The sequence below is a fragment of the Eleutherodactylus coqui genome, chromosome 3 (assembly GCF_035609145.1).
Source record: "Eleutherodactylus coqui strain aEleCoq1 chromosome 3, aEleCoq1.hap1, whole genome shotgun sequence".
Classification (NCBI taxonomy): Eukaryota; Metazoa; Chordata; class Amphibia; order Anura; family Eleutherodactylidae; genus Eleutherodactylus; species Eleutherodactylus coqui.
In genome coordinates, this window is record NC_089839.1 from 223,480,106 (window position 1) to 223,552,194 (window position 72,089).

Consider the following 72,089-nt stretch of genomic DNA (forward strand, 5'->3'; position numbering starts at 1 on the left):
GCCACGCCGCGCGACACCGACTGCTGGCGTCGTGCTGCTGCTGCTGACACATCTTGATTGCGAGACAGAGGTTGCGGAGGAGGAGGAGGGTGCTTTAGTGGAGGAAGCATACACCGCCGCAGATACCAGCACCGAGCTGGGGCCCGCAATTCTGGGGGTGGGTAGGACGTGAGCGGTCCCAGGTTCTGACTCTGTCCCAGCCTCCACTAAATTCACCCAATGTGCCGTCAGGGAGATGTAGTGGCCCTGGCCGCCTGTGCTTGTCCACGTGTCCGTTGTTAAGTGGACCTTGGCAGTAACCGCGTTGGTGAGGGCGCGTACAATGTTGCGGGAGACGTGGTCGTGCAGGGCTGGGACGGCACATCGGGAAAAGTAGTGGCGACTGGGAACTGAGTAGCGCGGGGCCGCCGCCTCCATCATACTTTTGAAGGACTCCGTTTCCACAACCCTATACGGCAGCATCTCAAGGCTGATAAATTTGGCGATGTGGACGGTTAACGCTTGAGCGTGCGGGTGCGTGGCGGCATACTTGCGCTTGCGCTCAAACACTTGCGCTAGCGACGGCTGGACGGTGCGGTGCGAGACATTGGTGGATGGGGCCGAGGACAGCGGAGGTGAGGGTGTGGGTGCAGGCCAGGAGACGGTAGTGCCTGTGTCCTCAGAGCGGGGTTGGATCTCAGTGGCAGGTTGGGGCACAGGGGGAGAGGCAGCGGTGCAAACCGGAGGCGGTGAACGGCCTTCGTCCCACCTTGTGGGGTGCTTGGCCATCATATGTCTGCGCATGCTGGTGGTGGTGAGGCTGTTGGTGGTGGCTCCCCGGCTGATCTTGGCGCGACAAAGGTTGCACACCACTGTTCGTCGGTCGTCAGGCGTCTCTGTGAAAAACTGCCAGACCTTAGAGCACCTCGGCCTCTGCAGGGTGGCATGGCGCGAGGGTGTGCTTTGGGAAACAGTTGGTGGATTATTTGGTCTGGCCCTGCCTCTACCCCTGGACACCGCACTGCCTCTTGCAACCTGCCCTGCTGCTGCCCGTGCCTCCCCCTCTGAAGACCTGTCCTGTGTAGGCGTTGCACACCAGGTGGGGTCAGTCACCTCATCGTCCTGCTGCTCTTCCTCCGAATCCTCTGTGCGCTCCTCCCTCGGACTTACTGCCCTTACTACTACCTCACTGCAAGACAACTGTGTCTCATCGTCATCGTCCTCCTCACCCACTGAAAGGTCTTGAGACAGTTGCCGGAAGTCCCCAGCCTCATCCCCCGGACCCTGGGAACTTTCCAATGGTTGGGCATCAGTGACGATAAACTCCTCTGGTGGGAGAGGAACCACTGCTGCCCAATCTGAGCAGGGGCCCGAGAACAGTTCCTGGGAGTCTGCCCGCTCCTGAGCATGTGTCATTGTAGTGGAGTGAGGAGGCTGGGAGGAAGGAGGAGTAGCACCCAGAGGATTTGGATTTGCAGCACTGGACGGCGCAGAACTGTGGGTGGATGATAGCTTGCTCGAAGCACTTTCTGCCATCCACGACAGGACCTGCTCACACTGCTCATTTTCTAATAAAGGTCTCCCGCGTGGACCCATTAATTGGGCGATGAATGTGGGGACGCCAGAAACGTGCCTCTCTCCTAATCGCGCAGCAGTCGGCTGCGATACACCTTGATCAGGAGCTCGTCCTGTGCCCACACCCTCACTTGGGCCTACGCGTCCTCGGCCACGTCCACGTCCTCTAGGCTTACCCCTACCCCTCAGCATGCTGTATTACCAGTGATTTCCCAGGCAGGAAATAAATTGGCGCAAGCCTGCAGGACAAATAGAATGTTTCCCTTTTTGGGAAACGGAGGGCCCACTGACTATATTCAATCAGATAAGATATGTGTTGCATAGAAATGCAGTTATATGAAGTGCAGCAGAGCGGTTACTTTTCACAGGCAGCAAATAAATTGGCGCAAGCCTGCAGGACAAATAGAATGTTTCCCTTTTTGGGAAACGGAGGGCCCACTGACTATATTCAATCAGATAAGATATGTGTTGCACAGAAATGCAGTTATATGAAGTGCAGCAGAGCAGTTACTTTTCACAGGCAGCAAATAAATTGGCGCAAGCCTGCAGGACAAATAGAATGTTTCCCTTTTTGGGAAACGGAGGGCCCACTGACTATATTCAATCAGATAAGATATGTGTTGCACAGAAATGCAGTTATATGAAGTGCAGCACAGCGGTTACTTTTCACAGGCAGCAAATAAATTGGCGCAAGACTGCAGGACAAATACAATTTTTCCCTTTTTTGGAAACGGAGGGCCCACTGATTATATTCAATCAATAATATATGTCTTCTGGCCCTGCCTACACAATTCTCTCCCTGTAGTATTACTGCAAGGCGCAATGCTCTGCAGACAGCCGATTTTGAAAAGAAAAAAATATGCAACACTGCTAACAGCAGCCTGCACAGTACTGCACACGGATAGATGTGGCCCTAAGAAGGACCGTTGGGGTTCTTGAAGCCTACACTCACTCCTAACACTCTCCCTACCTAAGCACCACTTCTGTCCCTGTAGTATTACTGCAAGGCGCAATGCTCTGCAGACTGCCGATTTTGAAAAAAAAAATTTGTGCAACACTGCTAACAGCACCCTCCACAGTACTGCACACGGATAGATGTGGCCCTGAGAAGGACCGTTGGGGTTCTTGAAGCCTACACTCACTCCTAACACTCTCCCTACAGCAGCACCAGCAGCAGCACTTTCCCTCAGCTAACTCACAAGACATCTGAGGCGAGCCGCGGGAGGGGCCGACTTTTATACTCGGGTGACATCTGATCTCCCCAGCCACTCACAGCAGGGGGGTGGTATAGGGCTTGAACGTCACAGGGGGAAGTTGTAATGCCTTCCCTGTCTTTCAATTGGCCAGAAAAGCGCGCTAACGTCTCAGAGAGTAACGAGCATCCCGAACACCCTAATATTCGCACGAACATCAAGCTCGGACGAGTACGTTCGCTCATCTCTAATCATCACCCATCAAAAGGGTTGGGGAGGGGTGGGGGGTTATATCGAGACTGGTAGGAAATCCAACCCATACATAACTAAATGATTGCACCATGTTTTCTCATGCTATATCTATCCCAGTGCATAGAACATAGGAATCTCCTACCCTCAGACCCAGGGTTAGAATAGAGCCCTGAGGGACCGGCTGGGGACATCCTACATGGGTTTAACCAGGAGGATCATGGATAATTCTTAAGAACGTCAATCTTCCTAGAAGTTAGGTAAGGAAACACGTTCCTTAGTGGTTAGCTTAAGTTTAGGGGATGAGAATGGAAATCATGCTGTGGGGCTATGTAACATGAGGAAACAGTTGCAAAGGGGGGGGGGGGGTGAGAGCAGCCTATTCATCTTATCTTGTAATCTGCGCTTCTCCATTACACTGTCTTGCCTTAGCATATAATCAGATATTATGATATGAAACAATCGCAAGAATGGCAGGCCGATTTCCAAGGCCATTTAATGAGGTCTCCTGAGAAATCGCTTCAATCGACCGGAGAGAAGTCCTGCTTTTAAAGAGACGTCACTGCACTTGCTACATTTTTAATAACCAATTATAATAAATGAATTCTAATAAATGAGACATATTTACAAGTGAGACATCTTCTAGTCTTGTTTCAAATGTCTTGTATATTTCTGCTAACTAATAAATCAGACAACTTTCGATCCAGAATTGAGTGCAATTTGTAAGCTTCCACGAGCCCAAACATTAAGGCCTCATGTCCACGGGGAAAATCAGGCCCGCTACGGATTCTCCATGGAGAATCTGCAGCGGGTCCCTCCTGCCCCGCGGACATGAGCGCTGAAATTAGAATAAACTCGCCTGCTGCGGGCCATGCGTGTCTTCCCCTCTTCGCGGCCGGATCTTCTTTCTTGGGCCTGGCAGCTGTGCTCGCCCCGGGCACATCCGCCGGGCCGAAGAAAGAAGATCCGGGCGGGAAAAAAAGGGAAGACACACACGGCCCGCAGCAGGCGAGTTTACAGATGGTCCCCGACTTGCGAACAGGTTCCATTCCAGGAGCCTGTTCGCAAGTCCATTTTGTTCGCAAGTCGAACAAATGGTAGTATGGAGCGGGATCGCGGGTGGATCCCGCTCCATACAACGTCGGATGCAGGCTGTTCTTACAGCGGGCACCCGGCGGCAGCAGTTCTGACGAGCCACGCCACTTGCTCGTCTGAACTGTTAACACTTTAAATACCGCTCTGACAGCGGTATTTAAAGTGTTAACAGTGCTGACAAGCAGCGCGGCTCCTCGGAACTGCTGCCGCCGGGTGCCCGCTGTAAGAAACAGCCTGCACCCGACGTTCAGGGGGCCCGTACAGCGTCCCACGATGAGATTGCGGGACGCTGTGTGGTTGCTAGGCAGCCAGGGACCACTGAAAGGCCCCAGGGCTGCCTATGCAGAGTGCCCATCAAGCGCACGGCTTGATAGGCGCTCTGCATAGACAGGCCTAGGGCCTTTCAGGAGGTCCCCGACTGCCTAGCAACCACGATCTGACCAGACAGGCTTCTATCAGGCTTGATAGAAGCCTGTCCGGTCCCTGCACAGTATGATGTAATGCCATAGCATTACATCATACTGTGCAGGACAGATAGTTCGTATCTAGCGAAATTCATAACTCGAATGTTCGCAAGTCAGGGACTATCTGTATTCTGATTTTAGGTCTCCCACGGATCCGGACGGCTTCCATAGGCTTCAATAAAGCCTGCGGGAGACCCGCACGAAAATGGAGCATGACCTTTTTTCCCGCACGCGGATCCACGCCTGATGGGAAAAATGACATCCGCAGGTATTTAACTACCTGTGGGTGTCTAATGCATCCCTATGGGGCGCAGATCCGCGTGCGGGAAAAACGCAGTGGATTTTAAATAAACATTTCCCAGGGGACATGAGGCCTGTTTGAATTTGGCCACCTGAAAACATACCAACTTCTGAATATTGTGCTAACGTACACACACAGTCAGTAACATTCCTCCTCTGCAGGATGTCCTGAACATATAGCTGAGCTGTCATTGTCCCTCGTACCGCTACTAGGGGTGAAAAACTGTTGTATGCGATGCCCCCCACCCAGCCCATCATACCAGCAGTGGGGGCAGGGTGCTGCTCCACAGTAAGGGCAGGATTGAGGCGCTCACCCAGAGGTCTTGACCCAAACACGACTGTCATTAGTGCCCAAACTAAACCTGGATTTATTACTGAAGACAAGCCCGTTCCGCTCCGTAGCATCCAGTTTAATCGTTCATGACACCACTGCAAAGGGAGGCAAAAGTGGGTGTAAAAGGCAAAAATGTAATGGGCACCACAAGACCAAATGCCCTTCAGCCAAGTGCCTGGAAATAGTTTGGACAGACATGGGTGTTACGATAGCGCACCTGTCTCTGGCTGGTGGACAACGATACAGTTGGAGCTGCTCGTGTGTGTTGGACGATCAGACGATTCTCACTACTGGTGGTCTTTCAGGGACATCCTGAGCCCAGTCGCCTTGTCTACCCAAATGGAAGGATAGGTCACTCAAGGAGCCTCTGAGAGCCTTTTATAGGCCGTGGGGGGGGGGGGGGGGGGACCACTTTTAAGGCCTCAGGAGAGAAGACTGCAACACTACATGCAAATGTATCCTATAAAAAGGGATCTTAACAAGCCCCATTGACTTTGTATGGGGTCTGTCAGGTTCAGCAGCAAAAATAGTGCTACAGACTACAATGTGAACAGAGCCCAACAGAAAACTAGTGCAACACTGCCATCCTGTGGCCATATCACAAACTGCAGGAAGAATATCACAAGATGTAAACACACACAAAATACAAGCTTTAATAAATAGATTTTATTTATTACAGAAAACAATTACATTATGTTACTATTTCTTATACTTCTCAGTAGCGCAGAGTTTTGTGCACATGATCCGATTGCGCTCTGATCAGTGGAATGCAATTAAAAGACATTAAACCATTGTGGAAGATGTTGGTTTAGTGGTGGGTGTGGAGTGGTCACAGGATGATGCAGCAGGACTTCGGGGGGGAATTCTGCATGTACACCTTGTTTTCGATTCCATAAACAAAGTAGTTTAATTGCCCTCCTTTCCAGACATATCGCACCTTGGTGAGAGGAAGCAACTCAACGCTCTGCCTCTGGAGGGAGGGAGAAAGTCTGTTACTCACAGGTCTATTACCAGGGGTGCCCCAAGCCTTTATGCTGCCTAGAGCAAAATGCCCCCTTCCCTCTTAATTAAAAAAAAAGGTCATTTTACAGACATTGAAAACACCAATGCACAAGATACTCAACACATATTTCAACTATTGAGACTTGTAATAGTGAATCCAAGTAGTCGCCCAGATTGTAAGGGTTCCATCTTAGTGGCCCTTTTGTAGTAATGTCCCCCAGTAGTGGCCCCAGTAGTAAAAATTACCTCCCGAAAAGGTAGAACTCTAACTGCACAGCAACCAGACATGCATTTGACTCCTTGGGGGGGGGAGGGGGCAGAGAAACATAGCTGTGAATAAAGGGTAGAGTCTATAGAAAGGCTTAAGAAACTACTAAATCAGAGCTGACTGTAAGGCTGGGTTCACACAGGGCGGATTCCCGTCAGAAATCTCGCGGTTTGGCCGCAGCAAAAACTGCGAGATTTCTGCCGGGCTTAAACCGCGGCGGCTTTGAAGCGGCCCAGCCGCATGCTTTTCCGTTGCGGCCGGCTCTCCCATAGAGAAGAGCGCGGCCGTGACATACATAAACAAAAAAAACGAAAGTAAACAGACATGCTGCTTCTTTTGAAACCGCGGCTGCGGTGGCCGCAGCCGCAGTTTCAACTGGATTTACCGCAGCGGATTAGCCGTCCCGTGTGGACGAGGTTTCTGAGAAACCTCGTCCACATGGCTGGCTAATCCCGAGATGCCGCGGGCGGATCTGCTACGGCAGAACTGCGGCAAATCCGCCCTGTCTGAACCTAGGCTAAGGCCGCCTGCACACAGCACAGTCGGATTCCACATGCGGGATCCTACCCTGACAGCAGCGGCGTCCACGTGTATCTGTCATTTCTCCTCTTCATCTGTACTGCAGATGGACCCAGCAGCTCACCGCCGGACATGTGCAGAGCAGATTAAAAAAAATTTTTTTTGGCCGCGCCATTGCTAGGCAATGATGCGGAGTCCACAAAAAAAAAAAAATAATAATGAAGCATGCTGCAATTTTTCCTCCACTTACGGAAACTGCTATGGACAGTATTTACCGCGGATCGGCACATGTGCAGGCAGCCTAAGTTGGGATTTGTAGTTCTCCACTGCATCAAATACTAACCATGTATGTAGATATTATTTCTCTGAGCTCTTTTTAAATTGTGACGCCCTCCCCCCAAAACTTCCAGCAAGTGGCAAATACCTGTCTTATAACTCGACATGAGTTGGAGAACTGAATGCGGTGCTGCTCCAGAGCATTCTGGGAAGCCCAAGTAATGGAGGAGTCTGGGAAATCTGCCAGTGGAGACACCTGCAGGTGAGATCCGTAATAAAGAAGTTAATTCTGTCATGGATGTCCCCTTTAATGTAAGTGAATGAGGAAAAACTAGATGATTGATGTGGGTCCTACCACTAGGATCCCCACCCATCCGGAGAATGGGGTTCCTGATTGTCCCCAAATGAATGGAAATTGAGCATGTGCGCTGGGACTTAATACATTCAAAAGCCTTTGGGACTCCCATGCTTAGGATGAGTGGGCACCCCAGTGGTCGGACCCCCCATCAAATCAGATCATTATCCTCTATGCTGTTCTTGTGGGATATTTCCATGCGGCATCTCATCTCTGATGCAGCAATGCTGGGACTTGCACCTCGGGGACTACCTACAAGAGCAGCCCACTCTTCTCCTGAAATACTCTGTGCTGCTGGGAACTCTGATCCCATGTGACTATGTTTGTACCCCCCTATAATATATCAGTTCGGAGAGCTTACGGCTATCTGTTCCTCGGTGAAGACTCTCTCCCCATGCACCGTCCTGAAGAGATCGGAGGAGAATTCAGAGTTGTGATCCGATATGAATATGTATTTGTTATTCTCCCTAGGGGTGGGATAACAGATTGCATTACTACAAACAATACAGAAAGAAGGTGTGCAGCCAGGCGTACAGCGCAGTCAGGCCGCCTTCACACTTGCCATAAAATATGCAAATTCCGCGCGATGTGAGAGTGAAAGTGCAGAATTATGAAATGATAAAACAATGATTTTCAGTGGTTTCATTCCCATTTGCGAGGTTTTCACTAATGCGATGTGAAACAAAAAAAACGCTGCCCACCCTATTTTTTTTGCGATTTTTTTTTTTTCAGCCCGCGTTTCCCTGCGGAGTCTCTCTTTTATCCCATTGCAACACACAGACTTGCAATTTTCATGCGATGCATTTTTACCATGCCTATTAGATATGCCTATTGACAAAAATAGCGAAAGTAAAAGCCTCGCTGACGCTCAAAAGTTGCGGCAAAATCATCATCGGCAGTGTGAAGGAGCCCTCATGGGCTCATTGCAATTTACGCAGTCACATGGGGCAGATTAGCCATTCAGGAGCCTCGTACACTGGGTGGCACTTCATAGAGGAAAGTACTTGTGGAACGTGCAAAATTTGTATGTAAATAGAGCAATTGCCAGATAACGAATCGTGCAGCCAAATATAGTGTTTCAATACTCTTCCATATTCAAGATCTCTGCTAGCCGTCTTAGGTCGCCTGTCCATGGGCAGCGCGGATTATCACAAGTGGATTTCCGCCGCAGGAGATCATTTAGAGTCACCGCAATTAACCTATCATTATGATAGGTTAATTGTGGAAAAATCGCAGCATGCCGCGATTTTTAAACATGAGCGGAAAATCTTGATGGATTTCCCGTTCGTGTACATTGGGCTGCGCTTTCCCTAGTTATCCTATGGAAAGTGTTTCAAGCATGATCCGCATGCGATTTATCGCGGTGGATCACACTATGAACTATCACCCGTGGACAGACAGCCTTATCTCTATTCACATCAGCGCTAGGGATTCCAAAACTGAGCCGAACGGACCCTACTGACTATAATGATGTCCGTTCAGTTCCTGTACCTCGGGGGCGGCACCCACATGCCGAGCTCGGCTCTGGTACAGGATTTAGTTGCCGAGTTGTTCTGCTGTGGGTATCCTTTTATCTTGCTGCTTTCTATGCAAGCTGAATACAGGCAGGCTGCCCATCAGTGCAATAAAAAAAAATTTCTTATAAAGGGGGCGCCAAAGAAATTCCATACAGGGAGCCATCTAGCTTGAGACCAGCACCTCCAAAATGTTCCCATCCCAGCAAGCAGAGATATTGAAAACCAGTGGGAAAACAAACAAAATATGTAGAAATTCTAATGACAACCATTAAACTATATTCACATCGAACAGCTATAAAAGTGCAGCTATGACTTCTCTGTTATCAGCTTCTCACCAGGTAACGGTCAGCTCCATGTAGGTAAGGACTTGCCCCTGCCCGTCACAAATACTGCAGTTCTGAGAGTTGGCGTTATTACAGATCCTACAGCTGCAGGGTGGAAAACAGTAGATCAGATGTCGTTTGAGAAGGGGGAGCGCTCTAAAGCCTGTAACCCTCCAATTGGGATCAGACTACAACTCCTAGCATGCCCTGACAGCCGTTTGCTGGGAGATGTAGTGCAACAAGATATTAGGATTATTCTATTAGTTACCTCTCAGTCCCGTGCCCATAGCACTGCTGGCACATCTCCATCCGTCTCCCAGTCCCATTACACCACATGCACGGAATCTGCAGCAAGAAGAGGAACAGGGACATCAGTGTATAGAACGCTACTCAGACGCATCCAGCGCTGCAGGATCTTGCTGCGGCCCCTGTTGATTCAAGGTCTGTTCACATCATGCACTTCTATACAAGCACTGTACAGTAACTTGAGCACTGCAAACTCCAGAATGGTCATTGTTCTGCCTCGTAGGAGAGGTGCATGTCAGCAGAGGGCTAATAGTTGCCCTGTACCATCTAGTAACATTCTTAATCCCTTAGTGATGGCTTATATGCCCTTTTACTGACCTCACTAATGGGCTTTAAACCAGTACTGATGTCATGTCTCCACCAGAGTAATGGGTGGAGACATGGTTTGGCAGTCCTGAATATAAGGAAATGCCACCAGCGGCTGATTGGTTGCTGCAGACATGCCCTCCTGAGCTTGGCCTCCTGCCTCATCCTCCAGTCCCCCACGAACACATGTTGCTGAAAGCGGCTCCAGCACTGAAGCTCCAACTGCTACTGTTGCTGGCCAACTCCTGCAGCAACCCCCGCTCCCGCCGACCAGGAACACATGCCGCTGGAAGCGGAGCCTACACTGAAATTGCTCCCGCTACTGCTGCTGGCCGCCCAGCTCTTCCAGCAACTCCTCAACCCTACCGCCTGGCCCCCACGAATAGTGGTGAAGGCTACATGTGTACTACTGCAACGTGGCAGCTAGTCCACAGCTGGGCGTGTGACCTGCCCATTCCCTGACACTGAGTCTGGTCAACCCATATCACCACCCATAGTTCCGGTGGAGACATAATGCACCAGTACCCTTTAAACCTGTCATATATCTTTTTAAGGTGGTGGATTGGCTGGCTACTGACAGCCAGGTTCCTGCTCCGACTGCCAGGAGAAACCTCAGATCATGGTAGTTTAACCCATTACATACCAGTCAATTGCAACTGCAGCATCTAAGTAGATGCCAAGTAGAGGGGGCTCCTATCACCCTACAGCTGCACTATTTTGTCCTGTTTTCTAGTGTAAATAAGCGTTATATGGTGAACGACAAATAATTTAAAAAATAAATAAATGCCAGAATTGCTCGTTTTTCTTTTGTTCGTCTCTCAAAAAGCTATCCAGAAGTCACATGTACTCCAAAATGGTGCCAATAAAAACTACAACTCTTCCCCCCCCCCCCCCCCAAAAAAAAAAACAAGCCCTCACAGAGCTCTGCTGCCAGAAAATAATAATGTTTTGGGTTTTAGAATGTGGCAAAGTAGAGTCAGTTCTTTAAAAACGCATTTTTATAGTGCAAAGTAGTAAAAATAAAATCTCTATAAACCTGGTATGGCAGCAATTGCGCTGATCAGATAAGAAAGTTATCAGGGTATTTTTACTGAATGGTGAACGCTGTAAAAACAAAAAACAATGGAGGTATTTCTGGATGTTTTTTCATACAGAAATGCCTCCCAAAAAAATTTAATAAAAAGTTCAACACATTATGTACCCCAGAGTGGGGCCATTAAAACATACAGCTTGACCCCAAAAACAAGCCCTCCTACGGCTAGGTCACCAGGTTATGGCACTTGCAATGTGACAATGAAAAAACGCTTGGTCCTTAAGGCAAAAAAAAATGGGCTGGTCACCAAGGGGTTGATGCAGCTCTGGATGTGACAGGAGCAGAAAACTGGTATACACTACAAGTTGGATCTTGTCACATATTTAAAGGGGCCATGTCACCACAATCCCCATAGCATATGAGCATAGCACTGTGCAGCTCCTCCGGTCTAGGAGGCTGGTTGGTCGGACGCACCCGGCCGGTCCCATGGCACTTCAGACAGGTACTTTTCCCCACTCCTCTGCATTGTGAGCACTCCTGAAGAAAGAAACACAAGAAAAGGAAGAGAATGAACCGAGGATTGGATTAATGGGGTCTGTACATAAAATGACTGGACCCCCAACATATAATAGACAGCAGTGCACCGTGCACACCAACCCTGATCCATACCCAGACCTCTACTACTTCTATACCGCTTTTTTCCTCCTGTATCAGCCAGTTATGCTCCCGACGTCCAGGAAGTATCAGCAGTTACAAGGGTTAATCTTTGGCATTTAACCACTTCAGGACCGCAGAACACATAAATGTCCTGTGGTGTGTATGGAGTGGGCTTAGGACCCAAGTCTGCTCCATAAGTAACTGTTGCAATCGCAGTTAGTTCTACTTGCTGCAGTTAACTGTTTAGATGAGGTGGTCAAAATTGACCGTGCATCTAATAAGTCAGTGGGAGGAGGAAACCCATTTCAACAAACCACCAGCACTCCAATGCAGCGCGATCGAAGGGTGCTGATGAACTTGCATGGAAGCTCTGAGCCTACTGCATGCATGTGTAAAATATATATATATATATATATATATATATATATATATATATATATATATATATATATATATATATATATATATATATATATATATACACACATACATATACACATACATACATATACACATACACACACATATATATATATATATATATATATATATATATATATACACATATACACACATATACACACACACACACACACAAAGCCCTACGGCAGAGCTTCATAGACAACATTAAAACCTTATATACTGTAATACTGGAGTGTTACAGTATATAGTACAAGTGATCAAATGATTGCAAGTTCAAGTCCCTTGTGGGGACTAAATAAAATGTAATAAACTTAACAGTTAAAGAGATAAATATTTAAAATTATATATAAAAAAAAAAACAAAAAAAAACAAAAAAAAAACACATCTTTTCCAAGTTTTCCCCCATTAAAGATCCCCACATATTTGGTATCGCCATGTACATAAAAGCCAGACCTATTAAAATATAATATTTATCCCACAGTGAAAGCTGTAAAAAAAAAAAAACGAAGGGATGCCAGAATTGCTATTCTTTTTATGTATCCCAGCACCCAAAAAACAAAACACTACTAAAAATGGATCAAAAAGACATACAACTTTCCCAAAATCGTGCTAATAGTACAGCTCACACCACAAAAAAAAAAAAAAAGGCCTCAGACTAGTCCAAAGAAAAAAAAAGTTACGCGTCTCAGAATATGGTGACAAAAGGCAAAAGCTATTTTTGTTGAAAAAGAAAATAATGCAATTTATTTTCTAGTGTTCGCAATACAGTAAAAGTGGCATATGAGCCTTGTTCTCTGGGTTAGTACAATTTCAGTGATACCAAAAGTATATAGTTTTCTAATGTTACTTTTTAAATTTCTCCTCCCTTAATCAAGACTACTCAGCTGCCGCTCCTCATTTCACTAGTCCAGAAACTACTAAAGTGGTCCTGAATGAAGATCCAGCACCCAATAGTCAGATCCCATTTCTGTCTCTTTGGTCTCCAGATTTCTGTATGTTCTATACTAAAGGAATCTCTGGACCATTGGATGCCGGAGTATCGGAATATGATCAGTACTTCCAGGAGGTGCCTTGTGCAGCCCCTCCCCCAGCCCCGCACCTTCACAGCAGATGTATTAGGAACTTTCATCTTCCGCATCCCATCCTTGAACATGTCAGGCACAGCGACCAGGACCTCCCAGGGCTGCAGCGCCGATCTGACATCTAGAGCATCCACATGCTGACCTGCAGGAGCAACAGAGGGATGATGGGTATTATGGTACCGATGGGAAGGAAGATTCTCCAATCCAAGAATGACAAACTAAAGTCTAAACGTTCACATTGGGGAATTTACCATGGCGAATTCCACCCAAAAAAGTGTCAATCCACAGAAATTCGGGAAACACGATTTTCCACATCGGAATTCCACCTGTGGACTTTGCCCACGGACAGAACAAAGTCTGAGTGCAGATTCACATAGAAAACCATGGTTTTTAAAGGCAGAATTCACACTGAAAACTCCATGGTGAATTCCGTCATCTGAACTTTTCCTAAGGGAATGTTCACATGGAGAACTTTTGTCCTGGAATCCGTTCCGATTCTGCATCAAATCCGTATCGCATTCATTTAAATGGGGATCCGCAACTTAAAGTACCTTTACACGGGGCGATTATTATGCGCATAGTCGCCATGAAAAGTCGTTATAGCGTTCAAACGATGGTTGTTTGAAGGGTTTTACACTAGGCGATTGCGGGTCAGTTCGGTTTCACAGTCCTTGAGCAATTACGCAGGCCGAATTATCGTTCACCCACCTGCTAGGGATGCTACCTTCTCCTTGGAGGGCGTGTACGCGCCATTTTTATACTCCTCACACACGGTCATTGGCCAATTTGTTCACTGTCTGCCCTGCAAAGCGAACTGCTGAAAAGAGCAGCAGCGAAACAATCCAAGGAACGTAGCAGCGAGTGTTCCTTCGAGGATTCCTGCGCATTTATGAGCACGTGAATAAACATCGGCAGCCAGAGTTTTGTGGGAAGTTCGCGCTGAACGCCTCCCCCCAAGTCGGCGCTTTGTCATTTGCTTTCAGCTCAGTTCTGCTTACACGAGGTGATAAATCATAAACCGACAAACATTTTTAGGTGAGCTGAAAACAAACGACTACTGAGTGAATTATCGCTCAAGCACAATAAGGGCCCCGTGTAAATGTGCCTATAGTAAATACAGTGCAGGTTATTTATGCATACAGATAAAGAACAAAAACACAAACCGAACGCAAACTCCAAAACGCACAGCCAAAACCAGCAGTGATCTGTCATTTCCATGCAGAATCAGATTTTGAATATTCTGTAGTTTATCAACGAAGCTCCACCTACCTCACCCATGGCCACACCCACTATCAGCTTGCTACTCCTTTTTTAGTGATCTGAAGTGTGTAAATGAAGTCTAACGCTGTATGCAGAGGACAAGCGGGACCGCTATCTTCTGCATACAGCTGTTGTCTTCTCGGAGCACTCAGCTGGTATACAGCCGAGCTCTCCGAGCGGGGTATGCAGCAGACAATCGGCACTGCTTGTCTTCTGCATACTCCTGCTTGTTCTCAGAGCGGGATACCAGCTGAAACAATAGTATTAGCGGTATCCCGCTGAGAACTCAGTGTGCAGTCCTGATAAGGCTCATCCTTGGCTTTCAGATTGCTGAAAGACAAGGATAAGTGAATTGTGCACGAACAGTGCAGGATGGCTGCTCGTTTAGACCCAACGATTATCGTTCAAAAGACGTCTCGAGCGATAATCGCATCTAAATGGGCCTTTAAAAAAAAAAAACAGGTTTTGGTGCACATAGCAACCAATCACAGCACAGGTTTCATTTTAACTCAGCAGAATAACAAATGAAAGCTGAGCTATGATTGGTTACTATTGGCAACAAAAAATATGCCAAATTTTACTCAAATCGGACATCTGTATACGACACAAACAAACCGATTTTGTGTTTTAGATATAAGATGCCAAACAAGCAAAGGACCTGTTTGGGCAGAAACAAAACAGCCGCACTTAAAGGAGCAGCCGCTCGAGAAGCTGTAGCGCCGGAGCAAACTAACAGCCAACTCGAGAATCAACGCAAGCGACAAGCCACCGCTTGAATTGTAGAAACTGACAAAGCAAAGCATGCCCGACATTCTTCAGACCGAGAGACACTCAATTTTGAGAAGAACAGCTTGGAAAATCTTGGAAGGGGAAGCTTTTAGAGGTGTTATTGTATCTTGACACCACCAGGAAGCTAGGGGTTTGACAGGTGGAGCGCCCCTCTCACACCCCTAGCCTTCAAGGATGCTAGCAGCAGCATGTGCATTCATTTGTGTCGACACTGCAGCCTTACGATCAGGGTTAGTTTTTTTCTTAGGCGTACCTTATAACCTGTAAATCCTGTCATGCTCCAGCGGTAAGATGGCAGCATTTACACAATGAATAATGTAAGGCTAAGAAGAGTGAACGTGATACTAAGCCTTCAGGGCCGGCACAAATGAATGCACACGCTGCACCTCTCAGTGTCCCCGGAGCTCCAAGCCGCTGTTTCACTGCTCCTCTTGCGCTGTAGCTCTGCTTGCTCCAGCGGCACTTCAGTGTTATGGGTGCCACCCACCCTGCCAACTCAGACCTCCATCCCACCCGCTAACTGACTGCCGCGTGGCGGCCGCTAGCTGTCTGCTGTATTGAGGCCGCCGACTCTCTGCTCCTGGACGCCAGGTACCCCGCCCACCCCTCCACCGCCTCAGTGGTGCGTGGCTGGTGGTTGTCAGATGTATTTCGGTGGGCCCCTCTGTGCTCCCAATACCCTGATCACCTCTCTGCCACATCAGTGCTGCGTGGCGGCTACAGGCTCCGTTGCAGCCACCGCCTCTCTGATCCCTGACATCCGGTTCCCCACTGACACTTGGTGGCAAAAAAGCCGTTGCCACAGACGCTCAAATATGAAACACGCCCCCGGTCAATCACAAGCTGGGAGCTTAACTTTTTTTTTGACAGGGCTGTGTTATGTCGCCACCCCTAGCTTCCGGTGGCTACATAATACAAAAATAAAGCTTTTACATACAATGCAAATGCCAAGTGTCATCCCCAGCTTTCTATTGGCCGAATGAACAAACCATGCTCATATTGTAATGCCCCAGGAGACGGCCGGCCTATTAAGGGGCCCCAGGAGACGGCCGGCCTATCTTGCTGTGGCAGAATGGTTTTACTATTAACGCTTAGATTTCTTTCTAAACCACTAGAGACTTATGTCAGGGCCATCTTCCGGATCTTAACGTTTCGTAGAAAATATGAGAAAGTACAACTCATGTTTTCAAATGCCATCAGTTGGCGTGACAAAGGAATTGAGCAACGGCGGGTTTTGGTCAATGTTTAAAGTCCAAGGGAAGATTTATCATTGTGTTGGTTCACTACGACCAAATGTGGAACACAAGCTCCTGCAGATCTACTTTATGGGAGATGAACAGCAGCAGGCCGACCAACGCTGCAAGAACATTCCAGCCACTAGGGAAGATATTGTCTTATTGCAGAATAACAAGAATAACAGCCATGTTCGTAGTTTTAAATCAGAGCTACAGCGAATGCCCATGATGCATTTAAAGTAGTTATTCGGGCAGACAAAACACCTTCTGGTCAACATAGCATTCATCAGCATAGGTGTCCTTCGACGTATTTATGTGTACATTCGGATATATTTTCTTACTTGTCACGTTTTGTGTTGCACGCATTCTGTATCGGGTACCCAGGCTAATTATATTATATACGATCTCACACCAACCTGTATATTTTTCCGTTATCCATTCGCAGGACCGCGACTCCGTAAAAGTCTCCAAAGAGTACTGCAAATAAAGACAAACAGATAATCAGGCTATATACAGCCAAACTGAGGTCATTCATCTAAGTAGTGTCCTAATGGAGAAAAGCTGCAGTGAAAAGCAGGGGAAGGGAGATTTAAGTAGCTCCTGAATTGCAGACTCCAATAGAAATTGCAGCTTAGGGCTCGTGCACATTTGCACCAAAGCTCCATGCGGATCCTCTAGTGCAGCAGGCTGCCCCATTTTGTCTGGGAAAACACCGGAGTGCTAGACGGTCTCTATTATAGGCGATTGGGTCCATCCAGCGCCATTCGGTCCGGCATTTACATTTTTTTTCCATTTGGAAGGAATTAGTGCCAGTGTAAACAAGACGTAAACAAGTTGAAGTCATTGATCATAGTAGTGTCCTGATGGAGAAAAGCTGCAGTGAACAGCATAGGGGAAGGAACAGAAAAAGTATCCTGAACCTGTAGATGAAATAGGAGGTGGATTACAGACTACCTGAGACTCCAACAGACAAGGCAGCTAAGCATGAAATGACTAATAGCACCTGTGCCCTAAGGGTGCATTCCCACATAAGAAAAACCTCCACCGGCTGAGACACTGCCCAGACACAGGTGACAGTAGTCGCGGCGATCCTGCTGACCTTATCGTCAAGATCATGTTTCCATTGGCTGCCATGGCTGAAGCAGTTTTTGTTACATGGGAACATGCCCCAATACAGAAAAGCTGCAGTCAAAAGCATGGAGGAGAAGGAACAGACAGGCCCGGCATCACTTAACAATCACTAAGTTGGGACACTTACTGTGTGAGGGGTCACTAAAAGCAGCAGTTACTGTGTGGCCCACAGCGGTCACAAAAATGGGGACATTACTACTGTTTGGGGTACCACGTGTGGCATTATTACAGTGTTTCTCTAAAAATAAGACAGGGTCTTTGTTAATTTTTGCTCCAAAATATTTCTTTTTTACATGTATAGCTGCCTGGACACAATTTAAAAATCATGCTAGGGCTTATTTTTAAGGAAACAGGGTATCTTGGGTACCATAGAAGAGGGAATTGTGCAAAGGTGTAGATATCGTAGGGAGGGTGATGGAAAAGCAAGGAGCCAAAGATGTCTGTGTGTTAAATTCCACAGAGACAAGTTGTGGCTGGCAGAAGTCGTCATGGCAGTCTGGGACGGATACAGAAGAAAAGGGGAACTGAATAACTCCAGAAAGAACATCCCCTGTGATCAATGGATATAACAGTACTGTAATGACCTATATGGTCTGCAAAGTACTTGTATAGAGCTGGTATCTACTGTTGTAGGATCACTGTATGTGCTGCTGCGTTACACACTGCAAAGGAGCTCACAGAGCGTCGCCCAAGGACCCACATTACCCTGGAACTGACCCTGTGGAGAGAAGCAGCGAGAGACACTCACCCTATAAGTGTTTAATGGCTGCAGCTCTTCAGTCATCAAATCTTCGTCTGGAACTCTCCCGTAGCAGCATTTGGTTTTACTGTAATCCTGGAAAGCTTGTTTTGCGTCAGCAGAGCTGATCTGGAGCGCCCTGCGGAGGAAGAGGCTGTCTACTTCTAATCATAGCTGAAGATTTACATCAGTGCCATTTAGCCCTTAAAGTACCTCCAGCCAGGTAATAGGAGACGTCATCTTACCTGCAGTCTGTATTACCGATGTAGAACAAAGTGGCGGACGCCGGACCACGGCCAAAGGGAGGCGCTAGATACCTCCCACCTGTGGAAATATAAGAACATCTGTTATATTTTTTGAGGGTTGTCATGGGAGCCCCAAAAGAGATTTTCAGTCACCCCACTTTCCAGAAGTCCTGAAAGACAATGACGGCCATATTGGTTTGTCAATCCGCTTTCCTAATAAGGGATAGAACTAGGAAATGGTGAATATATAGCTTGTAACAACAGAAGAGGATGACATATTAAAGGGGTTTTTCTGGGTCTGAACAATTGATGACTGATCCTGAGGGTAGGTCATCAACAGGTGATCGGGGTCTGCAACTTGGGATTCCGAGTGACAGCTATTAACTAGCCTGCTGTCATGGAGCAGGAAGCTGGCAGCTCTGTATACACTGCAGTGGCCTGGGTTCGCATCACGTTGAATTCAATGGGAACAGCACTTGCAATACCAACCAGGTCCCTGCAGTGTATGTGGAGCTGCCAACTTCCTGCTCCGTGACAGCAACCTGAATAACAGCTGTTTGCAGAGGATCCAGGGCAGCAGATTCCCGCTGATCAACCACTAATGGCCTATCCTGGGGATAGATTATCAATTATTTAGACCTGAACAACCCCTTTAAGTGGGGATTTTAAGTTTTGGGGTTTTTTCCAAGGAAGAATCCAACAAAAATTGGGTTATGCTTTGTGTAGAGGCTGAGGATGAGCACAACACAGGGATTCAGTGCAACGCCAGGAGATCCTCGCGTCACGTCTTGCACTAGGCAATGGTGTTCCAACAATAGCAGGAAGGGTGTAGTCTTCTATGAAGACCATGGGATCAGGGGGCTCCACCCTCATCCCACCCAGTGACTCGTTGAATCCCCTTAAAGGGGTTGTCCTGCGCCGAAACTGTTTTTTTTTTTTTTCAACCCCATTCCCCCCCCCCCCCCCCCGGTCGGCGCGAGACAACCCCGATGCAGGGACCTAAAGAAAGCTTACCGGAGCGCTTACCTGAATCCCCGCGCTCCGGTGACTTCTATATTTACCGGTGAAGATGGCCGCCGGGATCCTCTTCCTCCGTGGACCGCAGCTCTTCTGTGCGGTCCATTGCCGATTCCAGCCTCCTGATTGGCTGGAATCGGCACGTGACGGGGCGGAGCTACACGGAGCCGGCATTCTGCACGAGCGGCTCCATTGAAGAGAGCAGAAGACCTGGACTGCGCAAGCGCGGCTAATTTGGCCATCGGAGGGCGAAAATTAGTCGGCTCCATGGGAACGAGGACGCCAGCAACGGAGCAGGTAAGTATAAAACTTTTTATAACTTCTGTATGGCTCATAATTAATGCACAATGTACATTACAAAGTGCATTAATATGGCCATACAGAAGTGTATAGACCCACTTGCTGCCGCGGGACAACCCCTTTAACTTGCAGTACTGCTGGACACCAGGTAGATCTGTGAAGTATGTCTGACTGTTCCTTCTGTCTAATGCTCTCAGTCTGGAGAGCAGGAGAACAAGGAAGGAGTCAAGAAATGCGCTACCCATCATCTGTAGGTACTTTAGAAAGGTTCTGCTGCTGACTAAAGATATAGAGGACACCATTACTAAAGGGAGGGAAATTGGAAGTAGCAGCAGAATGGGGAGAGAAGAGTCGCAAAGATCAATGTCTCCAATTAGATGTCAACAGTGACCACTGGAGGTAACTGCACTGTAATCACTATTGTGTACAGGCGGTATCTATTATATAGTGAGTGCATTAGATGTATAATACAGCTGAGCTGCTGTATCTAAGCTGTCACGTATGTTCTAAAATGTGTCTTATAGATATGCTGTTTTCAATATACATCTTTTGGTGGGAGGAGCCTGGAAGGCCCAATTGTAAGTTTAGCTGTGGGGTCTCGGAAGTTCTAGGCACCAGGTGTAACACTATGTATCCGTTTTCTATGGACTGTTCCATTAATATTAAGAAGTCAGCGTTACCAATACGCCCCCTGCCATGTACTCACCATCGATACTGCCACCCGTCATCCTAGGACCAAGAGCTCCGCCACAGTTCTGGATGATTCTTACTTGTGCGTCCACTGGAGGGCGACACTGGGAAGTCACAGTTACATCTGAGCCAGTTTGAACTTGTGTTCTAAGACTGGCATTCACGAGTGGGTTGCATGCCGGTGCGGTCGTGCCCGAGGTTCCGTTGATCACAGTTAGGTTAGTTCCACCCGAGTTGGGAGGATGAAGCTGCTCTGTACCAGGACTGGTGTTCAGTGATGAAAGAGGTACAGCGGGTACTGCCCAGTCCTGGGGGGCATTTTGAGGTGACAAATCAACAGCTGTGTGCATGGATGGAGTAACCAGCGCAACCTTTGAATATCCAGGGGTGCTTAAATCAACGTCAATGAAATCCGATAAGGTGCGTCTCAAGGCCATTATTACCACCTCTGGGGAATAGAGGGTTAAGTTATAATTCATGTAGCATTCTAAGCGCAGTTACATTCCATGTATATATAGCAATTCCATAATACAGGGAGTCTCAAAAGGAAGCACCCACGTAAAGTGAAGACAGTTTGGCGAATGCTGATCCAATTTCAGCTTTTCAAATGGGAATGTAGGTGTGTGACACACCAGACTGGTAGAGAATTTCATACCCAGAAACAGCTGTCTGTGCATGGGCTCTGACTTTGCTTTCAATTCCTGGCAATTGTTACAAGCCTTGTATAAAGAGTCTAAGATTGACTTTAGGGAATGCTACCTTTCAATAGGTGGCACTCTGGAGGTATTGTTTCATCTCCCTTAGGCCGCCTGCACGCGGGCGGAAATCCCGCAGCGGGATTTCCGCCGCTCAAAGCCTGCATAGGAGTGCATTACAATACGCATTCCTATGCAGACGGCCGCGGTCAGTGCAGGTAACGCGCATCGGCGTGGAGTCCGGGACGTTACAACGTATCAGTGCAGGTAACGCGCATCGGCGTGGAGTCCGGGACGTTACAACGTATCAGTGCAGGTAACGCGCATCGGCGTGGAGTCCGGGACGTTACAACGTATCAGTGCAGGTAACGCGCATCGGCGTGGAGTCCGGGATGTTACAATGTATCAGTGCAGGTAACCTGTATCGGCGTGGAGTCCGGGACGTTACAACGTATCAGTGCAGGTAACACGTATCAGTGTGGAGTCCGGGACGTTACAACGTATCAGTGCAGGTAACATGTATCAGTGTGGAGTCCGGGATGTTACAATGTATCAGTGCATGTAACATGTATCACTGTGGAGTCTGGAATGTTACAATGTATCAGTGCAGGTAACACGTATCAGTGTGGAGTCCGGGATGTTACAATGTATCAGTGTGGAGTCTGGGATGTTACAATGTATCAGTGCAGGTAACATGTATCAGTGTGGAGTCCATGATGTTACAATGTATCAGTGCAGGTAACCTGTATCGGCGTGGAGTCCGGGACGTTACAACGTATCAGTGCAGGTAACACGTATCAGTGTGGAGTCCGGGACGTTACAACGTATCAGTGCAGGTAACATGTATCAGTGTGGAGTCCGGGATGTTACAATGTATCAGTGCATGTAACATGTATCAGTGTGGAGTCCAGGATGTTACAATGTATCAGTGCAGGTAACACGTATCAGTGTGGAGTCCGGGATGTTACAATGTATCAGTGCAGGTAACACGTATCAGTGTGGAGTCCGGGATGTTACAATGTATCAGTGCAGGTAACATGTATCAGTGTGGAGTCCGGGATGTTACAATGTATCAGTGCAGGTAACATGTATCAGTGTGGAGTCCATGATGTTACAATGTATTAGTGCAGGTAACATGTATCAGTGTGGAGTCCGGGATGTTACAATGTATCAGTGCAGGTAACACGTATCAGTGTGGAGTCCGGGATGTTACAATGTATCAGTGCAGGTAACATGTATCAGTGTGGAGTCCGGGATGTTACAATGTATCAGTGCATGTAACATGTATCAGTGTGGAGTCCAGGATGTTACAATGTATCAGTGCAGGTAACACGTATCAGTGTGGAGTCTGGGATGTTACAATGTATCAGTGCAGGTAACATGTATCAGTGTGGAGTCCGGGATGTTACAATGTATCAGTGCAGGTAACATGTATCAGTGTGGAGTCCGGAATGTTACAATGTATCAGTGCAGGTAACATGTATCAGTGTGGAGTCCATGATGTTACAATGTATTAGTGCAGGTAACATGTATCAGTGTGGAGTCCGGGATGTTACAATGTATCAGTGCAGGTAACATGTATCAGTGTGGGGTCTGGGATGTTACAATGTATCAGTGCAGGTAATATGTATCAAAGTCGGATCCAGCTGTAACAATCCCTCAGCTGTAATGGTCACAAAATTGGTGAGAAATTAAAACAGATTCTGACATCACAAAAAAAGCAATTCTGCCCTGGGGGAGGGGAATTATATTACCTGTCATTTGTCCTCTGCGTTGTTGTCTCTCCGATCCGCTGGTTCCCGCATCTTGTTTTGGGTCTTCCAAGATGGCCATCATAATCCTCCGACTATCTACAGTAATGGTGCAGTCACGCGGGTGCCCAACATTCTCGGGTGCAACTCGCATCGCACACAGACACCCCATCAGAGCGATATCCCGCACATCTGCATGTTCTGTAGTCATGTGAGACTCATGAAAACAGAACATGCTGCGATTTTTTTTCGTCTCACATCGTTCTGAGAGAGAAAAATTGCCCGCATAACTACAGCCCATTGCAAATAAAGGGTTGCATTGTTGGGAGTTGTTTCGCCTGTGTTAACGCACCCTAATACAAACTGTGCACTGGTAATGTGTTAGACCAGTGTTCCCCAACTCCAGTCCTCAGGGACCGCCAACAGGTCATGTTGTCAGGATTTCCTCAGTGTTGCACAGGTGATGTAATTATTGTCGGTGCCTCAGACATTGCCACAGGTGTTCTTACTATAGGAGATCCTGAAAACATGACCTGTTGGGGGTCCCTGAGCACTGGAGTTGGGGACCCCTGTTAGACTACTGATGCCCTAAACACTGCTCACGTAGTGCTGGCCAATAGGAGAGCGGTGTGAAGTGCCTTGGACTATCAGTCTGCAGTGGCCATCTTCATAGACCAAAAATAAAGCCCAGGAACCAGCGAATCCAAGGAATGACGGCAGCTGATGAAACTACCCCTCTAGTGCCAGAGCAGAACTTTGTCGCAGGACTGGAGGGTCACTCTAAGCCTTAAATTCACTTTCCTTTTCATATGGCCATGTGCGCCCCTATGGATGTCAATCGGAGAGCATGCGCACAGCGGCCTGAAAAGAGGCTTTTCATATCACGCACAGACCTGACCAGACAGTGTGAAAGCCAAGCTAGTGTAAGGAAAAATAAAAAATAAAAAAAACACACACACCTTCCGGCTCGCAGTCACCTCTCCAAACTGCGCCATAACTTGGTTTATGGTGGTGTTCGGAGGAGACAGGTTCGCTTGAAGCTTTCTAGTTTAGACCACATTCACACGATTGTATCACGAGTGCATCTTGGCTTCCGAACTCCAAACGACTGTCTCAACCCAAGTGAGCCTGCGCGCCTGCGCACACGCACACTCACACGCACACACGCAGGGTGTATGGGGGCTGCGTATTACATGGGTATTTTTCACACACATAATACGCAGTAAATACATAAGTAGCATCCCCATAGCCTATATTCACGCCAAATACACCAAAATAGTAAATGCTGCATTTTTTCCCACACACGTGAGCGGCCCAGTAGAAGTCAATGGGCCTTTAGCACCCCATATTACGCACCCCGATGTACCCGTGTGGGTGAGCCTTTATAGGGGTCAATGGAGCAGCAGTCAAGCCAAGATGCTCATCGGTAATACAAGTGCTAAAATGCACTCCTGATACGGTCGTGTGATCACCGCCCCGCTTTCAGTTCCTTACAGTTGTTAAGATCTCTGCTTGCTGAGTAATGGAAATAATTCGTTGTTTTTAGAACTTGACTGAAAATCTACTGCACCCTGCATACAGCTGACATCTGCTACAATGTATCTATGAAGAAAATATCTGCCCAATAGACCGATCTTACATCTGATATTCTTGTATTAAGATCAGATTTCACCTTCGTTGGAGATACTCAACGCATATAGGAGGTCCAGAGCACCATCCAAACCTGAAGCTCAGGGTAAGGCGTTCCCATCACATGATTTAGAGTTGCTGACACCTGATGCTGAGCTGGACAAGAGCTGTAACCCTTCAGCTGCTGGGTCAAGGCTTAAAAGGGTTATCCAGGCTGCATTCTTCCAAACACAGCGCCACCTTTTGTTCATTAGGTTGTATGTGGTATTGCAGCTCAGCTGATTGAAGTGAATGGGAGCTGAGCTGCAATACCAGACACACCCCCATGGACAAAAGTGGTACTGCGTTTAGAAGAAAGCAGCCATGTTTTTCTAGTCCTGGACAATCCCTTTAACACCTCCTGCCCCAGGACATAAGTTTACGTCCTGGCTGGGAAGGGGTTCTTACCAATCGACGTAAACTTAAGGCCTATGAATGGCATGGGTTCAGAAGTGGAGACCTGGCCTCTTGCTTCAACAGGGGATTTGGTTGTGAACGCCGATCCTTGATGTTAACCTCTTACATGTCAAGATCAATGTTGATTAAAGCACGTAACGTGTTCACAGAGGATGTAATCGAGGAGGGCCAATGGGTTGCCATGGCAACCACACGTTACACAATGACGCCTGGGTCTGCCATGGCCTATATTTGCTATAATTAGCGATAATACATTGCAGTACAGAAGTACTGCAATGTATTATCAGTGTGATCATAGGTTCACAGGTACAAGTCTCATACAGGGACATTAAAAAAAGTAAATAACCATATCTAAAACAACCTTTTTTTAGACACTTTCCTCTGTTTAATAAAAACACATTGGTATCATTACATCCATAACAAACTGTACAATAAATTGAACATATTTTTTTATCTTGCTTTTTTGTTCACTTTGCCTCTCAAAAAATGCAATAAAAGTGATCAAAAAAACTAAAACTACAGCTTGTTCATCTATGAAAAATAAAAAACGTTATGACTTTGAATGCAGCAATGCAAAAAATTTTTTCCATAAAAAGGGTTTTTATTGTGCAAAAGGGGAAAAAAACCTAAAAATATATATATAATTTTGGTATTATTGTAATTGAAAGCTGGGCAACAACCAGTATGGCTAATATTGTACATTGAATGGCCACTTTATTAGAACCCCAAGCCCTTTATTAGATCCCCTCTGGTCCTCTCATGATTGGCACTTCTCTGTATGAAAATTATCCCCGTGACCCCGGAGTGCGGCATAAAATCACGTGACAAGTTTTCAGTGGATCAGCTTCAGTGTGAATCCACAATAGATGGGAAAATCCAGTGATCTGAGTGACTTCAAAGAGGGGCGGTCATCGGTGCTAGACTAGCAGTCGGGGCCAGGATTTCACTGCCCAGCATGTGGGGTTTGCTCGTGTAACGGTGTAGCGAGTATACCAAGAATGGCGTGATCGAGGAAAGCACCTAGTGAAATGGCATCCTGTGGATGGAAACCCGTGAATGCAGGATCAGACTACACAGGTTTTGTAGTCTGCTGCCATGGAAACACATAGCTCTGTAGAGGAGATGTATAGGAGATGCATACACAAAACGGTAGGAAATTTTTAATTAGAACAATTTCCAAAGACAAGTCATTTATTATGTTAGATACATTGGAGCAATAAAAATCTTGATTTCAATTTGCGCAGTCCTCAAAATGACCCTCTGGTCCTGGACGAACCTAGATGACCGCACTGCTTCTCTGACTACCTCATGCACACTGTGTACTGATAGTGTAACTATCACATGAGCAGCACTGACCAATTTAGAGCAGTATGTAGTGGCTTAGACTACCAATATACTACGAGTAGAGATGAGCAAGCACACTTGTCTAAGGCTGATGCTCAAGCAAGCATCGGTCTTCTCGAGTAACTGATTACTCGTCTGAGCAAATGCGGGGGGTGGCAGGGAGAGCGGTGGGGGGGAGAGTGAGATCTCTCTCTCTCTCTCTCTCTGTTCCCCCCGCATTTGCTCGGACCAGTAATCAGTTAGGCCGCCTGCACACGGGCGGAAATCCCGCGACGGGATTTCCCACGGGATTTCCGCTGCTCAAAGCCTGCATAGGAGTCCATTACAATACGCACTCCTATGCAGACGGCCGCGGTTTGGCCGCGCTAAATCTCGCGCGGCAAACAAACCGCGGCATGTCCTATTTGTGTGCGGGGCTCGCAGAGCCTCGCACAGAAACGTCACTCACCCGGCCGCCAGCTCCGGTCTGCGCATGCGCCAGCTGCCCGGCAGCCGGCACATGAAAGAGCCGGGGCCGTCGGGCGCGGGTGAGTACGCGCTCGTCTCTGCAGGCGCTCGGGTCGGGTCTCGCGGCGAGAATTCTCGCCGCCGGATCCGACCCGCTCGTCTGCAGGCGGCTTTACTCCGAGAAGACCAATGCTCGCTCGAACATCAGCCTTAAACGAGCGTGCGTGCTCAGTGTGCAACAGGTAGTCAGAGAAGCTGTGCGGCCATCTTGGTGTTTTCAGCATTGGAGGGTCACTATGAATGTAATACAAAGTGTCATCTAAATAGCAAAGAATGAGTTACATGAAGATTACACATATGTACACTATATGGACAGGAGTATATAGACAGTGCACGTTTTTCAGAAAAAGTGCTTCTATTTGGTAAAGTGTCGGCCCTCTTTTTGCTTGTATTGCAGCAGCAGCACATGGAGGCGTACTTTCCACAAGTTCTCTGTAAGTCTGGGCAGGAATATCTCGCCATTCCTTGTGCAAGGCTGTGAGAAGAGATTGCGGTGAAGATGGGCGTGGGTGGCGGTGTCGTACCCGTCGCTCCAGTTAATCCCACAAGTGCTCGACCGGATAATGAATAGTTATTACAAAATGAGCAGCTTTTTATTTTACCCATGCCCTTCCCAGCATACCGTTCGGCAAACTCAGTATTTGCATATTTGGTGATTTTCTGCAGTGTCCAAATACTTTTGTTTATATAGTGTATATTGTATACTGCACGGTCAGTATATCGTGACACACCAACAACAGTCAGACACAAGATAATTTGTTCCCCATCCAACCCTCCTCTGGTATTTCTCACTATAATGAAGCTGGCTCCTAAAGTAAAGGGCCATACACACCAATAGCTTTAACGGGGCACTAACTTTTCCAACAACTTTTGCTCATTTACTAGCTTTCTGTCTCATAATTTCTGTCATATACTTGCATTAAAAATTTAGTTGCTTTACCACTGTAAATCACCCTTTAAATGGCTGCCACTAGAGATCTCCCTTCCAGCTTCTCTGCCATGCACGCAAGGACATAGGGAGGTTTCCATAGCAAGAGGAGGAGCAGCTATCTTCCCAGACTGCTCCCATGCACTTACAGGGTGCATGCTGACAGATCTGCAGACACTGTGATAACAATCTCCAAAGACTCTGCTTCTTCTACTGTTACAGTGTGTGGTTGTATGTCTGTGCACATATTAAATGCACACATTATAGTGGGTTTACTAACCATTTGACCAGAATGCCTGATCGTCGTGGGAGAACAGAGAGGCGGGCATTCAGATACTGCCTCCCTGCTGATTGGATTGGACCAGAGACCATGCAATGCAATATCAGAAGTAGGAACAAGAAAGTCAGGACAGTGAACTACTGGCAGAATGCTAAGCTTGCTACCTGCCCCCTCCTGGTAGTGGATAGCAAACAGCAGAACAAGAGAAGAATGAAGAAGAACACCTAAAAATCAGAACTTACAGACATTAAACAGGGTGCAAAGAGGAGCAAATGAGAAGAGGGTAAGGAGGACCTGGCGTGTATTAGAGTACTTGTTGAAAACTGAGATATGCTTTAATGATTGATGTGAGTTTCCCCAAGGAAAATGATTTTTCTCTTTGTCAGCATCGGTTCATGACACAATTGTATCATTAGACAATAGCAACATATCTAGCTGTGAACTAATCAGGTCCAACATCCCTCTGGAGCTATGAGGATTACCAATTTATTGTCCAGACAGGACTTCAGACAGACCAGTCATGTGAGTGGCTGTGAAATCTTTGGCTTCGCCCAGAAGGAGCATGATGGAAATACACATAATGAAATACACTCTGGGATGGATACACGTCACATGACGATGCAGCAGCACTTCTGCGGATAGTTGTCAGTGTATACTTTGTTCTCTTTTCCATACACAAAGTAGTCGTAGCGTTTCCCCTTCCAGATGTACTCCACCTTGGTGAGCGGCAGCCACTCGATGCTGTGTCTCTGCAGGAACAGGCAAAATATTCACTACAACATACACAGGTTCACCTCGAAGCATAGCACCCCTACCCATTGACCACACAGCAGTCCTGTGGGCACCCACCCATGGACCCCAGAGCAGCCACGTGGCCCCCTGCCCATAGATCCCACAGCAGCCCCATGGGTGCTCACCTATGGACCCCACAGTAGCCCCATTGTCCTCCGTCCATGGACCACCTCGCTCCTGGACCCTTTCTACATTATATTGTAACCTCTTTTTCTATCATAATTACAATTATTCATTTTGTTTTTTCTTTCATGTCCTAACGCACCTGTCTGAGGACCCGGCTTGTGGAAAAGAACTGGGAGTGATGCTGCTGCAAGGCATTCTGGGAAGCCTGATTTATGGACTGTGCCGGGAAATTAACCAGTGGTGACAACTGTAACAAAGAAGAGAATAGAGATAAAGATACGGATAGATGGATTCTATCTATCTATCTATCTATCTATCTATCTATCTATCTATCATACAGAGTGAACGTCTTCTCACCAGCACTTGCTCATCCATGAAGATTTTCTCTCCATTAACTTTTTTGAACAATTCGGTAGGAAACTCAGAATTGTGATCGGCTACAAACTCTGAAATATTATTCTTCCTGGAAACAAAATAGACAAGATAATATTCAGACACCGCCACAGAGGAGGGGCCTGAAGGGAAAGTGGAGGTTGGGGGGGGGGGGGGGGTGTACTGAGAACCACCAATACAGGATCACAATCCGGTCCTGCGAGCTGCCATGATGGCGACACTGCGGCTGAACATTTAATGCATTCAACTTTTTAATAGGTTCGCACTTTGCTGTTACTGATGAAAAATTCAAAGAAGCTTTATTGGCAGGGCCAAATAAACACTAGCAGTGCCAGAGCAAGTGGAGAATAGGGACACATATGGGGTAGAGGGTGTAGAAGTCCATGGTGTCAGCTTGTGCTGCTGGGACCTGTTGTTGGGTTTCCACAAGCACACCTTCACAGGTGTGGAATAATCGTACTGGCTGGGTGTGGTGTTCTCCAGCCAGCCAATCTCCACTGGTCTGCTTTATATAAGTACCAGCTCCTCTGTAAGAGGAAGCTGGTATCCCTTCACTCCAGGGTTTGGTTTTCTTGCATGCCTGTTATGTGTTGAGTATGTGTATAGGTGTGAACAGTGTCATGTTCAGTGTCTGTGCAGGTGGCCGGATATCAGGTGTGAACAGGCATGTTCAGGGGATGTGTGTGAACAGTGATGTATTCTATGGGTCAGCGCAGGTGGCCAGACATTAGCTATGAACAGTCCTGTTCTGTGTTGTATGCTATCCCTAGTGTGTAGGTGTGAACTGCGTTATGTCCTGCTCTGGATCATTTTCCACATTGGGCGAGTTAGGTCCATAGGTTCCAGAATAGGGCCGTCCTTATCAGGATGATTGCCCTGCTTACAAGCAGGTGTCATGTGGAAGTTGTCTCATTAAAGTAGAGACCCACCAGACAACGAGGACCCGTGACGTTGACTCACGGGCTTAAGTGTCTTGGCCAAGACACAAACTAATACATCGTACATTCTGTAATTATTTCATCTGGCTAAGCATGCAGATACGTTTGCTGAGTGTTTTGAGCATTTCTTATTCGTTGGTTTATGCTTGTCTGTGAGTATCATTTGCAGTTCTGCAGTTCACGGATGAAGGAGACGTGACACATGGGATACAGACTGCTTGGGCCCTGTAAATTATTACTGCCCTCCCTCTTCTCCTTACCATGTGACAATCAGGTTGATGTAGTTCAGGATCTGTCCACGTCCGGAGCATCCCACGCAAGTCACGTATCTAGTACTGTGACACGTTTTGCAACTGTGATTGAGAAGACAATGGACAGTTACTAACCCACCAAGTGACAAGCAATGAATTGCAAGAGCTGTCAAAATCATTTTAAAGGGAATGCATAGGTTTGCAACTGATGGGTCATACGAACTAATTGTTTTTGTGCCAGCTTTTTGGCAGCATAATGGTGACTTTTGGGATTTCACTCTGGATGTTGTCTAGTGTTAGGGGGCGTGGTTACATGCAGAATATCAGATCTACTATAATGTACGCCAAAAACTGGTATACGCTATAGCAGAAACGCATGCCAGCTCATAGCTCGAGTAGGTTTTCATACGGTGCACAGAGGCAGAAGCAAATTTGCCCCAATGACACTAAACTAAAAAATGAAACAATTTTATAAACAAACAGTCTTGATTAAAAGGGGTTTATGCACCTATGCAAACTACCGTATGTATCTCCATGATGGCAGACGGCACACAAACTCATTGTGGTCTGATTCTGCAATCATGTATTAAGCTGGCAAATGGTGATACACTGATACACCTTAGATTGTGTTTGGCTGACAGCTCCACTCGCAGATACACATGTTTGCCCGGCCAGCAGCCACAGGGATCTTATCCAGGGGTGCCCCCAGCCTTTGTGCTGCCTGCCGCAAAGTGTTTTCCCCCCTCCCAAGACAAAAGAAATCACTCATTTTGCAGGCATTGAAAGCACCATTTAGAGTACTCTGAAGTGACAGAGTAATAGCACCTCCAGCAGTGGCCCCAATAGTAAGTGCCCCCTTACTGGTCCAAATAGTAATAATGATCTCTTTAATGGCCCCAATAGTAATGGTGACCCCATTAATGGCCGCAGTAGTAATATTAAACCCTTTAGGCCGGCCACTGAGGCCTCATGGTAGGGCCCCCCCTGGTTTTATCTCCAGTAAGAGCAAAGGTTTGGGCATGCTGAAATCCAAATCTTTCCCCTAACATCTGTTGTCATGGGAGATTTGAAACACCACCATGCATATCAGAGGGTCACCAGATTGCACCAAAATCAGTGGTTTGGCCGATGTCTGTCTAATATATATGGTCACCTTAACTGTAGTCTATGGGAGTCATGAGAACAGCGGGGATTTGCTGATGGAACCTTCCAGTATCAGCAACGGCATCCAGCCAACCGTCCCACTACAACTCTTATCAGTGTCTTTACCTTGAGACAGAGAGAGGAAATAGCCTGAGAAGCTCCACCCACCTTTGTGTTCCTTGTCCTCTGCATTGGTGACACGTGTCATTTATACGGCGACCGGTCCCGTTGCAAATCCAGCACCTTATCTGCAGAAGATACTGATGTTACTGCATGACCCTATAGGTTTCCGTTTTTTTTTAGTAGTCAAAATGTTTATTAGGACATGTCCACAGTTTTATTTAACCCCTTAGTGACACAGTCTAGTTTGGTACTTAATGACGCAGCGATTTTTGGAGATTTTCATCTCCACTTTGCAAAAGCCAATAATTTTTTACATTTTCCATGGCCGTATGAAGGCTTGTTCTTTGTGAGATGAGCTGTAGTTTTTGTTCATACCATTTTGGGGTGCTGATAATGTATTTTATAATTTTTGGAGTGTCAGGGTGAAAAAACACATTCGTTCTGCCATTTGTTTTTCTTAATGGTATTCACCATGTAGTAAAAGTGATATGATAACTTTTTTTTCTGCAGGTTGGTTTGATTCGCTGCATTCAAAGGCCTAGAACTTTTTAGAACTTTTTTTATTTTCCCATGAATGGAACTGTGTGTGGCTTGTTTTTCTGTAGTTTTTATTGCCAACAGTTTTAGGTACATATGACTTTTTGATAACTTTTATTGTGCTTTTTGGGAGGCAAAATGAAAAAATAAAAAGCATTTTGGCTCAAATTTTTTTTTATAGCGTTTATGGTGCTGGATAAAAAGTGTCTTCAATTACTTGTTCGGGTGGTTACAGATGCAGGGATACAAAGCTTAAGTCGAATACCTTAGGTCTCTTTATACTAGAGTTAAAGCTAAAAAAAAAGGAGTGTGATAGAAGACTTAATATCCGTGGATGATATCCAATCCTTTGCAGAACTTCGGTCAAATAAACAGTACCGCAGAAGGAAACCTTCAACTATTTCAGAATTAGATCCTTTCTGCAAAAATTTCCTGTATATAAAGTTAAACTTCCCTTAGAAATGAACAACAAAATAATCTCAGATCCTGTAGCAGGGAAATCAGAAACTAGAGTCATATACAGTGATCCCTCGTCTATCGCGGGGGTTACATTCCAGAGTCCCCCGCAATACATGAAACTCCACTAAAGGTTTGGGCATACTGGAAGTGCACATGAAAATACATATGAAATGGTACTAGGCTCCGTCACTGCTAGCTAGCAGATTTAAGAATGGGAATGGTCTGTGTTGGAGGAATTGTGGTCAGAGGGGGTCTCTCTCACATATATTTCAGTCATGTCCCAAATTAAAAGACTATTGGGGAGAAACAGTCAATCTATTAAAAGATATGTTACGGGTTCACATCCAGAGAGATGCCAAATTAATTATGCTACTGGTGGAATTAGACAAATATCCACCAAACAGCAAATATATGATAGGTCATGCTCTAATGACAGCAAAGGCAATTATCGCCAAACTCTGGAGAGAGCCCCCCCCCCCCCCCCCCCCGACAATAGGAAAGCTCAAAGACCGTATGGCTGAACAAAGTGTGTTTGAAAAATGGTTAGCGCTTAGAAATGACTCTATGGGACAATATAGGGAGTCTTGGGATGTATGGAAAAATTTCATCAACCGTGGCTATCCACTAGACCTGCACTGCAATACAGACAGTGCTCTCTGCTACCTACGTTGTCTGTATTGACAGCGGTGCTGGGAGTCAGCTGATTGTCAGAGATCCCGGGCGGCAAAGCCCAGTTGATCATCTGTTGTCCTAAGGATAGGTCATCAATAGAAAAATCCCCAAATTCCCGGATGATCCCTTTAATCAATGTTAGTAAATAAAGCTCACTGCTCCGCTGACCATCCTCCGTGTCACATAGTCTGATGGTGCTCAGCACTTACCCGGCCTGTCCCGTGACATTTGTTGCACACCGTTCTGCCAATCCCAAGACACTGCGGACAGGCCTGTCATATCAGAAATAAGAACGGTTATCACTATTGAGCGTGGTAGAAAAATTACGGCAAGGAAAAGAAGCAGAGAAATATGAATAAGAGCTTTAGTTACTTGAAACGCGTCAGCTAGTTGCCTTTTTTCTGTTTTTCTGTGTCTGAATGAATGAAGGCTTGTACTTGGATCCTGAGCAGTGTCGGATGTTCCTTCTACTCTCCATGTCTTTGATGTTCCCTATATATCCAGGTCAGCTGTGCTTCACTTCAGAAATGCGTATAATGCATCTATGCACTCTACGGCGGGTGTCACACAGGGTAAGTGCATTTATGCCATGTATTTGTGCAATAGGAGTTGCGTATTTATGTGCGCATGTGCGTCTTTTACTGCTCGGAAAGCAACATTTGTGTGACACAGGCCTAAATGAGGGATATGCGCCATACAGGGAGGCCCTCTAATAGCTGCTACGCCTGTGGGGAGGATACTGGTGTATCTTGTCTCCACCGGAACTAGGGGTGGAGACGTGGGTGGTCCTGTTTCAGTTATTGGGGAGGGGCAGGTGACAGGCACAAGTGAGGACTGGATGATGGACAAGTAGGTGACACCTCTCTTATTGTCCTTCGCCACCCTGGCATCTCAGCATCTGTGGCCGCAGTGAGTGTTTACCCCCATCTCCACTCCTGACACAGCTGACGCTCTACCATCATCTCCCCTCCCGGTTGCTGTTGTATTGACTGACGCTCTCCCTTCTGTCGTGCCGGCTGCGGCGCTGTTAGTGTGCCCCCCCCCCCCTCACCTGCCCATGGCCGCTGGAATGTGTTCTCCCGTCCACCTCTGGCGTTCAAGCTGCCTATGCTGTCAAATGCCATCATGCATGGAGCCGCCAGCGCTTAACCCGGCACCGCCGTTGTAAATAAGCAAGCGCTGGCTAAGTTCTGCTCCCGTTCCCCGCTGTCACTCTCCCCGGAGGCCTTCCAACAGTGCCGGGAGCGGTCATCCCCTCCGGTGGCACAGCTTACAGCGGCCCCACTGTCTCTCCTCGCCACTTGCCATGCGCCCCGGCCGAACAGCAGCTGAGAGTCCTCAGCAGAGACAGACAGCACAGCGCAGGAGGGGGGTGGTGAGCAGATCCCTAACCATAAGACTATCCCTAACCCTAACACAGCCCTAACCATAACCCGGGGGGCGTAACAGGGGTGTTCCATCTCACTGTGGCCCGCCAAACCATGTCTCCACCCCTAGTTTTGGTGAAGACAAGATGCACCAGAACCTGTGGGCAGTCCCAGCGCAGATCGGCCTCATCCTTGTCTACGTGGGTGATGTGAATAACAATGCTCATCAATCTCATACAAGAGATACAGAGGAAAAGGCAGTCAAAGAAACGAGGCCCCCTATCCTGGATGTAGGGGGGACAGACACTGGCACTTTTCTAAGTAAAGTTTTTACTTTTTATTATGTATTCATTTCAATAGAACCAACATATTTCATAGCGCTGTACAGAGACGGTCATCACCAACCTTCAAGGAAGAGGTGTGAGGAACAGGCATGTTCATTTCCTTGTCTGTGAACATAGCTGGGATCTGGATGGGTATGTCCCACGGCTGAGGGGGGATCCCACACATTGGGGAGTCCACGGCCTGACCTGTCAGAAATGGCAACACGGAAAATTATATTAATTACTCATAGATTATAATTATACAGGTTCATAGCCGGCCTTGGGTACATACGACCCATATGGTCACACAGGGCAGCAACCACCAGCTTGTGGGGGAACACCAGGTAGATGTAGGCTGAGAATGGTCCTGTTAGGTCCACATAGCCAGATGATCTTCTTCATCCATGCAGCAGCATCTTGTGGAGCTACATAAATCATCCTCCTCATGGCTCTGTCTCCTCCCCTTTGTCCTGAGGTGCGGCTATCAGCCCATCAGTGTCCCCACAAAACAATACCTTAGTTCTGCTATGGTATATTATAAGTTTGGTTCTGAGTCTGCATTTATGTTATGTGCTTGATTCTAGTGCTGTATTTGTGTTATGATCTTAATTCTGGTATTGTATCTATGTACTGAGGTTGGTTCTGGTGCTGAATTTATGTTATAAGCTTGGTTATGGTATTGTATCTATGTAAGGTATTGTATCTATGTATCTTGGTTCTGCTGCTGTATTTATATACTGTGATTAGTTCTAGTGCTGTATTTGTGTACTGAACTTGGTTCTGATGCTGTATGTATGTTATGAGCTTGGTTCTGGTGCTCATGTATGTATGTTATGATTCTGGTGCTGTATTTATTTGATTATATTGGTTCTACTATTGTATCTATGTATTGAGATTGGTTCTGGGGCTGTATTTATGTAATGAGCTTGGCTCTGGTATTGCATAAATGTACTGATCTTTGTTCTGTTGCTGTATTTATGTACTAAACTTGGTCATGATGCTGTATTTATGTTATGAACTTGGACCTGCTATTGTATCTATGTACTGAGTTTGGTTTCGGGGAAGTATTTACGTTATGAGCTTGGTTCCAGTATTGTATTTATGTACAGAAGAAAGTACCCAAAATCCATGTAAATAGAAGGAAAACCAGCAAACACGTGTGTATTTTGCTCAAACTCAAACCCTTATTCCCTATACACCAAAACTCTGCCAATTACTGAGCTGCTGACCATAATTACATACTAACCAGTGTAAGGTGCAGTCACCCATTTACATGTCCGGGACTCTGTGAACGTCTCCAGTCGATACTAAGAATAAAGAATAAAGCAACCGGGTAACAAGGATCATTAAAAAATGCAGATTCATCAAAAACAAAGAGCAGTAAAAATGCAACATAATCACATCATAAGAGCAAGCTGGAGATAGTCCATTAAATGTGATGCTTCCCCTTTAAGGAAAGGAGTTTGGACATGTGCAGGAAGTCTACACACCCTGTATGTATTAAACGGTCTGAGTTCATGGAAGTCCATCTCCTGAGCAGCCGTGGAGCGGTAGCAGCATTTACTCTTGGCGTAGTCCATCAGTGCGATTCTAGCGTCATCTTCTGAAATAGACGGGATTCTGCAAAAATGCAGGCACCAAAGTGATATGAATGCGATGATAGCATGAATTAAAGAAAATATCTGGAATGCATCTATATCAAAGTGGTACATAGCAGGGGGCAGCCCATGTAGACTATGGGTCCCAGCTCACCCCCCTATGTGCAAACAGAGAAGCAGCCCCATGCTGGGGCTGTACTTGGGTTCACAGCTATGTGCTGGGGCTGTACTTGGGCTCCCAGCTACGTCATGGGGCTGCACTTGGGCTCCCAGCTACGTCATGGGGCTGCACTTGGGCTCCCAGCTACGTCATGGGGCTGTACTTGGGCTCCCAGCTATGTCATGAGGTTGTACTTGGGCTCCCAGCTACGTCGTGGGGCTGTACTTGGGCTCCCAGCTACGTCGTGGGGCTGTACTTGGGCTCCCAGCTACGTCGTGGGGCTGTACTTGGGCTCCCAGCTACGTCGTGGGGCTGTACTTGGGCTCCCAGCTACGTCGTGGGGCTGTACTTGGGCTCCCAGCTACGTCGTGGGGCTGTACTTGGGCTCCCAGCTACGTCGTGGGGCTGTACTTGGGCTCCCAGCTACGTCGTGGGGCTGTACTTGGGCTCCCAGCTACGTCGTGGGGCTGTACTTGGGCTCCCAGCTACGTCGTGGGGCTGTACTTGGGCTCCCAGCTACGTCGTGGGGCTGTACTTGGGCTCCCAGCTACGTCGTGGGGCTGTACTTGGGCTCCCAGCTACGTCGTGGGGCTGTACTTGGGCTCCCAGCTACGTCAGGGGGGCTGTACTTGGGCTCCCAGCTACGTCGTGGGGCTGTACTTGGGCTCCCAGCTACGTCGTGGAGCTGTACTTGGGCTCCCAGCTACGTCGTGGGGCTGTACTTGGGCTCCCAGCTACGTCGTGGGGCTGTACTTGGGCTCCCAGCTACGTCGTGGGGCTGTACTTGGGCTCCCAGCTACGTCGTGGGGCTGTACTTGGGCTCCCAGCTACATCATGGGTCTGTACTTGGGCTCCCAGCTGTGTCATGGGTCTGTACTTGGGCTCCCAGCTGTGTCATGGGGCTGTACTTGGGCTCCCAGCTGTGTCATGGGGCTGTACTTGGGCTCCCAGCTGTGTCATGGGGCTGTACTTGGGCTCCCAGCTGTGTCATGGGGCTGTACTTGGGCTCCCAGCTGTGTCATGGGGCTGTACTTGGGCTCCCAGCTGTGTCATGGGGCTGTACTTGGGCTCCCAGCTGTGTCATGGGGCTGTACTTGGGCTCCCAGCTGTGTCATGGGGCTGTACTTGGGCTCCCAGCTGTGTCATGGGGCTGTACTTGGGCTCCCAGCTGTGTCATGGGGCTGTACTTGGGCTCCCAGCTGTGTCATTGGGCTGTACTTTGGCTCCCAGCCACGTCATGGGGCTGTACTTGGGCTCCCAGCCACGTCATGGGGCTGTACTTGGGCTCCCAGCCACGTCATGGGGCTGTACTTGGGCTCCCAGCTATGTCATAGGGCTGTACTTGGGCTCCCAGCCACGCCATGGGGCTGTACTTGGGCTCCCAGCTGTGTCATGGGGCTGTACTTGGGCTCCCAGATATGTCATAGGGCTGAACTTGGGCTCCCAGATATGTGAAGGGGCTGTATCTATGTATTGAGCTTGGTTCTGGGGCTGCTTCTATGTAGATTGGTTTGGTATTGTAGGTATATAATGAACTTGATACTAGTGCTGTATTTAAGTTCAGCGTCCCAGTGGGAGACCCTGACATACGTGGGGAGCTGGGAGGGTAGAGTGCTGGCCCATCACGGTAGTACTTACCCCATGCTCCATCCTGGAGCATGTAAGTGTTTACAGTTTACATATGTTATTAGTGACATGAGATTGGTTCTGGTATTATAGTAACATTATGATTGTATTATGGTATTATGAAAGTAATGCTGATTCTGGTGCTGAATTTATGTAATAAGCTTGGTTCTGGGCTTGTGTTTATCTGTTCTAATGTAGGTATGCTGCTATCTTGCTGCATTCTGTACAAGCAGAATACAGGCAGATTAACTATCATTGCAATATACTATATATCGATTTTTTTTGTTGTTGTTGTTTTTTTTTTTGTTTTTTTTTCTGAAGGGATCACCCAAAACATTTCTGTACAGGGTGACATTTAACCTTTGGCTGGCACTGACTATGTATATGATGCGAGAAGTTCTCTTACGTCCAGCTGGTATTTGCTGGTGTTGGCACACTTCCGGGGATCGGTCCTGGTTGTGGTGGAGGTAGAAATTTACCTGTGATCAGTAAAAAATTCTACATTAGACAAAAGCCAGGAAGATGTAAAAGATGATTATATGAGGTTCTCGAGTTTACAAACTAACTACCATACGGCGGCACACCGGGCGAGGACTGCAAGGAACCATACAGACGCCATCCTCCAGCACAGACTCCATGGACTCAGCTCTGCTATGTGCCTGTAGCTAAATACCTGCTGAGTGAAGACTGTGCAAACAACCACAGAAACCCTATAGAGGAGCGAAGAAAAGGAATCCCCAGCAGCTCTGGAGGGAGAGTTCCGGGAAGACTTGCCTCTCCCTATGGGTTCATTCAGACGGTCGAATGTGATGTAGGTCCAAGAAAATCAGACCTGTATCGCACTCCAAGGCCTCCTGCACACGGGTGTACTTGCAATGCGGAGTCTGCGGCAGGCATCCACCTCCTGACTCCTCAGCAAATACAGCCCATAGTATTCCATGGCAAAACACCATTTCATCTCCACGAGCGGAAATCAATTGCGATTTTCCGCTCACAGAGAATAAATCACAGCATGCTGCGATTTTGTGCGGGTTACGCACGGCCGGCTTTCACTGAAGTAAATGGAAGCGGTCCGTCCCGCGGCACTTCTGCAGTGAGCACTGCGGAAGTATCATGTGATAAGTGTCACCCCTCAGCGTCGGCAGCTACTGCGCATGCGCCACAGAGTTCTGTCTGGCACATTCGCAGAGTATGCAGAAGCTGCCAGGCAGGTAAGCTAGGGTCACCGGCCGGGCATTTGGTCGAACTCCACTGCGGGAATCCCGCATGTGTGGTCCAGGACGCCCGTGTGCAGGAGGCCTAACTGCGATTTTTCAGCGGCTGTGTTTTTCACAAAAAAGAATGCATTGCATCGCTTCTATTTACATAAAATTTTCATACAGATTTTTCACGTGCTTAAAAAAAAATTGCATGTGCTTCCAATAGTTAAAATGGTTTAAAAGAAAAAACGCACTCGCATGCGAATTACATCTGAATTGCAGTGCAGTGCATTTTTTGGGGTGATTTCTGTTTTGCATGCGCAGTGCCCCTACAGGAAGAATGGGGAATAACAGACACGACTAAAGGATAGCGTTCAACAGATCGCCATTGTTTACAAGCACGTGCACTGAGGTCACTTTATTCTGCTGACACAGTTGACGGAGGACCTGGATGTTGGCTTAGGATAATGGAATGCGGTCCACAACTAAAGGGGACAAGGTGTCCAAATATAAATATTCCCTTTAATTCAGACAATATCTTACAACCAAACATTACAGTCTGCTTACCGCCATCATCGCCACCCATCCCTTCATACCCTGGAATAACCTCCCAGTCTGAGGGTGGCGCTGTTGGACCATCAGTGACTACTGCAGGATTAACAAGAGGAGCCCCTTCTGATACCATGGCCGGACCCAGAGCCGGATTCATCCACGCTGAAGTCATTGCTTTACCTGGTGATAGAGGAAGACTGAGTGTATTTATCAAACTACTAACGGCCATGTAGCAGAGCTGTGTGTGTGTGACGTGCAAGTAGCAGAGCTATGTGTGTGTAGCAGAGCTGTGTGTGTGACGTGCGTGTAGCAGAGCTGTGTGGTGTATTGCGCGATTAGAAACACTGGTACTATAATAACCTAATAATTACTATTATATATATATCATGTATTCAGTCCCTTCAGTAATTTCTTGGTTGAGTACTCTTGTGGTACTATTGTATCTTCTCTCCACCACAAAAATAGGTGGAGACCTGGGATACAGGCATGGGAGATATACGGTACACCCACAGCTGCTGATTGGCTGGGCTCTTATCTGGGCAGTTCGGTATTTGAGCTCCCCGATGCCGCAGGGAAGCAGGGACAGGGCACTCTGCAAGCAGCGTGGTGGTCGGCACTGACAGCAGCATAGATGGGTGGCTGGCCGGCCAGCTAGCTGGGACAGGGCAGGGAAGTGTGACAGCAGTGGGCCGCAAAGGGTGTTCGACAAAGTCAGAGATGGTAGGACAGTGGGTCTGGAGATGCTGCAGGGCAGCGGGGTGGACAGGGAACGCAGCATCAGGGTGGTCAGCACTTAGAACAGCGGAGATGGGAGACCAGCGGGCCCAGGGAAGTGTGACAGCAGCAGTGGAGTGGTCAGCACAGAGAGCAGCGGAGAGAGGCGGCCAGTAAGGACAGGGCAGGGAACTGCAACGGCAACAGCAAAACAGGGTTTTCCAGCAAGAAAACCCTGAGAGAAGATGGTACGGTAGTGGCCAGCCTGGACATGGGACACAGCATTGGGGTGGTCGGCACTCACAGCAGCGGAGATGGTAGCTAGAGTCCAGAGGGAAGATGGAAGCGGAGACTCGGAGCTGATGGCTAGCAGGGCAGCGGGGACAGCCAGTCAGCAGCTGTAGGCATCATCTGCATCTTAACACAGCTCATCCATCTCTCCACCCCTTGCTCCTGGTGAAGACAAGATACCATAGTACCTACTCTTGTTTCCTGTATTAGCCGCTGACTTTGTACTATTTACAATCTTCACACGTCACAGGAGTAATGTACCTCCCTGACAGATATATACACTGAGGTACCAGAAGTCCTGGAATGGCAGTATGTACATGATGATGAAGTGGCATTACCACAGGACGGCTCAGGAGTGCCCTCACCTGGATAAGTTGTGGGGTATTATCATGGAGGGAAGACGTGAATTATCGGACAAGGCATGATAGTTCGTGCCAGAGTATTATTATATCTTGACTCCATTGAAAGTTAGGGGTTTGACAGGAGGAATGCCCCTCTCACACCCTTAGCTCACAATTGGCTCAAGGCAGGCAGGTCCTTTCTTTTCAGTCTTGCTGCTGGCCTCCAGCCTCCTGTCAGCCCCACAGGTCCCCCATTCCCTCTGTGTCCGCACCTGCTGCACAGTGCAGGGAAGGTGATGGGGAAGCGGCACAGGCACCTCCGCCGCATCCCTCAGTGTCCGCCGCTGCCCTGCAGCCTCCACGTTCCCCTGCCTCCCTCCCTCAATGATAGTCAGGGCCGCAGCTCCCCCCTCCCTCTGTGTCGGCGGCCACTGCAGAGTGAAGAGAGGCTGATGGGGAAGCGGCTCTGCCATCCCAGACGCTCCCTCACTGTCCGCCGCTGGCCTCCAGCCTCCGCGTCCCCCTCCCTCCGTCACTCACTGTGAGCCATCGCAGTACTGCGGCTGATGCTGCTGCTGGTCCCCCTAAATCCAGTGCCACTGCTGAATGCAGGGAGGCCGATGTAGAAACGGTTTTGCCACCGCAGATCACCCTGTCCCCCACACCGCTGCACAATGCAGGCAGGCGGTCAGGGAAGCCGCTGTGCTGCCGCTCCCTTACTGTCCGGGTACGCAGCCCACTCCAGCGCCAGCTAAGGCGCTGTTAGTGAGTGCCAAGACCTGACAGCGGGGAGTGGCCGGCCTGTTAAGAAGACTGTATATTGTCACTACTTCTGGTGGCGACAAGATACAAGAATACCTGGTGCCAGATGGATGGGACCTTCCATTTCTGAACTTGAGCAGCATTTACCATTTCCTTGATGCACAGTGTCACATGTGTATGTATAGATAGTTGAGTAAAGGGATTTCTTATATACTTAATTTTGTCAGGATAAAACTAATATGACCTGTAATTGACCCGAGCCTCTAAAACTTTACGTATGCCCACTGTGTAGATCCTGCAAACAGACAGAGCAAATGTGTATCCTGTAAACAAATGGAGTTTTGTAACTATCTGACAAGGAGCCATCAATTACTGAATGGTCTTGTGATCTTTGACTCATAGATGCCTGCTGGATTGGCCACCCACAGGAGTGTAGGACTCAAAGTTTTCAATGGCTGCATGTACACATCTTTCTGTATATAAGCTGGGGCAGAACGAAGATGGCCAGAAGCCTGTAACCTGTGAGTAGAGGACGCTCTCTCATAGTGTAGCTCCCAGGTGCTCTCTGTCTTCGGCTGTCGCTGCTCCAGCTGATTGTAAACTCAGACAAGACTCCGAGGTGATGGACTCTGTCCAGCTGAGCAGATGTCGTTTATGTGTTGTAAGTATATTCATGTGCAATATTAATGTGTTCATGTACAGGTGCTCCCCGACTTGCGAACAGGTTCCGTTCCGGGAGCCCGTTCGCAAGTCCGTTTTGTTCGCAAGTCGAACAAATGGTAGTATGGAGGGGATCGCGAGTGGATCCCGCTCCATACAACGTCGGGTGCCGGCTGTTCTTACAGCGGGCACCCGGCGGCAGCAGTTCCGACGAGCCACGCCGCTTGTCAGAACTGTTAACACTTTAAATACCGCTCTGACAGCGGTATTTAAAGTGTTAACAGTTCTGACGAGCGGCGCGGCTCGTCAGAACTGCTGCCGCCGGGTGCCCGCTGTAAGAAACAGCCGGCACCCGACGTTCAGGGGGCCCGTACAGCATCCCACGATGAGATCGCGGGACGCTGTGTGGTTGCTAGGCAGCCGGGGACCTCCTGAACGGCCGCAGGGCTGCCTATGCAGAGTGCCTATCGAGCGCACGGCTTGATAGGCGCTCTGCATAGACAGCCCTAGGGCCTTTCAGAAGGCCCCCGGCTGCCCAGCAACCGCGATCTGACCAGACAGGCTTCTATCAGGCTTGATAGGCGCTCTGCATAGACAGCCCTGGGGCCTTTCAGAAGGCCCCCGGCTGCCCAGCAACCGCGATGTGACCGGACAGGCTTCTATCAGGCTTGATAGGCGCTCTGCATAGACAGCCCTGGGGCCTTTCAGAAGGCCCCCGGCTGCCCAGCAACCGCGATGTGACCGGACAGGCTTCTATCAGGCTTGATAGAAGCCTGTCCGGTCCCTGCACAGTATGATGTAATGCCGTAGCATTACATCATACTGTGCTGTACAGATAGTTCGTATCTAGCGAAATTCGTAACTCGAATGTTCGCAAGTCGGGGACTATCTGTATATCCCTTGGTGATATCAGTAGTTTACCTTTGCCAAAGAAATAGTGTTAAAGTACGCAATATCACCTATTTTACGTAAATTAGTTTAACTATCATCCTTTTTATATAATTTTGTTCAGTTATCTTATTAAATAAATTGTATTGTATCAGCCCACTTGTCCTTCTTTAAAGCCGTATCCGAACTTGTTGTCTTTCAAGTTGGCAATACAGTGTATCAGGAATACGTCATAGGCATTACCACCCACTGTGGACAGCGCAGTGATCGCCCTTAATGATCACGACCGGCAGCATCTTGCTAGAATTGTCCGTGTGAACAGAAGAGGGACTGCGGCAGAAATCACATCCACATTCAGTGCAGGAGGCCCCACACTGCGGGTCAGTACAGCATTCTTTACCTTTGCTATCACCACGACACCGGACACAGCACCTTATCTGGGCTTGTAAGGTTGTAACTGGACCCTAGAGGACTGATACCAGGCAACGTGGTTCGACAAGTCATCGTACCAATTGTTTTGGGCTGATATTAGGGTTCATGTTTGGTGCAGACCCCATGAAGTCATGGACCCCAGTTGTCAATCAGGCACTGTGCAGGCTGCTGGTGGCTGGATGTTGCTGTAGGGGGTGTTCTCATGGCATGGGTTGGGTCCACTGATCCTCCTGAACACCATTATTGATTGGTGCCCGCTACGCTTCACTGCTTGGTGACCGTTTGCAGCCCTCCACAGACTTTTTCCCCCCCACAATGATGGGATATTCCAGCAGGATAATGCACCATGCCATTGACCCAAGTTGTCCAGAATTGGTTGTAGGAGCATTCTGGAGAGTTCCTATGAGTGGCGCAGCCTGCTTGTTCACCCGACATGAGCTCGATCCAGCATTTATGGGATGTGGTGGAGGGTGTCATTCACCCCTGAAATCTGCACCTACAAATACCCCAGAGCTGTGGGGGCTATCCAGATGGCTCCACATCCCTCCACATGTCTTGTGTCCACTTGTGGAATCGATGCCACATAGAGTTGCTGCACTTCGTGAGCTGATGGGGTCCCATATGATATTAGTTCCTGTCCTGTAACTTCTAGCATGTCAGTGTATATATACTGTATACACAATGAGTAGGCCCCTTTATTAGCCCCCCATCTAGTAGCGCGTTGGACTCCTTTGGCCTTCACAATCGCAGCAATTCCCTGTGGTGTAGATTCCACTAGGTGATAAAATTGTTCTACAGGAATATCGGCCCCTGCGGACAGGAAGCTCTTGTGCAAAGTAGATGGGGGTGAAATGTTCTTGCCAGCTGACAGGAAAGGGTCATGAATTCATGCTGCTTGCAACAAATTCTGACCTATTATCCGCACGGTGCAACAGAAAACTGAATTTTGCATTTTCTATGTTTCTATGTGTAAGAGGCGGCTGCTTAGGTGCTCTGAAGCGACTTCCTGTCATCTGTGACAGAGTCACAACGGCCTCTTGATGGCGTTATTGCGATTTTATTTATTTATTAGTAAATCGTGACACCAGCGCTACAGTAGTACAAGAATGTTAAATGTGATGCAATTAAAAAATCACAAGAACCAGGGTTTAAAATGTAATAATGTTCTTTTCCATTTCCTTGTTGATGTCGCTGGCGATCATATATCAGTGCACACATACAAGTCTTTCATTAACAGTGATTATTCTCTATACATGTTAGGAGTGTCAGGTTAAAGACAGAGCTGATACTCTGGGTAACATATGGCAGTGCTGGTAGTTTTCGTTAGGCCGGTTTAATCGCTCTTCAGTGGCGTAAACTGTGAGCAGTGAACCTTTGTTTTGTCCCAGGATATGAGGGTATTCTGTGGCTTTGGTGTCTGCAATTATAACTCTGCTCTGTATTTTGGGGCCCTTTCTTCATGGTAAAATGAGTACTTCTGTGTTTCACCCACCTCGCAGGGACTCTTCCGAGACAGGCCGCAACCCTCCTCTGAATCCAACAACTCTTCTGGCAGCTGCCTGACTGCAATGCTGACAGGAATCTTTCTTGTCCCAGTAATCCCTAACTCACTCTCTATACACACTAGCACTGTCTCTCTCTCTCTCTCTCTGATGGACACCCGAAGATTTTCACTATCTAACTCACTTGTCTGATTAACTCCGCTCAACTACACAGATGATCACACTGACTAACTATATGGTTCACTTGTTTAACAGCCGACCTACTGACAAACTCTGCACACTTTACTGTTCTAATCTGACTGAAATCACACTGACTGACTTCTCACTATAACTACGACACAACTCCTCTCCTACCCCTCTCTCTCTTCACTCCCCAGACCTGCCTCCCCATCAAGTGCCTCCCAACTGTCACTCCACTGGCTTGCAGCCAATCAGAGTTCAATCTACCGACAGCCTATCAAGATTTACTGTCCACCTGGCAGATAATAGCTCTGACATAGGGCAAATTTAGTAGGGGTTAACCCCTGCTGGTTATACATGAACTGAGCGCTGCCATTTTAAAGGCAAGGTGCTTTTGTAGGACCAATTTGGGCCACTATATATGTTACATGAGAAAACCCCACATGGTTGGCAGTAAGGCCCCGGCTAGTCTAGCACTGATGACCAGGCCCTGTTGGAAATTACTCGCTTAGGGATGCCGCAACACCCATGGACAGAGGGCCTTAAGTAGGTAATTAGCTACTTAAAGAGTTATGCAGGTGGAGCAGGACACTGCTGTTAACTCGGAGAACAAAGCAGCTGTTTTGTATATGCAAACAGCTGCTTTGTTCTCGCGGTGTCCCACTGAGCTGCTAGCGCCAAGAAACAGCAGGAGTGCTGACAGCTCCTTTGTTCTTTTAGATGGCTTTTAGAGCGCATTTTGAGCGATAATCGTTGTGTCTAAATGCGCCTTAAGCCCGGCATTTCACAGGCTGAATGGTGCACTAAATCCATAAAGAGGCACACGCGTCTTCATGCACTTGGTACATTCCCAGCAGCCCCATGCACCTAGAGAAAAATGTATGCCAGGTTATTTATACATAAATTTGTCGGTCTGTAAAAATTAGTCAGCACCCACACTGTATGGCGCAAGATCAACCCCAGAACGCAGTGACCTAACTTTATGTCCTGTGTCATTAAAGGGGTTTTCCCACTACTTAATATTGTGTTGCAACCACTCTGTTCTTCCTGATTGCTGCCGACCAGGACATGTGACTGCTGCAGCCAATCACTGGTTATAGTAGATTACTGGTTGTATTACTATAGTGGTTGTAACGCAATATTAAGTCATGTGAAAAGACTTTAGAAAATTGCTTCATTTTTATTTCCCTTTAGATGCAATTGCAAAATTCTAAGAAGTGGGGAAATATTTTAAAACTTTGTATCCTATCAGGTTACTCCACCTAATACTCCTGGAAGGAACACTGTAGAAGTCTGCACGCCTGTATACAGGACAGTTTATCTTTCTGCAGGAGAGTATATTGTGGATAGGGGGCATTTTTCAAGTGGACAATCAGTCTGTGTGAAAAAACATCAAAGGTACAGATTTACAAAAGCTTTTGCACCATTTTTTGCATAAAAATGTGCAACTTTTTACCTTTTGTGCCAGCCTTACCTCTGTAAAGATGGCAACACCTGTCTCTGGATGGCAGACAATGAAACAGTTCGAACTGCTGATGCTTGTTGAATGAACAGACAATCCTCTCTACTGGTGGTCTGTCAGCGGCTCCTGAGCCCGGTCACCTTGTGTGCCCTCACACATCCACTGGTCCCAACACCCCCTAACAGTCTGGTCAGAACGGCCCAGGTGGGGGGGCTACTCATCGCTACGACCCTCCAGTTTCTCACATCCTAATAATGCGCCCCTCTCAGACTCTGGTAACGGGGTGACATCTCTTCTCTGCGTCATAGAGGTGTCTAGTGGTCAACAAGCTCTACACAAGTGGAAGAGGAGGTCACTACACACAATGAGCCTCCGAGAGCCTTTTATAGGCCAAGGGGAGAACCACAACTCTAGTCACTGGTATATCTGCCTAAGATGGAATTGCAGAAGGACAACTCCTTATAGGCGCTGGATTGTTTTTAACAAAGATGGTACACACAAACTGTGAAGGCACTCAGCCTGAAGGCGCCTTCACACTGGCGAGAAAATTGCACAATTTTTACACAATTCGAGAGTGAGTAAAAACGTAGAATTATGAAACCAATGATTCTCACTTATTTCCTTCATATTTGCAAGGTTTTCACTCATGCGATGTTGCGAGAAAAAAAATTCCCAGCATGTCCTTTCTTTCTGCGTTTTGCATTTTTTTTATCTCCAATATTTCCCAATGGAGCCTCCTTTTTATTGCCTCGCAAAGCAAAAACTTGAGATATTTGTGCAATGCGTTTTTAAAATTACAAAATTCCTGCACTGATACATTATAACTAGAGATATACTCGCTAAGACTAACTATTCGAGCGAGTAATGCCTTAGCCGAGTATCTCCAAGCTCGTCTCTAAAGATTCGGGGGCCGGTGCGCGTGAGAGGTGAGTTGCAGTGGGGAGCGGCGGGGGGGTGCGGAGAGAGATTTCCCCTCCATTCCTCCCCGCTCTCCCCCGCCGCTCCCCGCCCCCCGCCGGCCCCTAAATCTTTAGAGAAGAGCGGGAAGATACTCAGCTAAGGCACTACTCACTCATCTCTAATTATAACATCCCGGACTCCACACTGATACATGTTACCTGCACTGATACATTGTAACATCCCGGACTCCACACTGATACATGTTACCTGCACTGATACATTGTAACATCCTGGACTCCACACTGATACCTGTTACCTGCACTGATACATTGTAACATCCCGGACTCCACACTGATACCTGTTACCTGCACTGATACATTGTAACATCCCGGACTCCACACTGATACATGTTACCTGCACTGATACATTGTAACATCCCAGACTCCACACTGATACATGTTACCTGCACTGACACATTGTAACATCCCGGACTCCACACTGATACATGTTACCTGTACTGATACATTGTAACATCCCGGACTCCACACTGATACATGTTACCTGCACTGATACATTGTAAAATCCCGGACTCCACACTGATACATGTTACCTGCACTGATACATTGTAACATCCTGGACTCCACACTGATACATGTTACCTGCACTGATACATTGTAACATCCCGGACCCCACACTGATACATGTTACCTGCACTGATACATTGTAACATCCTGGACTCCACACTGATACATGTTACCTGCACTGATACATTGTAACATCCCGGACTCCACACTGATACATGTTACCTGCACTGATACATTGTAACATCCCGGACTCCAGACTGATACATGTTACCTGCATTGATACATTGTAACATCCCAGACTCCACACGGATAAATGTTACCTGCACTGATACATTGTAACATCCTGGACTCCACTCTGATACATGTTACCTGCACTGATACATTGTAACATCCTGGACTCCACTCTGATACATGTTACCTGCACTGATACATTGTAACATCCCGGACTCCACACTGATACATGTTACCTGCACTGATACATTGTAACATCCTGGACTCCACACTGATACATGTTACCTGCACTGATACATTGTAACATCCCAGACTCCACACTGATACATGTTACCTGCACTGATACATTGTAACATCCCGGACTCCACACTGATACATGTTACCTGCACTGATACATTGGAACATACCGGACTCCACCCTGATACATGTTACCTGCACTGATACATTGTAACATCCCGGACTCCACACTGATACATGTTACCTGCATTGATACATTGTAACATCTCGGACTCCACACTGATACATGTTACCTGCACTGATACATTGTAACATCCCAAACTCCACACTGATACATGTTACCTGCACTGATACATTGTAACATCCCGGACTCCATACTGATACATGTTACCTGCACTGATACATTGGAACATACCGGACTCCACCCTGATACATGTTACCTGCACTGATACATTGTAACATCCCGGACTCCACACTGATACATGTTACCTGCACTGATACATTGTAACATCCCGGACTCCACACTGATACATGTTACCTGCACTGATACATTGTAACATCCCGGACTCCATACTGATACATGTTACCTGCACTGATACATTGGAAAATCCCGGACTCCACACTGATACATGTTACCTGCACTGATACATTGTAGCATCCCGGACTCCACACTGATACATGTTACCTGCACTGATACATTGTAATATCCTGGACTCCACACTGATACATGTTACCTGCATTGATACATTGTAACATCCTGGACTCCACTCTGATACATGTTACCTGCACTGATACATTGTAACATCCCGTACTCCACACTGATACATTGTAACATCCCGGACTCCACACTGATACATGTTACCTGCATTGATACCATGTAACATCCCAGACTCCACACGGATACATGTTACCTGCACTGATACATTGTAACATCCCGGACTCCACACTGATACATGTTACCTGCATTGATACATTGTAACATCTCGGACTCCACACTGATACATGTTACCTGCACTGATACATTGTAACATCCCAAACTCCACACTGATACATGTTACCTGCATTGATACATTGTAACATCCTGGACTCCACTCTGATACATGTTACCTGCACTGATACATTGTAACATCCCGGACTCCACACTGATACATTGTAACATCCCGGACTCCACACTGATACATGTTACCTGCACTGATACATTGTAGCATCCCGGACTCCACACTGATACATGTTACCTGCACTGATACATTGTAATATCCTGGACTCCACACTGATACATGTTACCTGCATTGATACATTGTAACATCCTGGACTCCACTCTGATACATGTTACCTGCACTGATACATTGTAACATCCCGTACTCCACACTGATACATTGTAACATCCCGGACTCCACACTGATACATGTTACCTGCATTGATACCATGTAACATCCCAGACTCCACACGGATACATGTTACCTGCACTGATACATTGTAACATCCCGGACTCCACACTGATACATGTTACCTGCATTGATACATTGTAACACCCCGGACTCCACACTGATACATGTTACCTGCACTGATACATTGTAACATCCCGGACTCCACACTGATACATGTTGCCTGCGCTGATACATTGTAACATCCCGGACTCCACACTAATACATGTTACCTGTACTGATACATTGTAACATCCCAGACTCCACACTGATACATGTTACCTGCACTGATACATTGTAACATTCTGGACTCCACACTGATACATGTTACCTGCACTGATACATTGTAACATCCCGGACTCCACCCTGATACATGTTACCTGCACTGATACATTGTAACATCCCGGACTACACACTGATACATGTTACCTGCACTGATACATTGTAACATCCCGGACTCCACACTGATACATGTTACCTGCACTGATACATTGTAACATCCTGGACTCCACACTGATACATGTTACCTGCACTGATACATTGTAACACCCCGGACTCCACACTGATACATGTTACCTGCACTGATACATTGTAACATCCTGGACTCCACACTGATACATGTTACCTGCACTGATACACTGTAACATCCCGGACTCCAGACTGATACATGTTACCTGCACTGATACATTGTAACATCCTGGACTCCACACTGATACATGTTACCTGCACTGATACATTGTAACATCCCGGACTCCACACTGATACATGTTACCTGCACTGATACATTGTAACATCCCGGACTCCACACTGATACATGTTACCTGCACTGATACATTGTAACAAACTATCAGGATAGGAGAGAATTTTGTTTTGCTGATGTGTTTATCTCACAGATGATTGTCTGCAGGGGCTACAATTGTAATAATCTACAGTTATGTGACCAGGATAAGATGAAGTCCAGTTTTCAGCCTCTGTATATAAGCAAGAATTATACCATTCACTTAAAGCAAGTAGGGATCTTGAAAATGGTAAAGCAATGAAACATGACATATATTAGAAAGTTGCAGAACTTATAACCATCCATACCTGGAGGCATCATGTAATTGGGATCGAAGGGCTGACCCATTGTTCCATAGTTTGGCGCTCTGGTGAGAAAAACAAAATGATTGTAACGTTTCCTCTCATCCTCCAGACATGAAGGTCAGTGGTGAATACACATGTGTTATCTGGAATTTATTCCCACATTTTGGTAATGTCTGACCCTGAATGACACCAGTATCATCTCCATTACCACCCACAGCTTTCCCAGATTACCGAAAGGCTATTCTGTCCCGGTAATCAGTGCCACATTCCTGACTCCCTTCCCAATTCGCTGCAGGACTTTTTGCCATCCAGTACTCCAGACAAGCTGGGTGACATCCTATTTGGAAATCAACAATGGTCAACATTCCCACGAAGTTCTGCCAGTAGTACTGGGAGGCTGTCAGCATGGGGCCCCTTCACTTTTGGGACATATTAGAGTAGAAGCAGAACAAGAAAGGGATATGAAGGGTGTGGGTCGAATTCTTTCAGCAGGATCCTGTACCTTTAAAGGGAAGGTGTCATCACAAAATGAACTCTTGTATAAATCAGGTTTATAGTAAACACATTTTTGGTGACACTTTTTAATTTCCATGTGACGATTTATATTAAAGAAATATTCCTAAATCCTGCAGTTCTCACACTGACCACTAGGCCTAATAATAGTCTGACACTTCCAGTTCTGGAGAGAAAACTTTTCAGCAGTCCTCTCATTATCGGCACAGGCAGGATTACAATGAAAAGTGACACTTCTATACATAGAAAACACAAAATCCACCATTGATAATAGGTGATGTCACAGCTCACCTCTTTCCCCTCCCCGCTCACAGACCACTAAGCCTAATAATAGTCTATCACTTCCTGTTGTGTAGAGAAAACTGCTCAGCCATCCTCTCATAATCATCACAGGCAGGATTACACTGAGAGGTGACACACATATGTAGATAACACATGATCCACCATTCACAATACAAGTAATGGTCACAGCTCACATCCTCCTCTCCTTACACACTTCACAGAACATGTCCACAACACTCTACCATAGAAGTCTATAGGTGATGATCATAGCTCACCTCTCCCCCTCTCTGCACAGGTCACAGAGCATGAGTTAGAGCTCAGCTCCTTCACCCCCCCTACATAGGTCTCAGACTATGCCCATATCACTTTTCCATAGAAGTCTATAGATCATGGCCACAGCTTACTTTCTTCTCCCTCCCTGCACAGGTCATAAAGCACGAGCATAACACTCTACCATGGAAGTCAATTGCTCCCTTCCTGCCCATTGTGTCTATGACCCATAAGGCTGCTTTAACACATATTACTATATGTTGTTAACTGCAGCTCAGCAAGACGTTCGCCCCTATAGCGACGTACAGGCGAGAGAACAAAAAGATCTACAGACAGAAAAGAAAGACGGAAAATGCTTTTCTCTGCTTCTAAATAGTGAAAAAAAAAGTATAAGTGACACTTCCCGTTATGGGAACAGAAGCTTCATGGACAAGAGTGACAATGAACAGCAGCAAGACCAGAATTTCCTGTTCTAATGACATCAGTGCAAATCAGTATCATATGACTGGCAGATCTCCACCATTATAACAGATGATCTGTCTAGGAAGCCGCACTGTATAAAGCTCCGCTGGGCACACACACCCCCATCCTTCGGGCCCACTACCATGAACAGGGGGGTGTTGCAATTCCAGCAGAATAGTGATACCCAGCAGAGTTGTCATAGGGCCGCCACCTGCTACTTGTCATATTTAGTAATTACTAGATCTGAAGGACCTCACAGATCAGTCATGGCCCCTCTTCTCCACCGGTCTCCCAAACTCTCATTAACCAGCAATGGATGCGTTCACCTGAACGAGTAGTGAGATGCACAAAACTCGCTCTGAAATAGGCGCCATTGTTCTCAAGTGGTCCATTCATATGTGCGCTAGCTCTCTCGCTGCTGTGAGATAGAAAAATTGCAGCAAAATCTATTTTTCTGTGAAATCTCGCCCATTATGTCCTATGGATTAGAAAAAAAAATAAAAAATCGCACCGCACTCAAATGTACATGCGAGGCTCATGAGACTGCAATGCGATTTTTAATCTTTCCTTCTTAAAATATATACGTGAAAGTCACAGGTTCAGCAATGCAATGAGATGCAATTTTCTCATAAATCACAATGCACTCACATTGAATATCACAATTTTACAAGCGCTGTATCAGTTTGAGGGTGCATTAACATGGGTGACAGCGTGTAGCGCCCGACATTCTCATCGCACAGCACGCGGACACCATGTCTGCATGTTCTAGTCTTCTGGTAGACTTGCATACAAACAGAGCAGGCTGCGATATTTCCATCTCACAGCATCGCTGCAAGAGAACAATCGCCCGTGTACATACACCCATGGCAAATAATGGCTTGTATTTTCGCATCTTGCAACACATAAAAGGTAGACAAATACACATGCAAATACGCCCGTGTGAAGGAGCCCTGAGGCTGCATCTACACAAGCAATTAAAACACCCAAGTTCTGTGCGTTTGCGACATGCACGGAACTTCCACGTACTTATTATCTGTAATGGGTGTATTTATATGGGTGATTTTCCCTTGCAGCGATGCTCTAAGATGGAAAAATCGTAGTGTGCGCTATTGTTGTGGAACTACAAAAAAAAAATAAAAAATGGCATCTGCATTTACATGCAAGTTTCACGCAAATGCGATTTTTTTTTTTTTTTTTTCCCTATGGGAACAACATGCGGTTCTCACATACGTTAGGCTCCTCTTGGATGGAGCGATAAATTATTTGCATGAGTGAATGAGCGAATGATGACCCAATTACGTTTGCATATCGTTCAGTCCTACACGTTCACAGTATCAGTGAACATGAACGAGTAAATGATCGCTGTTCACACGCAACGATGGTGAACAATTATTTTTAAGCCTGTATAAAATGAACAACAGACAAGAAGCCAACAAATTCTCGTTCTTAGTTCAATCGTTAGCCGTGTTTACACTGAGCGATTACCTCTAATACAAAGTCCTCCCCTTTTTCTCAAACTTAACCCCTCTAAGACTGACCTTCTCGTCTTTCCGCCCTCAACCAGCCGACCTCCCCCGAACATCTCCATATCAGTATGTGGCACCATCATATCCCCCAGATAGCATGCCCGCTGCCTTGGGGTCACACTGGATTCTGATCTCTCCTTTACCCCCCACATCCAATCTCTGGCTCGAACATGCTAACTGAACCTCAGGAATATTGCTAAAATCCAGCCATTCCTCACCATGGATTCGCTAAAGACACTCATCACCCTCATCCATTCCCAACTCAACTACTGCGACTTGCTGCTCAGTAGCCTTCCCCATACCAGACTCTCCCCCCTACAATCCATACTAAATGCAGCAGCTAGGCTCATTTTTCTATCCAGCCATTACTCAGATGCCTCTGCATTATGCCAGTCGCTGCACTGGCTGCCCATCCACTGCAGAACTAAATTTAAACTCCTCACCCTCACCCACAAAGCTCTCCATGGCGCCAGGCCACCATACATCACCTCCCTCCTATCCGTACACCACCCAGCCCCCTCACTCCGATCCGGTAACACACTCAGACAAAACACCCCTCTAATACGAACCTCACATGCTCGCCTACAGGACTTTACCAGAGCACCACCCAACCTCTGGAACGCTCTACCCCAAGGCATCCGGACAATCCCTGATCCAGGAACTTCAGATGCGCCTTAAAAACGCACCTCTTCAGGGAGGCATACCGAATCCCCTGAGCTAATCCCCCTGTCCATCCCTATAGCTCCCTACACCTTCCACCCTGCCTATCACATACTACCTCTACCCCTGCATCTCCTTACCGCCCCACTCAATTATAATTTGTTATTCGGATGATTTAGACCCGACGATTATCATTCACTTTCACTCATTTGAATGACTTGTTTGAACAATAATCATTCCGTAGCATGTTTGATTTTGCCACATATTACATTGTTCTCTATGGGCGCGTAATCATCGCCATCCACACATAATTACATTGTGTATGGGTGACTTATATACATGACGTTGTGAAGCGACAGAGCAGGAAATTTAAACAAAAAAGTAGGGTCTGCTATGACCATCATTTCAAGAGAAGAATCTCTGATGTGAATTACAGCATTGAAATCAACCTGTCATTCTCACACGCCATATCACAATCGGTCAGATATCACACATGGAGATTGTCCATTACCTTAAGGCCAGGGTCAAATGAGTGTGATTCTGCATGTGGATATCCTCAGCAGAAGAACGGTGAATGGTCGCGGAAACAAATTACATATGGTTGCGTATGCGTGCGGTTTTCTGTGCAGATGTATGGGTAGCGTATCGTCTACACGGAAGACATGACATCAGAAAGTTGCCCAACCCGTTGGAAACATCCCTCTATCACTCAGGCGACATTCCCTTGCGCTGTCGTAGTGAGAGCGGTTCTGAGAGTCATGTCTTCAGAATGCGACACTTCTCACTAGGCGTGGCTGGTTTATACTACTTTTTTGGGAAGTAGTATAAGCTATTTTTTAAAAACCCACTTCTTCTTGTGGAAAAAGAGCCCAAAAGAAGAAGCGGAGGTTGCAGACAGCAGTCTGGAGGGGTGTGCCGTTCCCCAGACTCTGTCTGTAATGTCTCCACACAAGTTCTTGCTTTCTTCATTCCATTTGTATCTGACCTGCTAGCAACGTGCGTACGAATCCGCGATCCACAATGTTAATTGCGCATGCACTTCGGTTCGACCGCATAGAGATCAATGGAGCCCATACACGCGGAATCCGCAGTAAAATAGAGCATACTGCGCTTTTTCTTTCCACTCGCGGAATGGGCAGTACCTAACCACAAGTGTGAGCGAACCGGCAAAAGTTCATGCATTTCAATCCCCACGTATTACAGCCCACAATGGCCCAACTATGATACATGCGGACGGCGATCGCAGAATCCGTAATTTAAATCTTCTTCTGTGAGACCCCCACCCCCCTAAAAAAAAGAAAAGCAATAGATTGCATTTACTTATCCAACAGTCTGCCTCTCTCTATCCTGATAGAGCTGATAACAGGGAACAATAGATTGCATTTAATGCAAAGAAAATATAGTCGCTGCACTTTTGAGAAACTTTTGACATGTTGGAGTGACATGTCAAAAGTTTTGATCAGTAGAAATCCTGCTGTTGAGATGCCCGCTGCCCGCTTTGTGTCCCTCTGGCTGTCTCTGCTGCCTGTCAGTCCTTCTCCATAGCTGAAGATGGATGCATAGATGTCTTTAGATGTGCATCTCAAGCTGCTGGGAAGAGATGCCAAGCAGCAAAGATAACTGAAGGGTGGCTGCTGCAGCCCCCTCATTTTAGCAGTCAGCAGGGGGTCTCAGCAGCAGGACCCCACTGATCAAAACTTTTCACACATCACTCTGACATGTCAAAGTTTGTCAGAAGTGCAGCTACTCTAACTTGTGACTGGATAACGTGACAGGGCTTGCTGAGATCTGTAGTTCTACAGCAACAATCACATTCCCACCCTGTGTTGTAAACAATCCTCATGTAAAACGAAACAAAAATAAGGGAGATGGAATAAATCCTCCACAGTGCCACCTACTGAAAGGCAGCATTCCTTCGAGTCAAAGTGGGACTTTTTATACAAGTCTTGCTACAATGACTGGGAATCAAAAGCAAAGCCAGACCCCATGTACATACAGCTGTTTCCGGGTTATTGCCCATCATCAGTGTACAGTAGGAGTCTGGCTTTTGCTAATCTCCCTAAGGAGAAAAGAGCGTTTCTGAAACGAAACAAAGTAACGACACAGAAGTGCTCCACCACTGACCTGATGCCGCTGCGCTCCTCCATGGTTATTGAATATGACTGAACACAAAGCATACGATAAAACACCCACTTCCTCTTCCTTGTCCGACCTCACATGGTAATTATTACACAGCGGACGATTCTCCGCCCGTCCGAGTCACGATGTGAGGAAAGCCGAACACTTTCATTTCTCTGTAACCGACTACTGAGCGCTTCTACTTCCTGTTGTGATTCACAGTGATTGTCTTACTACAGAGATCATATCTGCTTGCAGTCACTGAATAGGAAAACAGATTTTCAGAAGCTACAATATATACAGACCTGATACTTCTCACAGCTGAGGGTTTGTTACTATTGTATCCACTTCAGGCAATCCTCTGTAATATAAACCCATTAGCAGCACAAATCTCTCTCTCCTGTCCTAAAAGTTTGTTGCAACGTATCAGTGCAGGTAACATGTATCAGTGTGGAGTCCGGGATGTTACAATGTATCAGTGCAGGTAACATGTATCAGTGTGGAGTCCGGGATGTTATAATGTATTAGTGCAGGTAACATGTATCAGTGTGGAGTCCGGGATGTTACAATGTATCAGTGCAGGTAACATGTATCAGTGTGGAGTCCGGGATGTTACAATGTATCAGTGCAGGTAACATGTATCAGTCTGGAGTCCAGGATGTAACAATGTATCAGTGCAGGTAACATGTATCAGTGTGGAGTCGGGGATGTTATAATGTATCAGTGCAGGTAACATGTATCAGTGTGGAGTCCGGGATGTTACAATGTATCAGTGCAGGTAACATGTATAAGTGTGGAGTCTGGGATGTTACAATGTATCAGTGCAGGTAACATGTATCAGTGTGGAGTCCGGGATGTTACAATGTATCAGTGTAGGTAACATGTATCAGTGTGGAGTCCGGGATGTTACAATGTATTAGTGCAAGTAACATGTATCAGTGTGGAGTCCAGGATGTTACAATGTATCAGTGCAGGTAACATGTATCGGTGTGGAGTCCGGGATGTTATAATGTATCAATGCAGGTAACATGTATCAGTGTGGGGTCCAGGATGTTACAATGTATCAGTGCAGGTAACATGTATCAGTGTGGAGTCTGGGATGTTACAATGTATCAGTGCAGGTAACATGTATCAGTGTGGAGTCCAGGATGTTACAATGTATCAGTGCAGGTAACATGTATCAGTGTGGAGTCCGGGATGTTATAATGTATCAGTGTAGGTAACATGTATCAGTGTGGAGTCCGGGATGTTACAATGTATCAGTGCAGGTAACATGTATCAGTGTGGAGTCCGGGATGTTACAATGTATCAGTGCAGGTAACATGTATCAGTCTGGAGTCCAGGATGTAACAATGTATCAGTGCAGGTAACATGTATCAGTGTGGAGTCCGGGATGTTATAATGTATCAGTGCAGGTAACATGTATCAGTGTGGAGTCCGGGATGTTACAATGTATCAGTGCAGGTAACATGTATAAGTGTGGAGTCTGGGATGTTACAATGTATCAGTGCAGGTAACATGTATCAGTGTGGAGTCCGGGATGTTACAATGTATCAGTGTAGGTAACATGTATCAGTGTGGAGTCCGGGATGTTATAATGTATCAATGCAGGTAACATGTATCAGTGTGGGGTCCAGGATGTTACAATGTATCAGTGCAGGTAACATGTATCAGTGTGGAGTCTGGGATGTTACAATGTATCAGTGCAGGTAACATGTATCTGTGTGGAGTCCAGGATGTTACAATGTATCAGTGCAGGTAACATGTATCAGTGTGGAGTCCGGGATGTTATAATGTATCAGTGCAGGTAACATGTATCAGTGTGGAGTCCGGGATGTTATAATGTATCAGTGCAGGTAACATGTATCAGTGTGGAGTCCGGGATGTTACAATGTATCAGTGCAGGTAACATGTATCAGTCTGTAGTCCGTGATGTTACAATGTATCAGTGCAGGTAACATGTATCAGTGTGGGGTCTGGGATGTTACAATGTATCAGTGCAGGTAACATGTATCAGTGTGGAGTCCGGGATGTTACAATGTATCAGTGCAGGTAACATATATCAGTGTGGAGTCTGGGATGTTACAATGTATCAGTGCAGGTAACATGTATCAGTGTGGAGCCCGGGATGTTACAATGTATCAGTGCAGGTAACATGTATCAGTGTGGAGTCCGGGATGTTACAATGTATCAGTGCAGGTAACATGTATCAGTGTGGAGTCCGGGATGTTACAATGTATCAGTGCAGGTAACATGTATCAGTGTGGAGTCCAGGATGTTACAATGTATCAGTGCAGGTAACATGTATCAGTGTGGAGTCCGGGATGTTACAATGTATCAGTGCAGGTAACATGTATCAGTGTGGAGTCTGGGATGTTACAATGTATCAGTGCAGGTAACACGTATCAGTGTGGAGTCCAGGATGTTACAATGTATCAGTGCAGGTAACATGTATCAGTGTGGAGTCTGGGATGTTACAATGTATCAGTGCAGGTAACATGTATCAGTGTGGAGTCTGGGATGTTACAATGTATCAGTGCAGGTAACATGTATCAGTGTGGAATCCGGGATGTTACAATGTATCAGTGCAGGTAACATGTATCAGTGTGGAGTCCGGGATGTTACAATGTATTAGTGCAGGTAACATGTATCAGTGTGGAGTCTGGGATGTTACAATGTATCAGTGCAGGTAACATGTATCAGTGTGGAATCCGGGATGTTACAATGTATCAGTGCAGGTAACATGTATCAGTGTGGAATCCGGGATGTTACAATGTATCAGTGCAGGTAACATGTATCAGTGTGGGGTCCGGGATGTTACAATGTATTAGTGCAGGTAACATGTATCAGTGTGGAGTCCGGGATGTTACAATGTATTAGTGCAGGTAACATGTATCAGTGTGGAGTCTGGGATGTTACAATGTGTCAGTGCAGGAAACATCAATCAGTGTGGAGTCTGGGATGTTACACTGTATCAGTACAGGTAACATGTATCAGTGTGGAGTCCGGGATGTTACAATGTATCAGTGCAGGTAACATGTATCAGTGTGGAGTCCGGGATGTTACAATGTATCAGTGCAGGTAACATGTATCAGTGTGGAGTCCGGGATGTTACAATGTATCAGTGCAGGTAACATGTATCAGTGTGGAGTCCGGGATGTTACAATGTATCAGTGCAGGTAACATGTATCAGTGTGGAGTCCGGGATGTTACAATGTATCAGTGCGGGTAACATGTATCAGTGTGGAGTCCGGGATGTTACAATGTATCAGTGCATGTAACATGTATCAGTGTGGAGTCCAGGATGTTACAATGTATCAGTGCAGGTAACATGTATCAGTGTGGAGTCCGGGATGTTACAATGTATCAGTGCAGGTAACATGTATCAGTGTGGAGTCCAGGATGTTACAATGTATCTGTGCAGGTAACATGTATCAGTGTGGAGTCCGGGATGTTACAATGTATCAGTGCAGGTAACATATATCAGTGTGGAGTCTGGGATGTTACAATGTATCAGTGCAGGTAACATGTATCAGTGTGGAGTCCGGGATGTTACAATGTATCAGTGCAGGTAACATGTATCAGTGTGGAGTCCGGGATGTTACAATGTATCAGTGCAGGTAACATGTATCAGTGTGGAGTCCGGGATGTTACAATGTATCAGTGCAGGTAACATGTATCAGTGTGGAGTCCAGGATGTTACAATGTATCAGTGCAGGTAACATGTATCAGTGTGGAGTCCGGGATGTTACAATGTATCAGTGCATGTAACATGTATCAGTGTGGAGTCCGGGATGTTACAATGTATCAGTGCAGGTAACATGTATCAGTGTGGAGTCCAGGATGTTACAATGTATCTGTGCAGGTAACATGTATCAGTGTGGAGTCCGGGATGTTACAGTGTATCAGTGCAGGTAACATGTATCAGTGTGGAGTCCGGGATGTTACAATGTATCAGTGCAGGTAACATGTATCAGTGTGGATTCCGGGATGTTACAGTGTATCAGTGCAGGTAACATGTATCAGTGTGGAGCCCGGGATGTTACAATGTATCAGTGCAGGTAACATGTATCAGTGTGGAGTCCAGGATGTTACAATGTATCAGTGTAGGTAACATGTATCAGTGTGGAGTCCGGGATGTTACAATGTATCAGTGCAGGTAACATGTATCAGTGTGGAGTCCGGGATGTTACAATGTATCAGTGCAGGTAACATGTATCAGTGTGGAGTCCGGGATGTTACAATGTATCAGTGCAGGTAACCTGTATCAGTGTGGAGTCCGGGATGTTACAATGTATCAGTGCAGGTAACATGTATCAGTGTGGAGTCTGGGATGTTACAATGTATCAGTGCAGGTAACATGTATCAGTGTGGAGTCCAGGATGTTACAATGTATCGGTGCAGGTAACATGTATCAGTGTGGAGTCCGGGATGTTACAATGTATCAGTGCAGGTAACATGTATCAGTGTGGAGTCCAGGATGTTACAATGTATCTGTGCAGGTAACATGTATCAGTGTGGAGTCCAGGATGTTACAATGTATCTGTGCAGGTAACATGTATCAGTGTGGAGTCCGGGATGTTACAATGTATCAGTGCAGGTAACATATATCAGTGTGGAGTCTGGGATGTTACAATGTATCAGTGCAGGTAACATGTATCAGTGTGGAGTCCGGGATGTTACAATGTATCAGTGCAGGTAACATGTATCAGTGTGGAGTCCGGGATGTTACAATGTATCAGTGCAGGTAACCTGTATCAGTGTGGAGTCCGGGATGTTACAATGTATCAGTGCAGGTAACATGTATCAGTGTGGAGTCTGGGATGTTACAATGTATCAGTGCAGGTAACATGTATCAGTGTGGAGTCCAGGATGTTACAATGTATCGGTGCAGGTAACATGTATCAGTGTGGAGTCCGGGATGTTACAATGTATCAGTGCAGGTAACATGTATCAGTGTGGAGTCCAGGATGTTACAATGTATCTGTGCAGGTAACATGTATCAGTGTGGAGTCCAGGATGTTACAATGTATCTGTGCAGGTAACATGTATCAGTGTGGAGTCCGGGATGTTACAATGTATCAGTGCAGGTAACATATATCAGTGTGGAGTCTGGGATGTTACAATGTATCAGTGCAGGTAACATGTATCAGTGTGGAGTCCGGGATGTTACAATGTATCAGTGCAGGTAACATGTATCAGTGTGGAGTCCGGGATGTTACAATGTATCAGTGCAGGTAACATGTATCAGTGTGGAGTCCGGGATGTTACAATGTATCAGTGCAGGTAACATGTATCAGTGTGGAGTCCAGGATGTTACAATGTATCTGTGCAGGTAACATGTATCAGTGTGGAGTCCGGGATGTTACAGTGTATCAGTGCAGGTAACATGTATCAGTGTGGAGTCCGGGATGTTACAATGTATCAGTGCAGGTAACATATATCAGTGTGGAGTCTGGGATGTTACAATGTATCAGTGCAGGTAACATGTATCAGTGTGGAGTCCGGGATGTTACAATGTATCAGTGCAGGTAACATGTATCAGTGTGGAGTCCGGGATGTTACAATGTATCAGTGCAGGTAACATGTATCAGTGTGGAGTCCGGGATGTTACAATGTATCAGTGCAGGTAACATGTATCAGTGTGGAGTCCAGGATGTTACAATGTATCAGTGCAGGTAACATGTATCAGTGTGGAGTCCGGGATGTTACAATGTATCAGTGCATGTAACATGTATCAGTGTGGAGTCCGGGATGTTACAATGTATCAGTGCAGGTAACATGTATCAGTGTGGAGTCCAGGATGTTACAATGTATCTGTGCAGGTAACATGTATCAGTGTGGAGTCCGGGATGTTACAGTGTATCAGTGCAGGTAACATGTATCAGTGTGGAGTCCGGGATGTTACAATGTATCAGTGCAGGTAACATGTATCAGTGTGGATTCCGGGATGTTACAGTGTATCAGTGCAGGTAACATGTATCAGTGTGGAGCCCGGGATGTTACAATGTATCAGTGCAGGTAACATGTATCAGTGTGGAGTCCAGGATGTTACAATGTATCAGTGTAGGTAACATGTATCAGTGTGGAGTCCGGGATGTTACAATGTATCAGTGCAGGTAACATGTATCAGTGTGGAGTCCGGGATGTTACAATGTATCAGTGCAGGTAACATGTATCAGTGTGGAGTCCGGGATGTTACAATGTATCAGTGCAGGTAACCTGTATCAGTGTGGAGTCCGGGATGTTACAATGTATCAGTGCAGGTAACATGTATCAGTGTGGAGTCTGGGATGTTACAATGTATCAGTGCAGGTAACATGTATCAGTGTGGAGTCCAGGATGTTACAATGTATCGGTGCAGGTAACATGTATCAGTGTGGAGTCCGGGATGTTACAATGTATCAGTGCAGGTAACATGTATCAGTGTGGAGTCCAGGATGTTACAATGTATCTGTGCAGGTAACATGTATCAGTGTGGAGTCCAGGATGTTACAATGTATCTGTGCAGGTAACATGTATCAGTGTGGAGTCCGGGATGTTACAATGTATCAGTGCAGGTAACATATATCAGTGTGGAGTCTGGGATGTTACAATGTATCAGTGCAGGTAACATGTATCAGTGTGGAGTCCGGGATGTTACAATGTATCAGTGCAGGTAACATGTATCAGTGTGGAGTCCGGGATGTTACAATGTATCAGTGCAGGTAACATGTATCAGTGTGGAGTCCGGGATGTTACAATGTATCAGTGCAGGTAACATGTATCAGTGTGGAGTCCAGGATGTTACAATGTATCTGTGCAGGTAACATGTATCAGTGTGGAGTCCGGGATGTTACAGTGTATCAGTGCAGGTAACATGTATCAGTGTGGAGTCCGGGATGTTACAATGTATCAGTGCAGGTAACATGTATCAGTGTGGAGTCCGGGATGTTACAGTGTATCAGTGCAGGTAACATGTATCAGTGTGGAGCCCGGGATGTTACAATGTATCAGTGCAGGTAACATGTATCAGTGTGGAGTCCAGGATGTTACAATGTATCAGTGTAGGTAACATGTATCAGTGTGGAGTCCGGGATGTTACAATGTATCAGTGCAGGTAACATGTATCAGTGTGGAGTCCGGGATGTTACAATGTATCAGTGCAGGTAACATGTATCAGTGTGGAGTCCGGGATGTTACAATGTATCAGTGCAGGTAACCTGTATCAGTGTGGAGTCCGGGATGTTACAATGTATCAGTGCAGGTAACATGTATCAGTGTGGAGTCTGGGATGTTACAATGTATCAGTGCAGGTAACATGTATCAGTGTGGAGTCCGGGATGTTACAATGTATCAGTGCAGGTAACATGTATCAGTGTGGAGTCCGGGATGTTACAATGTATCAGTGCAGGTAACATGTATCAGTGTGGAGTCTGGGATGTTACAATGTATCAGTGCAGGTAACCTGTATCAGTGTGGAGTCCGGGATGTTACAATGTATCAGTGCAGGTAACATGTATCAGTGTGGAGTCTGGGATGTTACAATGTATCAGTGCAGGTAACATGTATCAGTGTGGAGTCCGGGATGTTACAATGTATCAGTGCAGGTAACATGTATCAGTGTGGAGTCCGGGATGTTACAATGTATCAGTGCAGGTAACATGTATCAGTGTGGAGTCCGGGATGTTACAATGTATCAGTGCAGGTAACATGTATCAGTGTGGAGTCCGGGATGTTACAATGTAACAGTGCAGGTAACATGTATCAGTGTGGGGTCCGGGATGTTACAATGTATCAGTGCAGGTAACATGTATCAGTGTGGAGTCCGGGATGTTACAATGTATCGGTACAGGTAACATGTATCAGTGTGGAGTCCGGGTTGTTACAATGTATCAGTGCAGGTAACATGTATCAGTGTGGAGTCCGGGATGTTACAATGTATCGGTACAGGTAACATGTATCAGTGTGGAGTCCGGGATGTTGCAATGTATCGGTGCAGGTAACATGTATCAGTGTGGAGTCCGGGATGTTACAATGTAACAGTGCAGGTAACATGTATCAGTGTGGAGTCCGGGATGTTACAATGTATCAGTGCAGGTAACATGTATCAGTGTGGAGTCCAGGATGTTACAATGTATCAGTGCAGGTAACATGTATCAGTGTGGAGTCCGGGATGTTACAATGTATCAGTGCAGGTAACATGTATCAGTGTGGAGTCCGGGATGTTACAATGTATCAGTGCAGGTAACATGTATCAGTGTGGAGTCCGGGTTGTTACAATGTATCAGTGCAGGTAACATGTATCAGTGTGGAGTCCGGGATGTTACAATGTATCGGTACAGGTAACATGTATCAGTGTGGAGTCCGGGATGTTGCAATGTATCGGTACAGGTAACATGTATCAGTGTGGAGTCCAGGATGTTACAATATATCAGTGCAGGTAACATGTATCAGTGTGGAGTCCGGGATGTTACAATGTATCAGTGCAGGTAACGTGTATCAGTGTGGAGTCCGGGATGTTGCAATGTATCGGTGCAGGTAACATGTATCAGTGTGGAGTCCGGATTGTTACAATGTATCAGTGCAGGTAACATGTATCAGTGTGGAGTCCGGGATGTTACAATGTATCGGTACAGGTAACATGTATCAGTGTGGAGTCCGGGATGTTGCAATGTATCGGTACAGGTAACATGTATCAGTGTGGAGTCCGGGATGTTGCAATGTATCGGTGCAGGTAACCTGTATCAGTGTGGAGTCCAGGATGTTACAATGTATCAGTGCAGGTAACATGTATCAGTGTGGAGTCCGGGATGTTACAATGTATCAGTACAGGTAACCTGTATCAGTCTGGAGTCCGGGATGTTACAATGTATCAGTGCAGGTAACATGTATTAATGGATGTTTAGTTCATAGAGTAAAATAGCCAGTGATTATAGAATAATAAGTGGAACAATATTTAGCAGCTCAGGACCTCAATTCTCAGGATAGGTGGAGGTGACCATCAAACGAACATAAGATTGAGAGAGTCGATTTGACTTTCTCTATCTCCATATTTACCATCCACATTAGAGAAAGAATATGTATTTTGATAAATGTTGTTACCTGGTAGGGGCTCTATATCGTTCTACATCTTGGTGGGAGTACAATTTTAAATGATTTACTGCTTCTGCTGATTATTATTAGCATCGTTAACAGGAGCGTTGTTTGGCACCTTATGTCCAGGTTATATATGATGTAGCAGGTTTATATGATCACTAGTTTGATCTGGAAACATGTTTTAGTTTCCTAAGTAACACTATCAATACTACTATGGTTACCGCAAAATAGAGCATTAGAAAATGTATGTATATATAAAAAATGAGAAATAATAGATTTACAGCGCGATACAACTCACCAAATGGAGACCTGGGGGTGACAAGGTTCCAAGAGTTTGTGGGAATCCCAGAAGCCCTAAAGAAATGAGAGTGTAATGGGCTGAGACCCTAATTGGTATCAGAGAGGATGTCAGCGGGATGCCTTAGTGATTGGGCAGGAGATAGTTAAATTAGCGAATGGGTCCTAGACAGGAACCTAATACAGTATATTACCCTGACAGGCACCTTTGTTGCCAGATAATTTCCCCTCTACGATTCTGTATGCCTGGCTTATTTTCATGTAGTACATGATAAAACCAATAGGGAGCGCTCAGGTGTATTTTTACAGCTACCAAGAAACTCAATCAAAACTGTAAAATTCTCTGTACATTAAACGCCCCTATTGGTACAACAGTGAGAAGCAGGAGGAGTTCAGAGAAGGGTTCTTTTCCCACCATGGGCTCCATTGCTGTGGCATAGTCCACTTCTATGTTGATTGCTACAATGCATACAGTCAGGACTGTTACTAAGGTGTATTTTTTCCTATGAACAAAGGTGCTTAGCAGTTTCAGTAGGAGCCATTAAATGAAGTGCACTGAGCTCCCCCTAGTGGTGACAGCAAGCAGGCAGAATTTCAATCATTATGACATTTCCACCATCGGCACGAATTAATGTGGACCCGATTAACACAGACAAAAACTCTTACGTTAAAAATGAACATTTATTGTAACACAGATTTATACAAGTATATAAAACGATCAGCATTTTGTCGTACATAGCGGCGGTGTGGATACCGTAACAGGTAGCGGTGCCATTAGTGACATCCTCAGAGTGAGAACTTAAACCATGAAAAAGAAACAAAAACTGTACAAAATGTAAAAATGATACATAAATCTAATATTTCCAGTCAATCCTATAATAACAGCTATAATACACTTCCTGTATGCATGAGTCCAGAGGATGTTATTCCTTTAACCCCTTCAGGGCTCTTTCACACGAGCGTGACAATTTTTGGTCTGCAGTGTCACGGCCACAGCGCAACGGAAAATCGGTGAACGGGCACACAAATCTGCTGTTTGTGCGCCCGTTCAGAGCCCGGAATGCCGTAGAGTGGGAGGAGACAGTTTAGTTTTGCTAAACTGCCTCCCCCTTTCTGCCCCTCACCGACTCTCGGCAAGGGGAGGAGGTGGGATGGGGCAGGAGTTAGGGTGCTAATGTGCAACTAGCTCCCGCCCAGTCCTGCCCCTCCTATTGCAAACAACCAACATGGAGAGGAGGAGGGATGGGGGTGGGAATCTAGCAGACACGCTGCTAAACTCCCTCCCACCTCCCTTCTCTTCTCCAACAGATCCCATAGGATTCTATGGCAGTGGCCAACGTATTCCAGGCAGCAGATAGTTCCTAAACTATCTTCCTGGCCAGTGTAAAAGCTTTTACGTCAGGGAATACCAATGCATCAGATGGGCAGCGTATATCGTCCGGCCATGAAAGCGCGGCCAGTATATGCTCGTGTGAATGAAGCCTCAAGAACAGACATTTTTTATTTTTTTATTTTCCTTTTTTTGTCCCCGCCTTCCAAGAGCCATAACATTTTTTATTTTTCCATTGACATGGCCGTATGAGAGCTTTTTTGCAGGACTAATTGTATTTTTAATGGTACCAACAAATGTACCGTATAATGTGCAAACAGTTTTTACAAGTTTTTAAATGGGAAGCAATTTGAAAATAATGTAATTGCGCCGTTTTTTGAAAGTATAACTTTTTACAGCATTCACAGTGCAGTAAAAATGACATATGAACTTTGTTCTCTTGGACAGCATAATAACAGTGATAGCTAATTTATAGTTTTTCAATGTTTTTCTATTTTTAAAATGCAAATTTTTTAACTAAACAAAAATTGCTTTCCGCTGTCGTATTCTGAGATCCACAACTTAATTTTTTCGGCAATTTTTTTTGCAGGATGAGCTGTAGTTTTTATTAGTACCTTTCTGGGAAACATACATCTTTTTTGATCACTTTGTATTCAATTTTTTGGGACCAAGAGGGAAAAAAAAAGTTGCAATTCTTGTATTTCCTGCTTTTTTTTTTTTTATGGTCTTCACTAAGCGGGACAAATATTGTGATATTTTGATAGTTTGGACGTTTATGTACGCAGTAATACAAAATATGTGTTTTTTTTAAGTGTTTAGATTACAATCAAACAGAAAAAAGGAGGGTTTTTTGAACTTATAATAACTTAACACATTTTTTTTTAACCGTTTAAAAAAAACAAACACTTTATTACATATTTTTGTACACTTTTATTTAGTCCCAGCAGGGGAATTGAACTTGTGATAATCTGATTGCTTGTATTATATACTGCAATATTTCAGGGCTTGATAGGCATCTACTTGTGACAGCCTTGGGAGCCCTCAGTAGACTCCAGGCCATTTGCACCCCTTGATCATGTTGCATGGGGTATTGATGGGGTGCGAGAAAGGCTTCCCTATTCCTGCTGACTGTTTAGACATGTGCTGAGCTTTGACTGTGGCATCTAAAGAGTTAACTGCCACAATCATAACTCACTCGGATAGCGGCAATTACCGACGTGTGAGACACAGCCGCTAACACCAGATATGGAGGGGACTTGGCTCCTGAGCCCACGCCATACACATTTCATGATCACCCAAGGTAAATTCACTGATGGTAGTTGTGACAGGGTTAAATTAAAGGGTACTTCCAAATCTCAAATTATTATAAATCCTTGAGTCGCCTTACTATATCCAATTTTTGAAATTGTATTCAGACATTTTTTGTGTGCATTTTTGGAAAAGCTGGGTAGCTCAGGGGTTAATACAAAGCCTTCATTCAATGGCAAATCTTAGTTCCATTCTATTCCAAAACATCATGTGACAATCAACAGGGTTCAGATCTGTCCAGTTATGTAATAACAAATCCTCAACCAGTCAGGACTCTAGGAAAGCTGTGACATACTTTGTAGGAGGAATCTCGGATGCCATACTAGTCACACAGCTATCGTATTACGGTACTACTGTAAAAAAAAGCAGCTGAGCAAAAAATGCCACCAGCTTCACAGGAGACAAAACAAGAGATCTACAGGGGCTAAAAGCATAAAATGTGTAATACATAGGACATTCCATACAGTACTATATAGCTATAGCATTCAGGACATCGCAACAACCGGACAGCCTACAGTGGCGTAATCACAGGGGGACGACTACAGCTCATCACTTCGTGATGCTTCATCAGGACTGCATTAAAAACCCACAAAAGCAAAACATAAAAGTTAAAGTCCCCGATCACTGGATGACGCAGCAGCAAGTGGACGGATAATCCTTCGTCTCCACTTTATTCTCCCGTCCGTACACAAAGTAGCTGCAGTTATTACCCTTCCAGCTGTACTCCACCTGACTAAGCGGCAACAACTCTATGGTCTGTCTCTGAGGAAAGAAAAACAGAACATTCTACAATACAGCGAGAACCAATACAGGGGGCAGTATTATAGGAGTTATATTCTTGTACATAGGGGGCAGTATTATAGGAGTTATATTCTTGTACATAGGAGGCAGTATTATAGTAGTTATATTCTTGTACATAGGAGGCAGTATTATAGTAGTTATATTCTTGTACATAGGGGAAAGTATTATGGTAGTTATATTCTTGTACATAGGGGCAGTATTATAGTAGTTATATTCTTGTATATAGGAGGGCAGTATTATAGTAGTTATATTCTTGTACATAGGAGGCAGTATTATAGTAGATATATTCTTGTACATAGGGGGCAGTATTATAGTAGTTATATTCTTGTACATAGAAGCAGTATTATAGTAGTTATATTCTTGTACATAGGGGCGGTATTATATTAGTTATATCCTTTTACATAGGGGCAGTATTATAGTAGTTATATTCTTATACACAGGGAGCAGTATTATAGTAGTTATATTCTTGTACATAGGGGCAGTATTATAGTAGTTATATTCTTGTACATGGGGGCAGTATTATAGTAGTTATATTCTTGTACATAGGAGCAGTATTATAGTAGTTATATTCATGTACATAGGGAGCAGTATTATAGTAGTTATATTCTTGTACATAGGGGGCAGTATTATAGTAGTTATATTCTTGTACATAGGAGTAAGTATTATAGTAGCTATATTCTTGTACATAGGAGGCAGTATTATAGTAGTTATATTCTTGTACATAGGAGGCAGTACTATAGTAGTTATATTCTTGTACATTGGGGGAAGTATTATAGTAGTTATATTCTTTTACATAGGGGGCAGTATTATAGTAGCTATATTCTTGTACATAGGAGTAAGTATTATAGTAGTTATATTCTTGTACATAGGGGGCAGTATTATATTAGTTTTATCCTTGTACATAGGGGGCAGTATTATAGTAGTTATATTCTTGTACAATAGGGGCAGTATTATAGTAGTTATATTCTTGTACATAGAAGCAGTATTATTTTAGTTATATCATTTTACATAGGGAGCAGTATTATAGTAGTTATATTCTTGTACATTATGTTTATTTTTGCACAAATTACACTGACGGGGATGGAAACTAAATGAGATTAAATAAAAGTAGTCTCTGTTTCCCTTATTGAGGGCAATGGTCCATCCATTTCTGACTCCTTTCCTTACTCTCACCACTCAGTATTTACCTGCTTCAGGATACGACATGTGGAGATGAACTTGGAGTAATGCTGCTGGACTGCG

At 46.1% G+C, this 72,089-nt stretch overlaps 3 protein-coding genes across 5 annotated transcripts in view; all 3 read right to left on the reverse strand.

The window, feature by feature from the left end:
* Positions 1-5,894: 5,894 nt before the first annotated feature.
* LOC136620270 (protein SSUH2 homolog) lies at positions 5,895-21,099 on the reverse strand. The gene is made up of 11 exons (XM_066594972.1): positions 20,679-21,099; positions 18,656-18,734; positions 18,420-18,549; positions 16,957-17,017; positions 13,274-13,398; positions 11,569-11,631; positions 9,718-9,794; positions 9,462-9,554; positions 7,971-8,076; positions 7,403-7,510; positions 5,895-6,159 (listed from the first exon to the last, which is right to left on the reverse strand). Exons 1-11 carry the CDS (start codon positions 21,097-21,099, stop codon positions 6,019-6,021), a joined length of 1,404 nt encoding a protein of 467 aa, XP_066451069.1. The 3' UTR covers positions 5,895-6,018.
* A 5,251-nt stretch (positions 21,100-26,350) lies between these two features.
* On the reverse strand, positions 26,351-58,217 carry LOC136621468 (protein SSUH2 homolog). Its single transcript, XM_066596973.1, has 13 exons — positions 58,040-58,217; positions 52,206-52,264; positions 40,527-40,691; positions 39,167-39,239; positions 36,867-36,996; positions 36,623-36,683; positions 35,459-35,583; positions 33,896-33,958; positions 32,064-32,143; positions 30,762-30,854; positions 29,528-29,633; positions 29,310-29,417; positions 26,351-29,001 (listed from the first exon to the last, which is right to left on the reverse strand). The coding sequence occupies exons 1-13, from the start codon at positions 58,090-58,092 to the stop codon at positions 28,861-28,863; spliced, it is 1,257 nt and encodes a 418-aa protein (XP_066453070.1). The 5' UTR covers positions 58,093-58,217; the 3' UTR covers positions 26,351-28,860.
* Positions 58,218-68,070: 9,853 nt separating this feature from the next.
* Positions 68,071-72,089, reverse strand: part of LOC136621469 (protein SSUH2 homolog) — a 26,660-nt gene continuing 22,641 nt past the window's right edge. For all 3 annotated transcript variants that reach the window (XM_066596974.1, XM_066596975.1, XM_066596976.1), the window contains 2 exons: positions 72,035-72,089; positions 68,071-70,808 (listed from right to left, as the gene is read on the reverse strand). The exon at positions 72,035-72,089 is cut by the window's right edge and continues 53 nt beyond it. In XM_066596974.1, coding sequence (XP_066453071.1) covers positions 70,668-70,808; positions 72,035-72,089 — 196 coding nt within the window. In that variant the 3' untranslated portion in view covers positions 68,071-70,667. The remainder of the gene's footprint in view (positions 70,809-72,034) is intronic.

Bases quoted from the DNA above. Each gene is read 5' to 3' on its own strand.
- LOC136620270 (XM_066594972.1), bottom strand. From the start codon at position 21,099: ATGGCCTTGAGACGCACCTTATCGGATTTCATTGACGTTGATTTAAGC. The intron at 9,555-9,717 runs GTAACTAATAGA...TCCACCCTGCAG, and splicing joins TATGGGCACGGGACTGAGAG to CTGTAGGATCTGTAATAACG. The intron at 7,511-7,970 runs GTAAGCTCTCCG...TCTCACCTGCAG, and splicing joins TCACCGAGGAACAGATAGCC to GTGTCTCCACTGGCAGATTT.
- LOC136621468 (XM_066596973.1), bottom strand. From the start codon at position 58,092: ATGCTTTGTGTTCAGTCATATTCAATAACCATGGAGGAGCGCAGCGGC. The intron at 35,584-36,622 runs GTTAGTATGTAA...CATTTCTGACAG, and splicing joins GGTGACTGCACCTTACACTG to GTCAGGCCGTGGACTCCCCA. The intron at 29,634-30,761 runs GTAAGGAGAAGA...TTTTGTTTCCAG, and splicing joins ATCAACCTGATTGTCACATG to GAAGAATAATATTTCAGAGT.